The sequence below is a fragment of the Sapajus apella genome, unplaced genomic scaffold (assembly GCF_009761245.1).
Source record: "Sapajus apella isolate SASKATOON/1434 unplaced genomic scaffold, GSC_monkey_1.0 scaffold71, whole genome shotgun sequence".
Taxonomy (NCBI): Eukaryota; Metazoa; Chordata; class Mammalia; order Primates; family Cebidae; genus Sapajus; species Sapajus apella.
In genome coordinates this window covers 872,984-945,072 of record NW_022437011.1, presented here as the reverse complement: position 1 = coordinate 945,072, position 72,089 = coordinate 872,984, and the positions used below count along the sequence as shown (strand labels likewise).

The window sequence follows — 72,089 nt, the reverse complement described above, 5'->3', positions numbered from 1 at the left end:
GCAACCTCCACCTCCCGGGTTCAAGCGATTCTTCTGCCTCAGCCTCCCAAGTGGCTGGGACTACAGGTGTGCGCCACCACGCCCTGCTAATTTTTTGTATTTTTAGTAGAGATGGGGTTTCACCATATTGGCCAGGGTGGCCTCGAACTACTGACCTCATGATCCACCTGCCTCAGCCTCCCAAAGTGCTGGGATTACAGGTGTGAGCCACCGTGCCCAGTCTTTCATTTATACTTTTAACTACTCCTCATTCCTGATTATTTTGCAACAAACATCATGTCATTTCCTTCATAAATATTTCTTTGTGTATATCCAAAAGATAAACACATTAAAATAAAAAAACCAAAACCCAGTACTATCATATTCCTAAAAAACGGAAAAATACATCTTTTTTTTTTTTTTCCCCCCCCACGAGACAGGGTTTTACTACGTTGCCTAGACTAAAGTACAGTGGCTATACACAGGCACGATCATCAAACACTACAGTCTCAAACTCCTCTGGCTCAAGGATTCTCCTGCCTCAGCCTCCAGGGTAGCTGAGACTACAAGTGCATATCACTGTGCCCTGCTGCATAGTTCTTTAATAGCATCAAAAATCCTACCAGTGTTCAAATTTTCCCAAAGATTTCACAAATTTTTCTTTCCTTCTTTCCTCTTTCCCTTCTTCCCTCCTCCCCTGGGCCCTTTCTTTCTGTTTTGTTTGAACTCAGAATCTACACAATATCTATACATTGTGTTTGGTTGGTAAACTTTTAAGTATCTCCTAATCTAGAGAATGATTAAGTAACCTTAGCCACTAGCAACATGTGGTTATTTAAATGAAATTAAAGATAGACTCGCTACCTCAGCTGCACCATCACATGTCATGTGCTCAATGGCCACTACATGTGCCTAGTGGCTAACATACAGAACTGTACAGACACAGAACACTTCGATCACCATAGAAAGTTCCGTTGGATAGTACTGATCTAAAAGCTTTTTTTTCCATTTTGTTTATACAATTTATTTACTGAAGAAACACTGTCACGTGTTCTGTACATTACCAGAATCTGGATTTTACTGATTTTTCTTTTTTCTTGCTTTCTTTTAAATTGATTATTTTTTATTGGTCCTCCATGAGCCTGAACACTAGCCTAAAAGTTATACACTCTTTCAGTATTCTTTTTTTTTTTAATTTTATTCTTAACAATTTTATAATTTTACATCTTAACAAAAACATATGACATGTTATATCAGATTTTTAGAATGTGTAAATTTATATGCATTGATAATACAATTGAAAACATAATTAAAATTAAATTATTGGAAGTCAATTTAGAATTCATTTGGTTTTGTTTTCAATTTTCTTTTTTTTTTTTTTTTTTTGCATTTTATTGCATTTTAGGTCTTTCAGTATTCTTTTAGGGATTAACCCTATGTACTTAACCTTCAGATACTTCATTTTCTACATCTGTAAAACAGGTTTCACAGAAGTACCTACCTCACAGAGTTGTAAGAGTTGTTTATATTGAAGGTATTTAAAATAGTGCCTGGCAACTGGTATGCTCTCTACGAGTATTTTCTGTAGTTACTACATTCCAAAGGTTTTGCCATGGTCAGACACCAGCCACATTAATTCTGCTTTCTTCTTATACAAATGGCAGTTCTACAGAATGGAATACTTACACGGCAGCGCAGGGACCGTTTGATCAGAAGATGTTTGTGGCGAGGATACAGCTGTGAAGCACAGACTGGCTGGAAGTCAGGCTGTAACAGACGCTGCTGAAGGGTGGTTACTAGAAAGAAAGGCAGAAACTAGGTGTAGTTTACAGTGACTTTAATATTGGACTTTTATGTAGCAGTAATTACATGAAGCAATACTGCCTTTATGAAGAGCGTTGTTCATAAAAATGAAAAGAAATCTGACATTTTAGATTTCAAACAATTACATCTATTATAGCTGTTTGATTTTCTACATAGCATTTTATTACTAACAACTATTCCATTAAAAATCTCAAATCACAAGGTATATAAATAACAGAAAAAGAATTAGCCACAGACTAGAAACAAAGTAGAATAATGTAGAAAATTACCCTCTGTTAAATTTACTGGTCTTGTATAATAGTCTTCAGGTAGAGGTTCCACTTCATCTACAGCCTGAGCTGGCTCAATCTTTATCTCTTTCTGATCCTCTCCTTCTTTAAGGCTAAAATATTTAAAAAAAAAAAAAAAAAAAAAAAAAGCAGTCATTTCTCAAGGATCCATCTGATTATCCTCAGTTATGATATCAATAATTGAAGTATTCCTCTGTCATAAACTATCTGTTCAGTGTAGGTCTTTTCTAAGTATAAGAATCTTCTTTTCCATTGCCAACTGTGTGTGTGTGTGTGTGTGTGTGTGTGTGTGTGTGTGTTTTAATCTCATTCCTTTGACATTCATTTTGATACCTGCTGTTCTCCTCAAAGTTATTTAATGTCTAAACTTACGAAAGTCCTGCAAGGGTACTGATGGATGCACCAGCTCGTGGTCGCTGAAGCCTGGTTCCAAGACCATATTTGTCCTAAACAAAGTTCAGAAATTCCTATTAGAAAGTCCATATTTACATATTCTATTTATCAAAAGAAAAAATTTTGGGTAGGACAGCATGAGAAGCTCAGGGAAATAAGCAAAAAAAAAAAAAAAGTTAATTTAAAGGCTTCTTTTAAAGAAAGCAATTTGTAGCCCCACATCATTATTCTATTATTAATAATAACAGCACTAAACAGAGAGATTAAAACTACATTAATACAGTAAAAATGAACCAAATGTGAACTTCTGGTATTAATCTAAAAATATCTAAGCTATGGCTCAGGCAAGAACTATGTGGAGTGTCTAAGATACACAATGGATGTCTTCCTGGAACACCGGCGGTCACCTGCTAACTTCTTCAGGGTCGGCAAGAATCATAAAGGAGAACTTACCACTACATGAATAGTATGTTGCTGTAGAGCCCCAAAATAGCAGCAGGTTGCAACAGAGACAAAAAATGCAGCATAAGATAGAAGCAAATGCATATAGCAGGCAGGTTATATGGGAAAATTGGAAGAATAATGCATTTAATTCAAATTCCACACCTAAATATAACATATATTATTGCATATGCTGACTGTACCACTGGACTATTCGATGCTTTGCAAAGGTTAACGTTTTTAAATTCTAATCTAGTTTTTTTTTTTTTTTTTTAAGACAGAGTCTTGCTCTATCACCCAGGCTCGAGTGCAGTGGTGTGATCTCAGCTCACTGCAGCCTCCACCTCCTGAGCATAGTGATTCTCATGCCTCAGCCTCTCAAGTAACTGGGATTACAGGCATGTGCCACCATGCCCAGCAAATTTTTTTTTGTATTTTTAGTAGAGACAGGGTTTCACCACATTGGCCAGATTGGTCTTGAACTGCTGACCTCAAGTGATCCTTCTGCTTCAGCCTCCCAGAGTGCTGGGATTACAGGTGTGAGCCACCATGCCCAGCTTAATCTAGATATTTTTATATAGACTTTACCAACCCTTAGGGTTTCAACGACTTAACTAATTTTCATGTGACTGTAGTATGACAACTTGCTTAACTAAGTCTCATTTCCTCTAGTGTAAAATGGGGATATGATACCTCACAAGATTTTGTGAGGAATAAATAAAGTAATAAGTGTAAAGTGTTTAGCACAGAGCTTGACACATCATTGTCATTCAATAAAAGTTATTTATTGAATGTCAATCTGCTGGGCCCCAAGCAAGCACACAGAAAACAAACGGTACTATGAGAGCAAATAAAACTTGGGGGGAAATAACAAAAATTCCAAATCCTAATTTCTTGTTTCTTACTAGCAGTACATAAACTGGTAGAGAACGACTCTCATAAATAATTCTTATCACAAATTCTACTTGCATATATTACTATTTAACCACACAAATGCACTATGTAAAAAGTCAGTGTTTTTCATCTTGGAGAAACAGTGAAGGATGTTAAAAAAAAAATTATAACTACAGCTGAGAAACCACTACTGCCAGGATGTCAAAGGTGGGTTACATGGGTAACATGACTAAAATCTACCATTTGCTCACATCCCTCCTCAGACTTTCTATAATATACAAAAGCTGTACGTAGAGTTCTGGAGTGCCTACGAAATTGACAGCTTTTCTGGGGAAATGATCAGAAGATAAAAGGGAGTGATGGAGACAGAAACACAAATGTCCTTAAAACACAAAGAACTCAAATGAACCAATGATAAGGCAAAAGCATAACTATTGGACTTAAATATCTGTAATTTGAAGAATCCCTCTCTCTGCTATCCACCATTCAGAAATCTAGGACAATGGCCACTTTCTAAAATGATCACTGTTCTTAGGCCCTACGGGTCTTGCAAATCCTTTTAGTGCCAAATTCTCACCGAAAAAGCCAGAGGCATATAGTTTCTACGCCGTGCCAGTTTCTTGCGATCTCGCTCAACCTTCTCTTTCTGAGCAAGCTGCTGGTAATATTCAATCAATTTGTTCATCTGTAAAAAAATCACAGACTCAGTACACAAAAACGCTAACAGAAAACATACCAAATTAATCACTACCCTGACTAGACACATAATGAACAGAGAAGACAAATGAAGATGGGCAAGTTTGCCCTTTTTCTTCAGAGAATTTTCTTTGCTATGTGATCTGTTTTCCAAACCAAAGTGGAAAACTGAAGCTTAAGGACAGGAAGAAATGGGCAATGAAAAGGCTTGGAAATGTCTTGCTCTCTTACTTCATTACTTATTTCCCTCACAACTGCTCTTATTTTTTTTTCTTCATGGCCACAGGACCATTTCTAAGAACATGACATTTTATACTGTATTTTATTCCCCAACTCCATCACACTTTTTAATTTTTAAAATACATGTCAATTATGAAAGCAATATATATTAATCATAAAAAGTTCAAACAAGGCTGGGCACGGTGGCTCATGCCTCTAATTCCAGCACTTTGGGAGGCCGAGGTGAGTGGACTGCTTGGGGCCTGGAGTTCAAAACCAGCCTGGGCAACAGAGTGAGCCCTTGTCTCTATAAAAAATGCAAAAGTTAGCTGGGCATGGTGGCGTACGCCTATAGTCCCAGCTACTCAAGAGGATGAGGTGGTGAAAAAAATGGCAGATAGGAAGTTGGACTAACTTACAGCTTTCCCTCAAACAGAACAACATGCAGAGACTCACACTATAAACTGTTACTACAAGAACTACTGCTGGAACATGCTAGGAAAACTGAAAAAGTTCACAGACCCTTTGAAAGAAGTGGCCTGCCACTGCAAAATCTGTGAGACTGTGGAAAAATGGTGAGTGCCCCAAGTGTGAGAGGGGGAAAGTCTAACTCTAACACACATCCTCATTGGAGAACCTAAAAATCCAGATCATGGGAGAAAAGTTTAACCTTATCTAGTGCTGAAACAAATTTACAGAGCCAAGTGAAACATAAATGTAGAAGAAACAACAGAGAGAAGAGCCCTGCAGGCACTCCTGGTTCCCAGGGAAGCCATTTCTGACTTTAACCTTACAGGGGTCCTTGGGGAGTGCTGCCAGTAGAATTGAGGAAGGACCACAGGGAGACGGAACTTCCAGGTGAATTTTGTAATAATTTTGAACCGAGAGCAAATTTTCCCAGGCAGAATTGAGATGGGGACAGTGTGAAGGGGAAGTACAGATATGAGCATATAAGCAGTAGGGAAGGGGTGGAGCCCAAAAGGCTGGCTTGCTTTCTCAGCAGGTAGACTTATAGCCTGAGGCAAGATGGGGCACGGTGGGAGTGAGACTGGCCTTGCTGGCTGCATGAGAGCTGGGTGAGGCCTGTCACTGCTGGATTTCCCCTACTTCCTGGCCACCTGTATGACACAGCAGAGGCAGCCATAATCCCCCTAAGAACATAAATCCATTGGCCTGAGAATCATACAACCGCCACAGTTGGTGGCCACAGCAAGCCCTGCCCAAGGAGAGTCTGAGCTTAGACACGCCCCCACCTTTCACTTCCTGCCCTAGTAGCCCAAGACAAAAGACTAAACTCTTGGGGTGTCTATGGCCCCACTGATCACCTCAGAAACTCAAATATTTATCCAGGCAATTTTAGGGCAAGCTTGTGTCCCCACCACACTGCTGCAGCTGCTGCTTTCTTGAAAGCACCACGTCCTGGCTGGAGGCCAACGAACTCAAGCCATTACAGCAACTCATAAAAGAACCCTGCCCCCCAAAAGGAGAAAACAACAGCTAATTCCACCACCCTGTAACATCCTGGCGAACCAGAGGTCCTGAGTCTGTCCACGTGAAAAGTCACTGCTAGCACAACCAGCATTCAAGAAAACTAGCACACTAAACTACAACCAAGGACCCTCACAGAGTCCACCTCACTCCCCTGCTGCCTCCACCAAGGCAGGTGCTGGTATCCACAACTGAGAGACCGGAAGACAGATTGCATCACAGGACTCTTTGCAGACACTCCCCAGTACCAGCTCAGAGACCGGTAGCTGTGCTGGGTAGCTAGACCCAGAGCAGCAATAACAATAACTGCAGCCCAGCTCTCAGGAAGCTGCATCCCTAGGGGAAGGGAAAGAGCACCTTCGAGGAACCATGCCGTGGGACAAGAGAATCTGAACAGTAGCCCTCAAGTCCCAGATCTTTCCTGACATAGTCTACCCAAATGAGAAGGAACCAGAAAAAGCAATTCTGGTAATATGACAAAACAGCGTTCTTAAAAGATCACGCTAGCTCACCAGCAATGGATCCAAACCAAGAAGAAATCTCTTATTTATTTATTTATTTTTTAAAGACGGGGTTTCACTATGTTGGTCAGGCTGGTCTTGAACTCCCAACCTAAGGTGGTCCGCCCGCCTTGGCCTCCAAAGTGCTTGGATTACAGGTGTGAGCCACCACGCCCGGCCTGAAGAAATCTCTGAATTGTTTAGAAGGAAAAATATTTAGAAGAAAAAGAATTCAGAAGGTCAATTATTAAGCTACTCAAAAGGGCATCAGAGAAAGGTGAAAACCAACTTAAGGAAATTAAAAAAAAATACAGGTTATGGACAAAAAAAAATCTCCAGAGAAACAGAAGCATAAATAATAATCACAATTTTGAAATGAAAGACATATTTAAACAAGGCTTTTGAATTAACCCAATCTGACAAACGCAAAGAAAAAAGAACAATATAAAAAATAAAGCCTCCAAGAAGTCTGCGATTATATTAAGTGACCAAAACTAAGAATAATTGGTGTTCCTGAGGAAGAAGAGAAATCTAAAGGTTTGGAAAGCTTACTTGAGGAAAGGATCAGAGAAAACTCCCCTGGCCTGGCTAGAGATCTAGACATCCAAATACAAGCAGCTCAAAGAAGACCTGGGAAATTCATTGTAAAAAGATCATCACCTAGGTGTACAGTCATCAGGTTATCTAAAGTCAAGACAAAGGAAAGCCTCCCAAACTACTGGGACTACAGGCATGAGCCGCCACACTTGGCCGTTTATGACATTTCTAAGAGTATCTGAGAACAAATGGAACCTTAACTTACTGGTGGGTGTGTGAAGAAAAAACAAAAACTTGGTTCCTTTTCCTGAGGTACAAATCAAATACAGAACTAAAGCTACACCTAGGATTCTCCATTATCTTAAGTCACCCGGAAAAAAGTGACATAGTATTTCTATGTCTTACAATTAGGAGCACTTTCTATGTGCAACACATGCAAAAATACATATCATGGACTTCTAAACACAGGTCATACCCACTGATAAAATGTAACATCTTATGTCTTTTACTCAATTTTTTCTGATTTTATCCTCTCTCTGATGACCCTTTACTTACCCGTTGGGTGTGAGGATTTTCAGGTTCCTGCCAACCGCCACTAGCTACAAAATAAAAGGATATTAAATAAGACTTTCACAATTTGAAAATTTTATTTTTATAAAACAAGTCTTCTATAGGCCATAAAATGAAACTTAAAACATAAGTTATACAGACCAGAATGGTCAGAACAAAATTTCAAAAAAACATAGAATAATGGTGGTAATGATCACCACCACCGGCACCACTAATGCACAGCCTCTGTGCCAGGCACTTGAAATGTATTACATTTTCTTTTTCTAATAACAACTCACTGAGATAAGGACTCCTATTAGTCTCATTTCATATATGAGGAAACTGAGGCTCAGACATGTTAAATAACTTGCTCAAAGTCACATGGACAGTAAGTGGTAAAGCCAGGATTCAAACTCAGTCTGACTCCAGAGACTTTGCTCTTATCTGCAATACTGTGCATTTTCTATGTTCTATGACCTTGGCTTAGAGAAGAATTTCTTATGTAAGAAACACACAGCATAAATCACAAAGGAAAAGTTTATTAAAGAAAATTGAAAGTACTGAGAGTAAAACTATAATGAATACTTTTAACAAATGGTGCTGCAACAATGAAATATCCACATACCCGCCTCCAAAAAAAAAACCCCACAGAAGACAAAAAACGAAAGGATCCTTACTTCACAACATTTATAAAATTTATCTTGAAATGAGCAAGACTTAAATGTAAGTGCTAAAACTACGGCGTTTCTAAAAGAAAACATGGGTGTATCTTAGTTACACTGGGTTAGGCTAAAGTTTCTTTAATAGGACACAAAAAGCACAAACTATAAATTTTTTTTTTTTTTTTTTTTTTTGAGACAGAGTTTCGCTCTTGTTACCCAGGCTGGAGTGCAATGGCGCGATCTCGGCTCACCGCAACCTCCGCCTCCTGGGTTCAGGCAATTCTCCTGCCTCAGCCTCCTGAGTAGCTGGGATTACAGGCACGTGCCACCATGCCCAGCTAATTTTTTGCAGTTTTAGTAGAGACGGGGTTTCACCATGTTGACCAGGATGGTCTCGATCTCTTGACCTCGTGATCCACCCGCCTTGGCCTCCCAAAGTGCTGGGATTACAGGCGTGAGCCACCGCGCCCGGCCTAAAATTTTTAAAAATGTTAAATTAGACTTCATTGAAATTATAAACTTGAATTCTTCAATAGACACTGCTAAGAAAAGGAAAAGGCAAGCCACAGACCGGGAGTAAATATTTGCAAAACATATATTCAACAAAGGACTTCTACACAGAATACAGAACTCTTACAACTAAGTTTAAAAAAGCAAATTAAAACAAACCAACAACAACAACAAAAACTCAGTTAAAAAGTAGGGAAAAGATTTGTACAGACATTTCACCAAAGATATATGGATGGTAAATAAACATACTGAGAAAATGCAAATTAAAACTGCACTGCTGTACGTGTGTTAGAATGGCTAAAATGAGGAAGATTGACAATATCAAGGGTTGTCAAGGGATTAGAACTCTCCTAATTTGCTGGTGAGGATCCAAAATTGTTCTGTCACTTTGGAAAACAGTTTGGCACTGGCCGGGTGCAGTGGCTCATGCCTTTAATCCCAGCGCTTTGGGAGGTTGAGGCAGAATTACTAGAGTTCAGGAGTTGAAGACCAGCCTCGGTAATGTGAAGAAACCCCATCTCTACTTTAAAAACAAATACATTAAAAAAAAAAAAAAGTTTGGCAGCTTCTAGCCAAATTAAACATACACTTATCCTATGACCTAATAATTTCACTCCTTGGTACTTACTCAAGAAAAACGAAAACATATATTCAAAGACTTATAGGCAAATGTTCACAGCACCTTTATTCATATAAGCCAAAGCCCGGAAACAATCCAAATGTCTATCAAGTGGAGAATGAATAAATAAAATGAAGTATGTCCACACAACAGAATACTACTCAACAATAAGGAGAGTATAAAGAAGAAACACGGGTGAACCTCAACAGCATTATGTTAAATAAAAGAAGACAGACACAAAAGACTATGTAATATAAGACTCCAATTACATATACTTCTAGAAAAGGCAAAATTCTAGTGATAGAAAGCCTATCAGTCTAGTCAGGGGCCAGGGGGCGGGGAGAAGAAACTGACTGCAAAGGGGCATGACGAAACTCTAGGGAGATAGAAATGCTGTATATCATGATTATGGTGGTGGCTATGTGATTATACATTTACCAAACATCACAGAATCCTACATTAAAATTAGTGAACTTTATTATATATAAATTATATCTTGATAAAGCTGACCAAATAAAGGGAAAAAATAAAGTATAATGAGACACCATTTCACAACCATCGTCTGGAAAAACTTTAGAGTCCCAGAAGAGTAAGAGCTGACAAGGAACTGGAGCAACAGGTAGTTTATGCATATGTTACTACTGGAAGCAAAGACTGCCAAACCATTTTGGAGCGCTAAGGATGTACACAACTTATGACTGGCAATTTTACTTTTAGTTATACAGAAAGTCCTTAACCTTGTGCTTTGGGAAACACATACAAGATTGACTCCAGCAGCTCTGTTTTTTCAAAAGCAAAGAAAATGAAAACAACATAAATGTTCATTAAGAGAAGGTGGAATACGTAAGCTGTGGTGAGTCATACAGGAATCAACTGTGTATCAGAAACATAATGCTGACAGAGTAAAGTTGTAGCAGGAACATACAGCATGTTTCCATTTGTTTAACAGTGAAAAATATTATTTGAAGCTACATACATATGTGAAGAAATATAAAGACATGCACAGATGCTAATGAACACTGAATTCAGGATTGTGATTATTATCTCTAGTGGGCAGACAGGAAGACAGATACAGTAGGGGAAAGGGCTTAAACTGTTGTGGCTATGTGTCATTTCTTAAATTGGGTGATAAGTACATGAATATACATATTTCATATAAAATCACTTTTCTCAAAACAAAAAGGACTCAATTACCTTGCTGAAGGTGACATTGCATCCTCTTGCAAGAAACGGCAGAAATAACATTTTAGTATAATATTAATATTTTAGAAGTTGCCTCAAGGCAATCATGAAAAATAATTATGTGAAAGAAATGTTTCAGTTGTGATATTTTTAAACATCTGAATATTTTATTTTAATTGCTTCTTTAGAACTGCTAATTTATTCTAAATAGCAATTTGGGATACAAAATGATGTCATTGTGAGTTTTTCTCTCTACATTATAGACAAGGACTTATAAATAAACAAACGGTTCTAACTTAAGTGGCTTTGGGGCTTCTGAGATGCCAATGACACCATGGAGGAAATGAAATTATGCGTACTCTTTAAGAGCTCCTGGTATTCAATTATCACTGTCAAGATACCCTAGAGGAGATAGAGTTCTAGAAGCCAGCACAAGTTTATAGTAACGAAATATAAATTCTCCAGTCTTCATGACTCATAATCCAAAAAGCATAAACATTCACAGAGTAACAAGCTGAGAAATCTACTTGGATTTCTGGGCTGTTTCTTTTACTTGATAAAAAGACACAAAATACAAACATGAAAAAACAGTACTTTAATTCACTGAGGCCTACATTATGCCACTCTGAGGTTGCTTTTAACATTTAACTTACTTTCTTTGATAAACTAACTTATCTCCTATACTGACACTAAAACATACACGCAAATATTTACTGGCAATTTAAAAAGATGTTATAGAATTTTTCTATTTTCAGTCACACTTTCGGTAAATAGTTATTCACCAATGAGCATTTTTAAGGAACGAAGATATACTTATTTAACTTCCCGTTTTTGAAAAGAGTATGAGCTGAGCGTGGTGGCTCATGCCTATAATCCAAGCACTTTGGAGGCCAAGGCGGGCGGATCACCTGAGGTTGGGAGTTCAAGACCAGCCTGACCAACATGGTGAAACCCCGTCTTTATTTAAAAAAAAAAAAAAAAGAAATGAGTATATTGTAGAACTTCTAATTTTTCAAAAAAAAAAACAAAGAGTATGTATTTTATCAACTCAATGTACAAAGTAAGAAAAACCATCAACAGCTCAAAGCATTCTAAACCAAAGAGCAAACTCAATAGCATCGAGGATTAATTTTTAAGAACATAGTTGAATCTAAAAAAACTTCATTCATTTTACTTTCAAATTGTGTAAATCTATAGAAAGGTTTTAGCCAGTCTGTCTTCGTTTTAGTTATGTCAAATGTTGGTTATGAGCTTCCCCATTTATTAGTCAATAATCTGTACTTTTTATGAAAATCCCGAAATGAGAATTTTTACAAGTTTAAAATATTTTTAGGAAATTAAAACAATGAAACTTTAGAATGAAAAAAATAGGGAGCTAGTGATGCTGCTACTTATATAAAGCATTAATAGCAACTCAAGATTTTATTAATTTTTTTTAACTTTGGATCACTTAAAAGCAACTCAAGATTTTGAACTGACTATACAGAAAATATTTCCACTTTCTGATGTTAACCATGAAATATAGAATTTGTAAAAAGAAAGTTTCCTGATAAAGTTAAATGCAATCTCTATTCTAAAACACTCAAACACTCAAATGATGTAGGTATATAATGCCTTAGGTGGTCCTTAAATCCAACCATGCACAATTTTTCTCTTTCATTGATAAACATTTTATATATATATGTCAAAGTTTTTGAGCACATGTTTGAATGCTCCAGGACAGACACTTGGACCTGAAATTACAGTGTAGAAAAATATAAGCAATTTAAAATTTTGATAAATGTTTTAAAATTAGTGTCCAGGATGGTAGCATGTGAGAAAACTATTCTCCCATGTTCCAGCTTAACACAACCAGATTAAAAATGTTCTGCCAAATAAATGGAACTTTTAATATGCATTTACATGATTACTAGGGAAGCTGAATATATCTTTTTGCATATTTATTGACCATTTTTATTTCTACTATGAGAACTGCTGTTTATATCCGTTGCCTGTTTTACTACTAAGTCTTTTTCTTATTGACTTATAAGGGTTCCTCATTTTTGAGTATTCATCTTTAGCCTGTTATATACCTATTTTTCTTAGTCTATCATTTATATCTTTTAATTTTATCTGTGTGTTTTAACATGAACGCTTTTCATGAAGAGCATTAATATTCTGATCACAAGAAAGTACCAGATTTATAAAAGCTATTTTATCAATTCTAAGAAAACTAAATCTTACCCAATCTCAGATAAAACCCTAAGGTCAGCAGGGTGTGGTGGCTCACGTCTGTAATCCTAGCACTTTATTTATTTATCCACCGCTGAGGCGGGTGGATCACGAGGTCAGGATTTTGAGATCAGCCTAATCAACACAGTGAAACCCTGTCTTTACTAAAAATACAAAAATTAGCCGGGCATGGTGTCACATGCCTATAATCCCAGCTACTCAAGAGGCTAAGGCAGGAGAATCGCCTGAACCTGGGAGGTAGAGGTTGCAGTGAGCCAAGATCACGCCACTGTATTCTGGCCTGGGTGACAGGGCAAGACTCTGTCTCAAAAAAAAAAAAACAAAAACAAAACCAAGAAAACACTAATGTTTATAAATGTGAAAATATGGGAACACAGAAGAGTCAATGACAAAATATTCTGAATTTAGCTCTTATTGCCCCATCAGGTTACAGAAATAATTACCTATGAGCAATTACAACACTGTCATTTGCACAAAATTTCATGTTTACGTCCACCTCACTCACCTACAGATTTGTCTGCCATGCCCACATCTCTAGACGTCCAGCGACAAAATCCACATGCCAGGTAATAGGCTTTTTTCATGGTGGTCTTGGCTGGGTCATCTGGAAGCTGTGTGGAGATGCTTGTGGCCCGGGTAGAGAGGGTGTGCATGCAGCCAGGACAGTCAAAGCAATTGGCACATCTGTGACATGACAAACACAACCATTCATTCATTTAACAAACATTTATCAAGCATTTACTATGTGCCAGACATCGTTCCAGGTGTTAGGAATTCAAGAGAGAACAAATATAAAAACAAGTGTCTCTTAAGAAAAAAAAAACATTCTTACCAACTTTGTTTTAACAGTTCAAAAGTACTACATGTTCATTATGTTTATAATGAGCATTATAAATGAGCTTTATATAAGCATTATTTTTAGAAAATATGCAAAAAAATTAATAAAATCTTGAGTTGCTATTAATGCTTTATATAAGCATTATTTTTTAAAAATATGCAATTATTGCCTAAGTAAGAATTTGAGCCCAACCCAGTCCTACTCCACAGACAGAACCATTGTTAACAGATGGAGTTTACTATTCCAGACTCTTTTTATGTCTGTATTGATCATAAAGATTTCTGAGGAAAAGAGAAATAATTCTTCACAATAATTCTGAAGTCACAGTTTATGCCTTTAGAAAGGACAGACCAATTGTGCTATAGAAAACTCAGAATCAACAACACAAGAAGCTGTGAAGCTGGATTTGGAAAATAACTGACTGCTGTGCCAGAGAGCTGAAACACATACCAAACAATGCTATCGAACTGGAATGGTTGAGAAGCAGTACTTTTCCAGGGCTTTCTGTTCTCTCCTTAAATGCTACTCTTCCTAGTGCTCAGCCAACTTCTTCTTTAAGAGGTCCCTATGTCTTGTTGCTTTTAACTCTCTCACCACCACAGATTATCAAGATTTCTCCTGTGGTCCTGTACTTGCCTTGAAGTTCCGTTCTCTTTTTTTTTTTTTTTTTTTTTGAGACAGAGTCTCACTCTGTCACCCAGGCGGGAGTGCAGTGGCATGATCTCGGCTCACTGCAACCTCCGCCTCCTGGGTTCAGGCAATTCTCCTCCCTCAGCCTACTGAGTAGCTGGGATTACAGGCACGCGCCACCGTGCCCAGCTAATTTTTTTGTATTTTTAGTAGACGGGGTTTCACCATGTTGACCAGAATGGTCTTGATCTCTTGACTTCGTGACCCACCTGCCTCGGCCTCCCAAAGTGCTGGGATTACCGGTGTGAGCCACCGCGCCCGGCAATTAGTTTTTTTTGTATTTTTAGTAGAGATGGGGTTTCACCATGTTGACCAGGAAAGTCTCGATCTCTTGACCTCGTGATCCACCCGCCTTGGCCTCCCAAAGTGCTGGGATTCCAGGCATGAGGCACCGCGCCCGGCCCTCGAGTTTTTTTTGTTTTTGTTTTTGTTTTTTTTTAAGATGAGGTTTCACCATCTTGGCCAGGCTGGTCTTGAACTCCTAACCTCAGGTGATCCGCCCACCTTGGCCTCCCAAAGTGCTGGGATTACAGGCATGAGCCACCACACCCGGCCTGAAGTTCTGTTCTATAACATAACTTGCATTATCTGTTATAGTCTGCCTGTGGATACTATCAAAAGAAGTTAATAATAGTACTCACCTTATAAGGAAGCTTTGAGGATTAAATGATAAAAATTAATTTGTAGAAAGCATACAAAACAGTATCCAGTTATCAGGGGTTACTTCTCAGGGCAGGAAAGACAAATAATAGTGGTTCACATCCATCAGGGTATAGGGGGTATGACTAATAGTAAAAGGACTCTCACTTCAAGCTAAAAACTAAACACCATGCAGGAGAAATGAGCATGCCTAGCAGCCACACGTTGGTTTCTAAGACTATTCTCCAATAAAGTGAACCAAGGCTCCTTAGAGAAACAACTGTAAGGCTGAGACAAAGAATATAACAAGATGAGGCCAGGTACAGCGGCTCACGCTTGTAATCCCAGCACTTTGGGAAGCCAAGATGGGTGAACTGCTTGAGCCCAGGAGTTTGAGACCAGCGTGGGCAACATGGCAAAACCCTGTCTCTGCAAAAAGTACAAAAATTAGACAGGTGTGGTAGCATGTGCCTGTAGTCTCAGCTACTCAGGAGGCTGAGGTAAAAGGACTGCTTGAGCCTGGGAGGCTGAGGCTGCAGTGAGCCGAGACTGCACCACTGCACTTCAGCCTAGGCACCAAAGTCAGACCCTATCTCAAACACACACCACCCCCCAGCCACACACAATAGACACACAAGATGAGTCTGGAGTATCTTGCAGTACTGGCAAGAAAATGATCAAGTAAAAATGAACAGAACTCTCCCCTGCCCATAATGATGGGGGTATGCCAAAGGGATTTAGGAGTCAACTGAAAGAGCTCCCAATAGCCAAAGCTGAAATAATTTGAGCAAAATAAATAAATAAATAAATAAAGTAGTATTGGATTATAATCCAAAGTGTAAAATAAATATTCATGATCCCACTGTCCTATAAGTAAGTGATTTAAAAAATAAATAAATGGGGGAGAAGACACAGATCTTCCATGCAAAAGAATTCCAAATACAAATAATTTATGCAGATAGTCCTCAAGGACATGGGAACAAAATTCTGTAGTCTTTTAAGTATGGTCTGTGACAGTGATTTTCCTTCCAAAGAGTAAAGCACAAAAAAGAAGGAAAAGCAGTAACTTCACCGTGGAGAAACCTGACAAACACTAGCTCACGCCAGATAATCAAGGTTAACACCAACAGTGGTAAGTCACATTCGTGGTATTTACCCTTGACATGACATAATGAAAGATGGCACTTTATCTCTGTGGTTCTCCTCCCTAAAATACATTCCCCTGGTCTGATGAGAAAAAAACATGATGCAAATCCTAATGGAATGACGTTCTATAAAATACCTCTCCAGTACACAATACTTTTGAGGTCATCAAAACCAAGGGAATTTTAAGAAACTGTCACACTCAAGAGGAGCCTAGGGAGACATGACTACTAAATATAATGTGATATCCTGAAAAGAATCCTGGAAAACAAGGAGACTAGGGAAAAACTAAGGAAATCTGAATAAAATGTAATTTATTTAATAATAATATATCAATATTGGATCATTAATTGTAACAAATATACCACACTAATGTAAAATGTTAACAACAGGGTAGACTGGATGTGAGGTAGACGGGAACTTTCCCTACTATCTTCACAATAATTCTAAAGGATAAAACTGTTCTAAAGTAGAAAATGTATTTCAAAAATCAAAGGGCATTTCATCTTTGGCAATAGTGAAGCTTAAAAATGAAAAACAGCTGGTTAGAAAAGGTAATTCCCTGTGTCTTTTTAGCCAGATATTTTAGAAAACAGTCGAGGAAAACAGGAAAAAAAAAAAAAAATCAATCCAGGTCTTACCTATTCTTTTTTAGTTTGGCTTCAGCCGATGGCATATTTTCTAAGCAACTGGGACAATAATGGGAATCCACCTAGGAAAAAACAAGGAAAAAAAAAAAAGAGGAGAAACTCAGCTTAACTTGTGTATGTGTCTTGTCAAACAGTGAATTTTAAAATAGGTTATACTGTAGCAGAAGGCAGACTGTTTTCAGCTTAGGGTTTATTCTTTAGGCACCTGTTTTTGTTTTTTTGCCTTCTGGATTTAAAAAACCTTTTATTTTTCTGATCTTTCCTATTCCCTCTCATCAGGATTTTATGTGTTAAAAGATGTTTATTTAATAATCTACAGTTTCCAACTGAACTCCATAGAATTCTACGATAATCTAATGAAGAGATTAATAATCTAATTTATAAAGTTGCGATCAAATATCCTCCTATCTCGGCTAGCTTTATATGACTATAAAAACTTGACTATAATTGTTAAAGAAAATTTTTAAAAAGATTTCTCACTATTGAAGTAATACAAGTTCACTGAAGAAAAGCATAAATTAATATTTACATAGTCAGCTATAGCCAACCAATGAGTTTTTTTTCTTTTTTTTGAAACGGGAATATCTCATTCTGTCGCCAGGCTGGAGTGCAGTGGCCTGATGTTGGCTCACCGCAACTTCCGAGTCCCGAATTCAAACAATTCTCCTGCATCAGCCTCCTGAGTAGTTGGAACTACAGGTGCACACCACCATGGCCAGCTAATTTTTTGTATTTTTAGTAGAGACAGGATAATAAAAGGACAAGCCAAATTTGGAAAAGGGGCAAAAAGGAATGACTTGTATTTTGCCTTTTTTGATGAGTCAGTGCAGATATTAGTTAGCAATACTGTATTTTATGTTCCTGGAGATTATTTGAGCAACAACTTTATTAATCTTTTCAAATTGGCCTGTTTATAGCAGATGATGAAAAAAGCCAGTTTCTATCACAGTATTTATGTTCCAGTGATTGTCTTTTCATTTATAGGTGACTAGAGTTCTATAACTTACTTCAATAATGAGAAATCTTTAAAACATTCCCTTTAACAATTAAAGTATGGTCACGTTTCTACAGTCATATAAAGGTAGGCTAGATAGAAGGATATTTGATCACAACTTTACAAATTGGATTATTTTATTAATCTCCTCATTATATTATAATAGAATTCTATGGAGTTCACCATGTTGGCCAGGATGGTCTCATCTCTTGACCTCATGATCCACCAGCCTCGACCTCTCAAAGTGCTGGGATTACAGGCGTTAAGCCACGACATCTGGCCCAATCAGAGATTTTTAAACAAATTAACGGGACAGTCTTACTGTATTTAATTCAAAAACTAGAGTCTAAAAATTAAAGTCATTTTATTTTTTAAAAGTCAGAATAATTATTTTCTTTAATGTAGGTCTTATTTGACAATTATAGAACTCTAGTCAACTGCAAATGAAAAGACAATCACTGGAACATAAATACTATGATAGAAACTGGCTTTTTTCATCATCTGCTATAAACAGGCCAATTTGAAAAGATTAATAAAGTTCTTGGTCAAATAATCTCCAGGAACATAAAATACAGTATTGCTAACTAATATCTGCACTGATTCATCAAACAAGGCAAAATACAAGTCATTCTTTTTTGCCCCCTTTCTAAATTGTGTTTGTCTGTTCATGTGCAGCTCCAGACCCAGGTTCTTCGTTAGAACTTCATGGCCTGCCTGAGCCCTCAGAACCTCATCTTTCCCTAAACTCTAATGGCCTCCACATCACAGGTACACATCAGGCTGTAAAAGATGCTATCACAGACTGGATGTCCTAATTGAAGAGAGCCTTAGAAACAGATCATGGGGACTGAGCACTCTATTCACCATAGAATAATATGATCCAATAAATTCTGGAGGTGGAGCTGGAATAGGGAATCATCAAGGAAATACACATAAGTGCTAATGGAGATGAGAAGAAAAATGAATGTCATATTTTTAATATATATGATTTTTCTTGTATTATTTGCTTTTCTTGACTATTCCTATTACGAAAAGTATCTTCAATAAAATAATTAATAATACATAAAATGGCTTATAGTATGTGATTTTCATATGCAATTTAACAGTCCTGGGATCCTGAGTAAAAAAAAAAACTCTGAGTCAGGCTGTTTAGATTCAAATCCAAGTACTCCCTCCCACCCCCAAATTACTGGCAGCGTGATTTACTGCAAACACTTTGTATGTTTCTTTACCTGTAAAAAAATTTTTTTTAAAAAGGTATCCACTTTATTGGTTTGGAGAGAAGATTACATCAAGCACATGGTATATAGCAAGTATTGAATAAGCAGCAACTATTATTACCACTAGCTTTTTCTTTACTAGATTACGGCTTATTAAACAGTACATTTTATGTCTTACTAGCCTTTTAATCCTTAAAGCTTACTGAATAAACAAGATGTGCCAAGCACTGCATTAGTTTTGGGTTTTTGTTATTTGGTGACTTTTTAACTGGCCGGGGTCTTCTTTTTGAGCAATCCAACTTCGAACGCCCACTTGTGCTAGTGAAGAACAGCACCATTCTCCAGATCCATGAACTACACTTTCAGCTTCTTACATGACATGCTGTATTCTGAGCGCTTTTCACATAACTCACTCCGCCCCAGCCACTTCCCGGCTGCAGGCCTTGGCCTGAGTCAGGTACAGGACAAGGCAGTCCGATGACGGCCCAGTTTCTGGACAAAAGAGGAGCAGAACTTCCAGGATGGGAGGGCCATGAATGAGAATGCCTGCGCCCTCCTCCATCCTCGAAATCAATCGTGGAAAGGAGCTTTTTTGCCCCTCAAGTGGCCTGAACTTAAGCACTCCCAGACCTTTCTCCGTAGTCCACCCAATTAATAAGCCCCATCGGAGACAGGCACGGTCCCTAAATCAAGTTTGTCCAATCAGAGGCCGCTCTAGAACCAGAAGATCCGCTCAGCCCCACCCGAAGCTGCTCCTCCTTTCCAAGTGACAAATTACAAGCAAATTAAACCTCAGGCAAAGCCGAGTGACGGAAGACATAGCCAATCAGTGAGGAAGGAAAATAGCTCCAGCCCGCCGGTGGCAGTGACTAGGATGAACGCCGCGCCCCCCACCCCCACTCTCTATGGGACGACTCCGTTACCTCGTGAGACACACATTCCAGCGACCGCAGCTCGCTACAATAGCGGCAGAAGTAGAGCTGCGAGAGCGGGGCCCGAACCTTCTTTTCTCCCTGGACTAGATAGAGAACCCGATCCGACTGCAGCAAGGACGCCATCTTGGGGAGGGAGGAGCCGACGACCCACCCGCCGCATCACGTGACCCGAAGCCCAGCGTCTTCCTTGTCGCCTTCCCTACGTCTTCCTACGTAAACTTTGACGTTAGGCTTCCCACATCGTCGGGCTCGAGCCTGTCTAAAATCAGAGCGCGCGTGCGCAGCTGGGATCCCAGTTTTCTCCCCAACCCTGGGCCCGCCCCCCAGCGCTTCCTTGAGCGTCCACTGCCCTTTCTGTCATTTGGTCTGGACTCGGCAGATTAAATGCATACAGGTTCAGTGAGCTCCTTTTGTTCTTTTTTCCCAGAATGAAAAGCTGCTCTTTTGTGTTATTTACGACGGCCTCCCCTGCCGCACTTTCTAGGCGAGCATCCAGGAGACAAATGAAGTTCTCAAAGGGACAGGGCTCCGTGGGGACTGAAAGACAAGAGTCACACCAGCAACTGTCTTCTGAGTCTTCCCAATGGCCTTTATGGAACTTTCACGTACATTATCTCATTTGAAACTTTAGGCTGTGAGTTCCTCTACGCAGGTTTTGAGTACATCGTTAACATTAGGTCTAAGCCTATATTGTGGACCTCCAATAAGTATGAGAGGAGGGAATGACATCAATGAACAATGTTGGTAGGCGTCTACATTTTTCTAATGTGTAAACTAAGGCTTAGGTCTGTGTCTTGGGTGAGCAGCTGCTATGTGAGACTGGTATTACGTGGGTGATAAAAGAATTTATTAATAGTTTTAGGTAAAGAAATGCAGATTTATTTGAGAAGGAATGAAATTACGTTGAAAGGTTGCAATGGGCAGACCACCCAGAGAGGAGCTGATTTCAAGGAAACAAAGGCTTGGTGGAGATTTTATAGGACTGTTCTTGGGCTGCAGGGTGCTGTGCAGTACTGATAACTCCAAGGTTGCAGGGAGCTAACTTGCAGGTGTCTCGTGATAGCTGGGTGCAGGAAGATTGTGAATTATTTGCACAGGAGGGCTATGTGTCCTGCACCATGAAGAAAGGCAGACTTATAGTGCATCTGCTCTTTTTGCTTTCCCTTGGTCCCACTAGCCTGACTCCCTTCTAATTAGGACTCTGCAGTATGTAAAAAGACCGTCTAGAACTGCCTAGCAGAAACTGGAGCTCCTGTTGCCTGCCACCTGGTCTATGTTTTTATAATTGTAGTAGTGTTGTATTATTACCTGTCTGACGTTAGAATTGGTGACTGAGAAGATAAGGAACTGAATACTATTAACAAACATTTATTGAGCACTTAAGTGCAGCACACTGTGTCAAAACTTTACATACATTGTCTAATTTAATTCTTACAACTCCAAAAGGCATGTGGCAATATTATTTCTATTTTACAGAGCAGGAAACTTAGGCTCAGGGAAGTGCGGTGACTCCTCTATCAGGCTTCATAGATAAAGGTAGAATGTTGTTCTGTCTGACTCCAGTGCTTGCAGGCATAACCCCTATGTATACTGCCTCCAGCATATTTTCTAATATGATGACGTTAATAATAATGTTACATTTATATAGACCTGTTCAACTTATACAGTGCTAATCTCACAATTTATGTCATGCTTTACCAATGGCGCCTAAAACTCTTTTCTTGTTCATCAAGCAATAGTCTGGCACTAACTGAAATTCATAGGTGGCTTCTGCTCCTAGGAGAAAATATATTACTAGCCAACTGATTTGCAGTTATTTCTTTATGTTAATGAATTCATTGGCTTTCTAGTTTATAAACTAGTCTCCGTGGAGTTTAAATTCCCTTTTCTGGGCTATGCTGTTAAAATGAAGTCCCAGAGCCTGCAGGTACAGAAAGGCTGCAGACTTGCGCTGACTCCACATAAAACAGACACTTTTTAGAGCACTGATTTTGAATAATTCAGTGACCAATTATCTTGTCCCTGCTACATGTCAGGTACTGGGCAGGGAACTAGCAATAAATGAGATACTTTCTGTCCTCAAAGGCTCAGAATCTGGGCCCCAAGGCAGTGTTTCTCAAGTGTGGTCCTGGGTCACCTCCACAAGAATTACTTAAGGGATTTATAAATGTAGATTCAAGGCTCTGCCCAAGACCCAAATTGGAAAGTCTGGGTTGGGGTCCAAGAATCTAAACTTCTAACAAGCTCCCAGGTGAATCTCATGCATACTAAATTAGAAAAGCACTGCTGGCTGGGTGCGGTGGCTCAAGCCTGTAATCCCAGCACTTTGGAAGGCCGAGGCGGGTGGATCACGAGGTCAAGAGATCGAGACCATCCTGGTCAACATGGTGAAACCCCGTCTCTACTAAAAATACAAAACATTAGCTGGGCATGGTGGCGCGTGCCTGTAATCCCAGCTACTCAGGAGGTTGAGGCAGGAGAATTGCCTGAACCCAGGAGACGGAGGTTGCGGTGAGCCGAGATCACGCCATTGCACTCCAGCCTGGGTAACAAGAGTGAAACTCCGTCTCAAAAAAAAAAAAAAAAAGAAAAGCACTGCTTTTTGATAATCACTTGTTTACTTTTCTGTCTTTGACCTTGGAACTGGGCATGGTAGGCCTTATCTCTGATCCCTTTTGACCACTGATAACGCTGCCTGGCAGGATATCAGATATTTTGTGCCCAGAGTGCCTAGAATATGGAGTCCCTTGTGGCAGAAAACGGAAACATTCTCTTGCCATGTCTCTCTCTCTACGTCCAAGGGAACTGGATTCTATTCTTTATAACTCCAGTTCCACAGAACCCTATCTGCCAGACTCTGAAAATTAGACTTGACTTTGGAGATCTGTGTTCCAGTGCCAACTCCAGTTCCCAGGCCCAGGTTCTCCCCTAATCTTTTTATTAATAACTATATAATTAATACATGAATACATTATTTGTATTCCTCTCACAAACATGGTAGTGTGGAAGAGTTAACAGTCTATGGAGTAACTTTTTACCAGTCTAGAGTGTGAGCCTGTAAATAAATGTTCCCCTCTTCCTTCTCTCAGGCCCATTCCCCGTGGTTCCTTAAAGGGTTCTGGCAGGATTGAGTCCTAGTTACGCACAATGGTGATCAGCTTGATAATGCAGCCTTGTGTTGCTTTTCGCTCTTCCTAGCCCTGGACTCACTCTCATCCACTTCTCAATGCTGGCTTGCTGCCTACAAGCTCTCATTTTGAGCTCTGCTTTCTAGGGGGAGCTCACGCTCATACAGAGACCCTAAAGTTAAACTGGCAAATCAAAGGGTAACCATATTTAATAAACACTGGCAATGAGCCCTTGTGAAATGCCAGACCAATTTACACTCTCACCATAAGTGTATGAGATATCCATTTCCCACTGTATTGCCTACCTGGAATATTATCAAATTTGAGTGGATAGTTTTGGCACTTTCTAGCTATGTGATCTTGAAAAAGCCACTTACACCTCTGAGTCTTGTTTCAAGACACATAGAATGAGAAGAATAATCCCTGGCTTGGTGAAAATAAAAAATCATCCAGGCTGTGAAAGCACTTTGTGAGCTTAGAAGTACTAAGCACATGGAAGAAATGGTTCCTAAATATCCCAAGTATGAAAAACCAAAACTGGTTTTCATTTTTATAAAGAGCCCTTCAGAGTAAATCCATAATAATAATGGAAAAACCTGGGAGTTAGTCAGACTTTGGTCAAATGAGGTCTTGTGAAGGGAACTGAATCTGGGCTCTGACCTCAAAGACTCACGGTTTTCTACAGCTTAGGAATCCTGGAGAACTGCTCTCACCAATGCTGGCCACCTGCCATAGCTACCTTCCTCACTTGTGGTTTGCTACTTGAAAACTATATTAATGACAGGTTTTCCTGTGTTGAATCTATCTGCAGGCCAATCTAAAAGTCATAGTAAGTGAACAGAGGGGGAAGAAAAAGGAAGCCCTTGTTGCATCAACATCCATGCTAGTCCCTGCGGGGGCTCTGCCCAGGGAATGTGGTGGTGGCAGGGCTAAAGCTTATTTCCCAAGTGTAAACATGGCAAAAAGCTGCTGGCCTGTTTTCATGCTGGGAAATATTTTGAATCATTTTTGTTTTTGAATGGAACTGAACTTTGAACTTTTTTTTCTCTTTTTAGAGACAGGGTCTTGCTCTGTTGCCCAGGCTGGAGTGCAGTGGCTATTAGAGTTTACTGCAACCTGAGGCTCAAATGATCTTCCACCTCAGCCTCCTAAGTAGCTAGGACTACAGGCACATGCCACCGTGCTTAGCTTATTTTTAATTTTTTTGTAGAGATAGGGGTCTTGCTATGTTGCCCAGGCTGGTCTTTAACTCCTGGGCTCCAGCAATTCTCTGCAAATTTGGCATCCCAAAGTGTTGGGATTATAGCTGTGAGCCATTGTGCCTGACCATGTTCGATCTATGATTTTTTTTTTTTTTAACAGAGATCATTTTTTCCCATATACCTGGCTCCTACAGTAGCTATACCCTTACCCACACCTAACTGCTCCAGCCAAACACCTGGGAGCTTCCTTGGTGGCTTCTTCCTTTGAATAGCTCTAACACATGCCTCTCTATTCTACTCATCTCTTTTTCTTCTGCATGTTTGTCCTCACTCACCTCTGGGCACGCACATTGAACAAGGGGCTATAGCTCTCAGTGAAATGAGGGTGAAATCGTGAAACAGTAAAGCCAGAAGTGACCTTAGAGATTAACTAATCCACTCCGTTTATTTTAAGACAGAAGGAGATGAAGCTAGGGTTTGAACTCAGGGCTTGGTTCCAAGTTTCCTGCTTTCACATTTGGCTGGCAAAGAAAAAAAATTATTCAAAGATACTTGTTAAAGCACAGGAAGGAAGACTTTAATCCGGACCATTGTGATAAGCATAGGGACCACTACAGTGGGTCTTGCAGTAGAGGAGAGAGATTGGGCTCGACTCCCAATACAGCATGGGCCAGTTGGAATGTATAGCCAAGGAGCACCTTGGGGTCACTGGAAGGAAAATTGCTAAGAGCAACCATCAGGAGTTAGGGGGATTCTGGCTAAACTCGTCTTAACGGGATTCTTGCTGAGGACAGGCCAGGGTAATCAGGCAGCACCTGGGGGATGGTAGAGGTTGAGGAACCCAGTCATGGAGAGTTCTCAGTAAACTGACTTAGAGTTCTTTGCCAAAACCACTTTGTTACGAGGAAGTGCACAGATGGGGCTACAGAAGATTCAGAAGCCTGACTAAAATTTGGCCAAGCAAAGAATGTTCTCACCTTCCCTCTTGCACAATTCACCACCCAACCCCAAGTCTTGCTTCTAGGAGAACACCAGTGTATTGCTCACTGAATTGAGCAGAATAGAATTGAAGACTGACTTCCTGCCTAACTCAGTGCCCGGCACAGAGCAAGCCCTCGATAAGTGTTTGTCGAGTGGATGAATGCTATTTTAAACTGTCTGGAACTTGCTGCCATATGGAAGCTGGCAACTAAAACAATTTTTTTTCTTTTTCACCTTTAAGCAATTCCTTCTTTTAGAAAGCAGAACGGGAAATGGGGGTAGAAAAGAAGGTTGCAATTTTAAATTGTATGGTCAGGGTAACCCTCTTGAAAAGGTAAGCTTTGAGCAAAGATTTGAAGGAGGTTGAGCGAGAGCCCAGTGGCTATCTGGGGAAGGAGCCTTTCAGAAGGAGCTAAACAAGGTCCCTAAGGCGTAAGTGAGGAGCAGCAAGGAGACCTGTATCACTGTTAGGGAGTGAGCAGAGGGGAGAGGTTTAGGGGTTGAGGTCCCAGAGGTAATGGGAGCTGGGGGTGCACTCATGTAGGATCTCAAAGGGCATTTAAAGGATGTTGAGTTTTTCTTTGAAGGGAATGTGGAACCATTGCAGGATTTCAAGCAGAGCAGTGATGTGATCTAACGTACATTTTACAAGGGTCACTCCTGACATCATTTTGGAAATGGACCGTAGAGAGACAAGGATAGAATCAGGGCACAGTTAGCAAATTGCAGTAGTGATCCAAGCAAAAGAAGATAGTACCATGGACCAGGGATTCTGGCTGTATTTTGAAGATAGAGCCTATGGGATTTCCTGATGCCCGTAGACTGCCATATGGGAGGGGACAGCTTGAAGTTAGGCAATAGGGAGGCCCTGGTTGGGCCAGTGGACAGTTCCTTTCTCAGTTTGACCAAATTCGGCCACTGAGGGTTTATTTCCTCAGAAATTACCAAGACTGTTTCTTCTCTCTGAGGTCAAAATAAAGACATCCAGGAAAGGACTAGACACTTTTATATTTAAGAGAAGGAAATGAAGCGAACTTGTTCAGTCTCTTGTTTATTTTGTTCCAACTCACAAAGCATGGTCATGACCACAGAGGAAGACATATTTCACAAGAGGCCAGAGAAAGAGCCAGTCAGTCAGCTGCTAAACACATTAATCAGATCTTCAGTGGTCCAGCTCAGGCTGAGGCGATGCGGATGTGGGAGAGCCCAGCCTGTTTAGAATGGGGCCAAGGGCTCTCCACAGGAGCTTCTCCCTGTGCTATGAAGGTCAAATGCGTTAATACAAGTAAAGTGGATAGAGGGCAGCACACTGTCAGTGCTATCAGTGCTATGGAAATATTGGTTATTAGGCCATGGAGCATAGTCCAATCCCTTCATTAACAGGTGAGAAAACAGGTTCAGAGAGAGGAATTCATTTGTCTAAAGTTACACTGGCTCTCCGGCTTTACTTATGAGCAGCACTAAGTTGGCTTCTTAAAAAAATTGTTGAACAGCCTGGCCAACATGGTGAAACCTGTCTCTGCTAAAAATACAATAATTAGCCAGGTGTGATGGCGGGCGCCTGTAATCCCACCTGCTCGGGAGGCTGAGACAGGAGAATTGCTGGAATCCAGGAGGCGGAGGTTGCAGTGAGCTGTCTGAGATTGTGCCACTGCACTCCAGCCTGGACAACAAAGAGCGAAACTCCATCTCAAAAAAAAATTGTTTGGACAATTGAGATTTCCTTTATGCCCCTCTTACCATTTATTCCTGGGAAGTTCTTTTAGACTTTCAGCTGTCATCTGAGAGTTTAATGGGATGTTTTATTACTCTTGAGCGCTGGTAGAAGTGAGCCTCTAAGCTAGCCATCAGTGGCCACTGCCTTCTGGTGTTCCTACCCTGGTGTACCAGGGTTGATCTGTGTGACCAACAGCATATGACAGAAGTGATGTGATGACACTTCTGAGACTAGATTATAAAAGACTGTGGCTTCTGTGTTGGGCCCTCTCTTGTTAGAGCTCTCTCCCTCCCCTCTCTCTCTGTCACAACATGCCCTTTATGTTTGAAGCAAGCTGCCATTTTGTGAGCAATCCCATAGCAAGTCCCGTGTGGCAGGAAACTGAAGCCTCTGGCCCACAGCTGGTGAGGACGAAGGCCTGCCAGTAACCAGCAAGTGAGCTCAGAGGTGGATTCTCCAGTTCCACTTGAGTATGGAGATGGTCACAGACCCAGATGACAGCCTGACTGTAAACTTGTGAGAGACCCTGAGCTAGAACCACCCAGGTAAGCAACTCCTGGACTCCGACCCTCAGAAACAGTGAGATAATAAAAGTTTAGGCTCCTAAGTTTGGGGATACTTTGTTCTTTCCTTACCACCACTGTAACAGTGAACCTCTGCCTCACTGTATACTTCTCTTTCCATCTCTGCCAGGTCCGCTATCCTATTCACGGCTTCCTGTGCTCCCTGCATGTTCCCATAATGAACTGTCTTCTCTGAGGTCAAACCCAAAGTCATCAAACCAGCTGAATCAGTCACAGTACCAACAGGAAACAGATGGTGGGCTGAAATAGATACTTTGAAGAAAGTTTAATACAGGAACTATTTGCGGAATTGTGGGTGGTGGGGAGAGCAATGAAAAGGAATACTGAAGTCCTTGGGGATAGTAAAGGTGGGTGCTATTTATGGCCTAAGACCTGAAGAGGCAAGGGTGGGAGCAGCTACTGGACTCTGGAGACAAATAGAGCTGTATGAAGAGGGTCCCCTGACAGGAATTGGGCCACAGAGCCAGCCTTGCAGCCCCTGGGGTAGGGGTTGGGGGGGCAGAATGCAAAACACCTCAGCTCCTGCAGATGCTTCCCTCTTTGATGAGCTCACCAGAAAGTTAGACATCAAGAAAATCTATCTTAGTTTCCTTCAGAAAAAGACTGTGGGATAATGGTTTAAATGCAAGTCATTTATTTGAGAGGTTTAGAGGTTCAGGGTACACCAGTAGGGAACTGAGGAAGTGATATAAAGAAGTGAAGGCAGCTGTTATGATTGTGTTATTAAGCCAGCTGTCATGAGTGACTGGAGCCTAGTCGCACAGAGAAACTCTGGAAACGATGTAAACACACCTCTCAGAATTATTCCACTGAAGGGTAAGGGAGTTGGGGTATTTATACCCCTAATGTCTTTGGCTGAGGGCTGCTCCTGGAGAAAAGGGTTAATTCTTGGATACTTTTGGACTGACAGACCAACCTTCTGTGGTTCTGGGAAAAGCTCTCAGACACAAAGATACAGATACTGGCAATTGGAAGTCTGTGAAACACTGAAGCGGAGAAGGCCCAAGAGATTTTTGCAGGGATTGGCAGTGTTTGCTACCAGGCCCTCTGATAGGGTACATTCAGATGAACTTCCTATTCACAAGGCTGGATGGAGAAGTGTGCAGAGGGTGAATCTGAAAGCAGAAATAAAACGAATGCATGCTTAAAGTTAATAAGTAAAATTTACTAATACTCTCTTAAATATAGATGCACTGTATAGGTTTCAAAACGATAATTTTTCCCTTTTATTCTCACAATTACTGTCCCTATCCTCTCTCGTAACCATGTAGCTAATTGTCTGATTCTGGTTGTGCACTGTGCAGTGTGCATTGCAGTTCTCATTGTGCCTGTGCATCTCACTGTGCCTTAGCTAGGTCAGGAATTACTCCATTTCAGTGAGGAGAAAAAGAGTCACAGAGAGGCCCTAACTCAGTAAGAGTCATTCAGATGCAAGACATTTAGAATCAGTTCTTTTACTTCCTGGTTGGGTAACCTTAGACAAGTTAACAATCCTCTTTGGGCCTCTGTTTTCTGATGTGTAAAATAGGGGTTAATAACATTTTCACCCTAGAATAGTAGTATAACGCTTATAAAATCCTTGCTATGCAATATGTTCCCAATAAATGTTTTGTTCAAGTAAATGATCTTTTTTGAAAAATATAATATAGGCAAATGCATATATATATTTGAGACCAAAGTTTGCTTCAAAAATTAGGCTGACTGAACAGAGATATCTGCTGGTAATAGACATTCTATTATCTCTAGCTACATGACTCTGTAATAATTGAACACTTTGGAATTAAGCCATGAGAATTGATTCAAATAATTATAACCACACTAATGAGACCATATGGCTATCAGACCACTTCAAAGCTATAAAATGGAATCCTTCCATTTCCTCTTCTTCCTCCCTGTCTGCTTAGCACCTTGTTCTATCTCAGATTCCATGTTTGAGAAATGTCATCATTTACCGTCCTTCCTAATCATTAATTCAATGAAGTATTTCAGCCATAATACAAAAGTTATAATTAAAATAAAAATTCCTGCATCTTATTTTCAGTCTAGAAGTTTATTTCCTTTTTTTTTTTTTTTTTTTTTGAGACAGAGTCTTGCTCTGTCACCCAGACTAGAGTGCAGCAGCACAATCTTGGCTCACTACAGCCTCCGCCTCGCAGGTTCAAGCAATTCTCTGCCTCAGTCTCCCAAGTAGCTGGGATTACAGGCACCCACCACCACGCCCGGCTAATTTCTGTATTTTTAGTAGAGACAGAGTTTCACCATCTTGGCCAGGCTGAGTCTTGAACTCCTGACCTCGTGATCCACCCGCCTCTACCTCCCGAAGTGCTGGGATTACAGGCGTGAGCTACCGCGCCAGGCTGGTTATTTCTTTTGAGTTAGCAAGTGAGTGGAGCTTCCCCCAAACAGTAAGAAGGCATTTTGGCCAAGGATTTATAGAACAAAAAGAACCTTAGGAATTTTTTTCAGGAAGAAAGGGAAGGGAGGGAGACTAGTAATTTCAGGAGCCCTGGTGCTTATTGCCTGACTTTTGGGAAGAACTGAGCTGTTTAGGGGCCTGTAAGCAGGGAACTAATGTCTGAGTCAGGACAGATTCATCAGTGAGACAAAACAGGTCGCCCACACACAGGTATTGCTTTTAATTCAAAACTGTAGTAATCTTAAGATCCTTGAGCCTTAGCTTTAAAAAATTTTTGGAGGTACAAGTGACTCCAGAGAACATTTAACTCAACTCTCTTCTTTTCACTTCTGGAGGCTGAAGATTTAGAAAGGGGAAGGAACTTCCTCAAGATCACATGGTAAACTAGTGACAGAGCCAGGACTAGGAGCCATGGTTTAATTCTGTGCAGAACCTTTACCTTGTGCCAGTGACACACTCCCTGCCCCTTCTCCCAGTCTTCCACTGTCTCAATGAGCCCCTTCTGTGACATCTCTCTGCTTCCATACCTCCAGTGTTAGGGAGCCCATGACATCCCAAGAAAGCCTGTTCTGTCCATTTTCAGATAGCTCTTTCAAAACATTCTTTCTCTGGATGAACTGAGATCTGCTTCTCAGCTGACACTTTCCGACTCTACGTCAGCTTCCTCTGCCCCAGGCATATTTCAGAGGTTTGCTCAGATTCTCCATTGTCTGCATGAGTCCTCCCATCTCTAGACTAAACATCCTATTTTCTTACAATTCTATCTTTTTTTGGCTGCAGTGATCTATGATTGTGCCACTGCACACCAGCGTGGGTGACAGAGCAAGACCTTGCCTCTTAAGGCTGGGTGCGGTGGCTCATGGTTATAATCCTGTCACTTTGGGAGGCCGAGGCGGGTGGATCACCTGAGGTCAGGAGTTCGAGACCATTCTGGCCAACATGATGAAACCCTGTTTCTACTAAAAATAAAAAAATTAGGCAGGCATGGTGGCTAACACCTGTAATCCCAGCTACCCGGGAGGCTGAGGCAAAAGAATTGCTTGAACACGGGTGGCAGAGGTTGCAGTGAGGCGTGACAGTGCCATTGCACTCCAGCCTGAGTGACAGAGCAAGACTCTGTCCTCACTGCCCCCCTCTGCCCCCCAAAAAACTGAACTTTGAGCAAAGAAGATTATCCTCCATAATGTGGGTGGACCTCATCCAATCAACTGAAGGTCTTAAGAAAAAGATAGACCTTCCCTGGGAAGAGGGAATTCTGCCAGCAAACTGCTTTCAGACTCAAGATGCAACATCAAGTCTTCCCTGGGTTTCTAGCCTGCTGGGCTACCCTGCAGATTTTGGACTTGCTAGCCTTCACAATCATGCAAGCCACTTCCTTAAGAATCAGTTTCGGCCGGGCGCGGTGCCTCACGCCTGTAATCCCAGCACTTTGGGAGGCCGAGGCGGGTGGATCACGAGGTCAAGAGATCGAGACCATCCTGGTCAACATAGTGAAACCCCGTCTCTACTAAAGATAACAAAAAATTAGCTGGGCATGGTGGCGCATGCCTGTAATCCCAGCTACTCAGGAGGCTGAGGCAGGAGAATTGCCTGAACCCAGGAGGCGGAGGTTGCGGTGAGCCGAGATCGCGCCATTGCACTCCAGCCTGGGCAACAGGAGCGAAACTCCGTTTCAAAAAAAAAAAAAAAAAGAATCAGTTTCTCTTTCTCTCTCTCCACACACACACACACACACACACACACACACACACACACACACACACACACACACACACACACACAGTTCTGTTTCTCTGAAGAACTCTGTGAGTTAATACAATAGTTTTTCAAGCTTACAGCTTTGCCTTCGGCACAACTTCAGAACTGGAAAGAGGAGTCTTACTTGACCTCTCATCATTATTCATTTATTCATTCATTCAACTTTTTCTGTACCTAGGTGCTGGTGATAGAAAGAGAAATACTGTAACCAGAAATTTGAACTTAGGGAGGACTGTGATAAAACCAGGCCCCACTCAAAATTGTTAGTGCAGAGTGGCAAAGAGTTTAGGCTCAGTAGTCAGGCTGTCCTGGCTTCATACTTTGGCTCTGACAATTGTCAGTTCATGGCCTTGGCAAGTCACTCAACCTCCCTGAGCCTCAGTTTCCTCATCTGTAAAAGGGAGAATTTGGATTAGATTGTTTTTAATTTTTCCCTTTAATTTTGGACATGCAGTGTTTCAATTTAGTGAAAATTCAGGAAGGAAAGAAATGTACATAGTATGAAGGCTCTACTGTAGGGCCTAGGGAAAAAATCCTATATATGAGCATGTCATTCATATATACTGTCTTTTCAAATAAGTAATATTTACCAAGCATATGCTCTTTCACATTCATGATTTCACTTCATTCTATTTCATCCTCATTAAAGCCCCTTAAGGTAGGCATTAGCATTCACATTTTGTAGAAGGGAAAACAGAGTCTCATAGACATTAAATACTGCATCAAGGTCACAGTAAGTGCCAGAACCAGGATTCAAACTCAGTTTTCAAAAATTCTGAACTACGTGATCTTGCATTACCTCCTTTTTCTTGCGAATTCTTGGCAGTTCGGAAGAGTGGTATGAGTTTAAGAACTCTGAAATGTGTTTCAGCATCGTGTTATCTTCAAATAGTTTGTCAAAGTATAGTCTTTAAGCTGGGAGTGGTGGCTCACGCCTGTATTCCCAGCACTTTGGGAGGCCAGAGCAGGTGGTTCGCTTGAGCCCAGGAGTTCGAGACCAGCCTGGGCAACATGACAAAACCCCATCACTACAAAAAAAAAAGTATAGTCTTCAAAATGTTAAAAATATAATATCACACACACACACACACACACACACACACACACAGAAAGCATGAATCAAAGTTTTATATAGATGTTTAATGAAGGAACCAGTAGGATGACAAGGAATGCTAAAATAAAATTAATAGGTTAGATGCAAAATTGGTTAATGACCTATAGGACAATAAAATCATAACCTTTGAGGTTATCTTTTCTATGAGACAGAAATCAATTGTATTTCTGCTGGATGGTACAAGCCAAAACAACAAAAAGCCCATTTGTACCATATCAAATGTTCTAAAGTTAACATCTAACTTTACGGAATTGTAAAATGTCTAAATCCCAATTAATGGTAAATAGTCAATCAAACAAAGGTCCGTATCCTTTGGGAGTCTGATAGTTCTTTAGAGCACACAGGTCATGCTCTAGTGTGATGTTGGTAGGACATGTAGTCATCCTTTTGGTGATATTTCCAAATTTCTGGATGATTTTTCTTATCAGTCTGTCTCAAAAATTATGATCAGAAAGATGAATGATTTCATTAGAGGATATTTGGCTTGATTCGTTTGCACAGAAGCCTTGTTGTATGGCCAGTAAATCTAGAGCTATATGTTTCTGAGCAACTATTGCAGCCAGACAATTAGCTTCCTTCTGGAGATATCACAAGGAACTAGGGTTAAATTTTCCATACCCAGCATCATTTCAAAGATATTCTCAACTAGATTGAGAAATAGTTCACATATTATACAATTAATTCATTTAGAGTGTACAATTCAATGGCTTTTAGCATTTACAAGTTTACACAACCGTGACTACAATCAATTTTATAAGATTTTTATTACCCTAGAAAGAAATACAATAGTCTTTAGACATCACCCCACATTCCCTTTACCACTCTTACTGGTAGGAAAGCACTAATCTATCTCTGTTGATTTGCCTGTTTTGGTTTGGATATTCCATATAGATTGAGTAATTGAATATGCAGTACTTTGTGACTGGCTTCTTTCTCTTTAGCATACTATTTTTCGGGTCCATCTATCTTGAAGCCTACATCAATACTTTTTTTATTGCTAAGCAATATTTCATTGTATGGTTATGCAGACTTACTCCAAGAGTCCAACTTTATTCTTTTGATTTTTTCCCCTTTATTCTATTGATGTGATATATCGATTTTTGGATGTTATACCAACCTTGCATTCCTGGGATAAGTCCTACTTGGTCATGTTTTATAATCCTTATATAATTCCGGGTTCAATTTGTTAGTATTTTGTTGAAGATTTTTGTGACTATATTCATAAGACATATTGGTCTGTAGTTTTCTTTTCTTGTGATATCTTTGTCTTATTTTGGTATCAGCATAATACTGTGAAAGAAAAATATCTTGGACCCCCAAAATCACTAAGGAAAAAAGCTGGAAACTGCTTAATGCAAACCTGCCTTCCATTCTATTCAAAGCTATCCCTCACTAGGTCTGGTGGCTCACGCCTGTAATCCCAGCACTTTGGGAGGTCAAGGCGAGTGGATCACCTGAAGTCAGCCTGGCCAAATAGTGAAACCCTGCCTCTACTAAAAATCCAAAAAATTAGCTGAGCATGGTGGCATGCATCTGTAGTCCTAGCTACTCAGGAGGCTGAGACAGAAGAATACTTGAATCCAGGACGTGGGGGCTGCAGTGAGCCAAGATCGTGCCACTGCACTCCAGCCTGGGTGACAGAGTGAGACTCTGTCTTAAAACAAGAACAAAAACAATGACAAAAACCCCCACAAAGGTATCCCTCTTCTCATTGACATAGATGCATATCTGATCGCCTACCTTGTGAAGGCTAAAAATAAATGCAAAAAATGAAAACATTTGTGTCTCGCCTGTGACCCGGAAGCTCCATCCTGCTTTGAGTTTTCCTGCCTTTGCTTCAAGTTGTCCTGCCTTTCCAGACTGAATGTACTTCTTACCTGTATTGATGCGTGTCTCATGTCTCCCTAAAATGTATAAAACCAAGCCATGCCTGACCACCTTGGGTGCATATCATCAGGACTTCCTGAGGCTGTCATGGGCGCCTCCTCAATTTTGGCAAAATAAGCTTTCTAAATTAACTGAGACCTGTCTCCGATTTTCTGGGTTCCCAAATGCATTGGGAAGTGTTTGTGAAGAATTGGTATGAATTCTTCTTTAAATGTTTAGTAAACTCACTGGTGAAGCCATCTGGTCTTGGACTTTTAAAAACAATTACCAGTTTAATCTTTTCATTTGTTGTGAGTCTATTCAGGTTTTCTATTTCTTCTTGAGTGAGGTTTGGTAGTTCATGTCTTTTCTAGGAATTTGTCCCTTTCCTCTAAGTTAGTTAACTGGTTGTCAAAGAGTTATTAATAGTATTTCCTTGTAATTCACTTTATTTCTGAAAGGTCAGTGGTAATAGCTCCAATTCCATTTCTGACTTTGATTTCATAAATTACTTTTAGTAATTTGGATGTCAGTCTTTCTTGTTAGTTCTGGTTAAAAGTTGGTCAATTTTGTTGATCTTTTAGAAAAAAATCAACTTTTGGTTTTCTTGGTTTTCCTTTTCTCTATTTTGTGGACATGCATTCTAATCCTTATTATTTTCTTCTTTATAATTGCTTTTGATTTAGTTTTCTCTTATTTTTCCAGTATCTTAGTTGGTAGGTTAGGTTGTTGATGTGAGATCTGTCTTCCTTTTTAATGCAGGCATTTATAGTTGTAAATTTTCCTCTACATACTGTTTCAACTACATCCCATAGCTGTGTCTTCATTTTCATTCATCTTAAAGTACTTTATATTTTTTATGATTACTTCTTTGATACACTGATAGCATGTTGTTTTATTTTCCTATATCTGTTAATACTCCAAATTTCTTTCTGTTCTTGATTTCCAATTTCACTTTATCATGATTGGAGAATATACTTTGCAAGAGTTCAGTCTATTTAAATTTATTGCAGTTTGTTTTGTGGCCTTGCATATGTCCAATTCTCGATAGTGTTCTATGTACATGTGAGAGGAGCATGTAGTATGTATTACTCTGTTGTTTGGTAGAGTGCTCTATAGATGTGTTTTAGGTCTAGAGTGTATATGGTATTGTTCAGTTCTTCTACTTTCTTGTTGATCCTCTGCCTGTTTGTTCTATACAATATTGATAGTTAGGTATTGGGATCTTTGACAACCGTTAAATTGTCTACTTCTTCCCTAAATTCTGTCAATCTTCGTGTTATTTTTTTCTTTTGTTAGTGCATATATTTATAATTGTTATAATTTCGTGATGGATTAACTCTTTAACACAAAATGTGCCTCTTTATCTCTAGTAATGTTTGTTTTTGTTGTTTTTGAGACAGAGTCTCATTCTGTCACCCAGGCTAGAGTGCAATGGCGCAATCTTGGCTTGCTGCAACCTTCACCTCCCGGGTTCAAGCAATTCTTGTATCTTAGTCACTTGAGTAACTGGGATTACAGGTGAGCACCACCATGGCTAGTCAATTTTTGTATTTTTAGCAGAGATGGGCTTTTGCCATATTGGCCAGGCTAGTCTCGAACTCCTGACCTCAAGTGATCCACCTGCCTTGGCCTCCTAAAATGCTGGGATTACAGGCGTGAACCACTGTGCCAGTCCTTTTTTGTTTTAAAAAGCTATGTTTTCTATTACTGATATAGCCACTTTGGTTTTTTTTTTTTAAACCAGCAACATAGTCATTTATTATTATTATTATTGTTATTATTATTTGAGATGGAGTCTCGCTGTGTCCCCCAGGCTGGAGTGCAATGGTGTGATCTTGGCTCACTGCAACCTCTGCCTCCTGGGTTCAAGCAATTCTCCTGCCTCAGCCTTCTGAGTAGCTGGGATTACAGGAGTCTGCCACCATGCCTGGCCAATTTTTTGTATTTTCAGTAGAGACTGGGTTTCATTATGTTGGCCATGCTGGTCTTGAACTCTTGATCTTATGATCCACCTGCCTTGGCCTTCCAAAGTGCTGGGATTATCAAGTATTATGTACTATACATTATTGTATTTGCCGTTCTTTTATATGTCTGGCAATATAGTAGGTTTGTTTAAACCAGCATCACTGCAAACACATAAGTAATGTGTTGTGCTATCATGTTACAATGGCTACGATGTCACTAAGTGAAAGAAATTTTTCAGCTCCATTATAATCTTTTTTATTTTTACTTCAGCTTTCCCATGGTTGCTGTTTGCCTTATATATATGTTTATATACATGTATTTCGTTTCTTTTGCTTTCAATCTATGTATAGTTTTGAATCTAAAGTGTGCCTCCTGAAGACAGAATGTAGGTTAGATCCTGAAGACAGAATATCGGTTAGATCTTTGCATTTTTAAAATCCAGTCTGGCAATCGCTGCCTTTTGATTGGACTATTTAATCCATTTGCATTTAATGTTATTATTGATAAAGTTGGATTTACATTTGCTACTTCACTTTTTGTTTTTATATCTTTCAAGTATGTTCATTCTTATTCTTCCTTGACTGCTTTCTTTTGCATCGAATGAATATTTTTCTAAAGTAATAATTTATATTTTAAAATTTATTTTCTTTGCTTGTTTATTCCAATATCAGAAAACCAAGCCAAGACATTAATTTCCATCTGACTTTATATACAGTCTTTAGAAGTGAGTGACTTTCTCTTTTCTCAGGGTCCTTAGTGTTTGCTAAATTTGCTGGCATGATGGTAAGTAAGGATTATGATATAGTTTGGATATTGTCCCTGCCCAAATTTCATGCTGAAATGTAATTCCACTGTTGGAGATGGGACCTAGTAGGAGGTAGCTGGATCATAGTGGCAGATTTCTCATGAATGGTTTAGTACTATCCCCTTGGTACTGTGCTCATGATAGTGAGTTCTCTTGAGATCTGGTCATTTAAAAGTGCGTGACACCTCCCCACTCTCTTTCTTGCTCTTGGTTTCGCCATGTGATGTGCCTGCTTCTGCTTCACTTCTGCCATGATTGTAGGTGATGCTTCCTGAACAGCCTACAGAACCATGAGCCAGTTAAGTCTCTTTTATAAATTACCCAGTCTCAGATATTTCTTTAAAACAATGCAAGAGAAGCTTAATACACATTACTAGCCCAATGCTGAAACCCTGTAAGCCAAATAATAGGTATCAGACCAGTTTCCTGGGAAGGCTTTGTAGCCTCACTTCCACACAGGAAATACAGCACTTCTTCTTTAATGGTTATATGATTATAGCTGATTAAATGAATTTATTCTCAAATATAACTCTTTGGATGGCTTTGATCATATGATTGATTTTTTCAATACAGTCTGGTAAAAAGGATGGCAGATTCATTGAATCTGTTCAAATAATTACATAGCCAAAGATTCACTAAAAATATTTACTCTTGAATTCTGACAGGCCAGTGAAAACAAGGTATCATTAAAAATATTTTATTTCAGTTTGCAATAAGCATTGTTTGCTAAATTGAGGGTTAGCAGTAGATCAAGAAGAAAGGACTTTCTTTTGTACTCATCAGAAAATGGGACATTAAAAACAATCTAACCATATTCCAAAGCAAATAATCATGATTACATTTCCCTTGTTGGCTTATTAGGCTCATGTGATTCATTCTTGACTCACAAGTCTTGGATCAGCAGTATACTTCCATGGCTTTTTGCTTCAGGACTAAAGAGTCCTAGCAATCCTGATTGATTCAATGTTGTGGTTCAGTCTATAGATGTCTACTTGTGGTCAGAAGTCAGTGAATACTGAGAAGGCTGCCCTTATAAGTCTATTTCAGCTAAGAGCATCTGGTACAATCTTCTTTACCAAGGCTCTGGGGTTGTCCTGTGTTGATGACTCTTTAGCTTATAGACTCTTTAGGCAAGCATGGAAGAAAAATAAAAACCATCTTTTGTTGATTAAACTGAAGGCTCTATTAATTTATTACAGTAAACAACAAGTTGTTTACTGTAATAAATTAATTGAGCCTTCAGTTTAATCAAAATAGGGAAAAATAAAATCTTCTATTGTGTTGTGGATTTTGTCAGTGTTTCCTCAGGGTAAGAATATACTATGGACATGGGGACAAGGACAAAACTACTTTAAAAAGTAACATAAAGAAGATACGCCTTAAGTTTTTTTATTAGACATCTTGTGGGCTTAATATATGATGAAATTCTGACAACATTATTGAGCCAATTAGGAAATATGGAGCAGGCCAGGCACAGTGGCACACACCTGCAATCCCAGTATTTTGGGAGGCTGAGGCAGCCAGTCACCTGAGGTCAGGAGTTTGAGACCAGTCTGGCCAACATGGTGAAACCCTGTCTCTACTACAAATATAAAAATTAACTAGGTGTGATGGTGCCATTGTAATCCCAGCTACTTGGGAGACTGAAGCAGGAGAATCATTTGAACCTGAGAGGCAGAGGTTGCAGTGAGCCAAGATTGCACCACTGCACTCCAGCCTGGGCAACAGAGTAAGACTGTCTCAAAAAAAAAAAAAAAAGAAAGAAAGAAAAAAAGAAAGAAAGAAATATGGAGCATATAAATACCTAATTAATTCTTGCATCCTTCTTATGAACAACACATCATGTGTTATAATATGAGAGATTAAAATGCTAAATCCTTAGTATTTTAGCCATCTAAGAAGCACCAGCTATGGTTTGACATGTAAAATCACATGTAAAAATTACATTTTTTCTAAATTCTGGAACTGATCATGGGAATGCAGCATTAAAAAGAGTTTTCAAAGAAGAATTATCGCTAGCATAAGACAGAAGCATAGATGCCTAGGAACAACGAAAGATTGTAGTTTGGCTCTCTATTAACCAAAGTGACAATACACTCAGTAAACACAACTAAAGGTATAATTATAAGGAACTTCAGCTATTTCAGAAATGATGAACTGTTGTTGTTTTGTTTATTTTTGAGTTGTCAAGGGCATGACAAAGTCAACATAAAGTGGAGAAATTTATTCTGATTAGATATACGTCTCCTATTCGGGCAGATAACATAGAAATTAGAAATAACTGTTACTATCCCTTGTTAAGAACAAAGTGAATATTCTAAAACTAGTTTGTCATTTTAACATAAAGAAAAAGAAAACTAAATTCTGCTATTGCATTAATATAACAATTGCCAGTAAAGGATTCACAATCCTTTTTAAAAGTTTTATGGGTAAGCCCATTAAAGCAGAGCTAGTTTAGTCACAACTTTAACATATTTCATTGTCTCTTTCCACACTCATTATTTGCAGGTACTATAAGTCAAGGTAAACAAAGTGTTATTTTCCTCAAACTTCAATTTGCCCATTCAAATATATGTCTATATTGAGGGGGTGGGCATGGTGGCTCATGCCTGGGATCCTAGCACTTTGGGAGGCCGACGTGGGCAGATCACCTGATGTCAGGACCAGCCTCACCAACATAGTGGAAACCCTGTCTCTATTAAAAAATACAAAAAATTAGCCGGGCATGGTGGTGCACACCTGTAATCCCAACTACTCGGGAGGCTGAGGCAGGATAATTGCTTGAACCTGAGAGGCAGAGGCTGCAGTGGGCACTCCAGCCTGGGCGACACAGCAAGACTCTGTCTCGAAAAACAAAACAAAACCAACCAAACAAACAAACATATATATTCACTAATCTTTCACAGTCTGGTACATTCATTTTGCTTCCAGACAAAATTTACTCACTTTTCCCTTAATAAGCCAAGCTGCACTCATAATTGTATATGCACCTTCCTATTTCTTTGCTATTTCAATTCTTAGTATAGTCTCAATAACCCATATAAATTACAACTTTTAACCAATTTCTGTTTCCTCTTTTATTTCTCACAGAGATAATGGCAGGCAAGTAACTGAGTATGACTTGAAATATACAAACATTTAGCAGGCCAGTATAGGTCAAAAGCAATCATTATAATGTCTCCTGTGGTCACACATCCCTTTTGCATTTCTTTCTTTTTTTTTTTTCTTGATACAGAGTCTTGTTCTCTCACCCAGGCTGAAGTGGAGTGGTGCAATCTCAGCTCACTGCAACCTCCACCTCCCAGGTTCAAGCGATTCTTGTGCCTCGGCCTCCTGAGTAGCTAGGATTACAGGCATACACCACCATCCCCGACTAATTTTTGTATGTTTAGTACAGACAGGCTTTTGCCATGTTGGTGAGGCTGGTCTCAAACTCCTGGCCTCAAGTGATCCACCCACCTCAGCCTCCCAAAGTGCTGGGATTACAGGTGTGAGCCACTGTGCCAGCCCTTTTTACATTTCTTTAAGTGGTAAAATAAAGCATATACATCAATATAATCCAAAGGTGTATCAACTCTCAAACATATAAAAATAAGAGGCAAAGGTATGCAAATGGTGTATAATACCATGCTTGGTGACCAATGTTTTTGCATTCTATCTTTCTTAGAAATTATCTGAGCAGCTAAGATTATTCATCAGTTTCCTTGATCTAGTATCAATCTAAATTCTCAGTTAATTAGAGACCTTGGAAATTATGTTTAAGCTGATATATTACAGAGTAACATAATCACTGATGACTGATGACATGAACTATTTAGGAAATTCAGATTAACTACAATCTCCACGATAAAACACTCTTCATCACTCTCACATCATCTTGCTTTATGTTCTTCATGGTTTCACAAACTCATATCATTTTGCTTATTTATTTGCTTACTTATTTTTTGTGAATATTTTCCCACTAGATGTAAGCACAATAAATAAAGATAATTTGTCTTCCTTAGTGCCTAGAATGTGTAGGAGATATTGAATAAATAGCTTCAAATAAAGGAATACAGTAATTCCTCACTCAGCCTCCTCGGTAGGTTCTTGGAAACTTTGATTTTAAGTGAAGCTATATATGAGGAAACCAATTTTACCATAGACAAATGGACATAAAGAAGAGTTAAGTTCCTACAGCATATTTCTACTAACAAAAACCACCAAACTTCTAAATAAAGACTAAAACACTTCTACTATTGAACATTGAAATAATTGTGAGCCATACATACATTTAAGAAAGATTAGTAAAAATAAGGAAGAAAATTATTTATCTGCTTATTTTAGTTTAGAGTTCGGGTGGCCAGAGCCTGTCCTGGCAGCTCAGGGCTCAAGGCAGTAACCAGCCCTGGACAGAACGCCATCCCATTACAGAGCACACTCACACACACCCACAGTCATTCACACTGGGACTACATAGACACGCCAGTCTGCCTAACATGCACATCTTTGGGACGTGGGAGGAAACTGACCCGGGTACCTGAAGAAAACTCACGAAGACATGGGGAGAATATATAAACTCCACACAGACAGTGGTCCCAGCAGGGAACCAATTGTTTTTCCTCATCAACGTTATAACAGAAGGATATGATTCAGGGATCTGCTGTACATGAATAAAATCTTTACTCATCATAATTGTACCAGATGTGAGGAATAGGTCCCATTTTACTGTTTTTAAAAGTAAGGAAACTGAGACGTTAATCAGCCTTTAGCTACTGGATGACAGACTCAAAATTCTGGTTTTCTGGTGTCTAATACAATATATTATTCCCCACAACTAAATAAATATATTTGTACAAGTAAAAAATGAAAATAACAAGTCTTGTGTAGATATGATTCCTAGAGAGGGTATTTGCTATGCATTGCATCCTAATGGCTGCCCCTTTAGGCAGTGACTTGTTTGTTTGTTTTTTGGATACGGAGTCTCTCTTACCTAGGCTGGAGTGCTGTGGGGCAATTTGGCTCACTGCAGCCTCTGCCTCCAGGGTTCAAGCGATTCTCCTGCCTCAGCCTCTCCAGTAGCTGGGATTACAGGTGCCTGCCACCATGCCTGGCTAGTTTTTGTATTTTTAGTAGATATGGGGTTTTACCATGTTGGCCAGCATGGTCTGGAACTCCTGACCTCAGGTTATCCGCCTGCTTCGGCCTCCCAAAATGCTGGGATTATAGGCATGAGCCACCGCGCCCGGTCAAGGCCGTGTTTTGATGGAAGCCAATGTCATTAGACTACAACTTCTTCTGTACGAGTTTCCCCCACTCTCAGGGGCTCTCTGAGAGAGTATTATTTCTTTGAGATCCTGATGGTTTTCTCTTTGGAATAGTTGTCATAGAGGACCAAGGAAGTTGTGAGTCTTCCCTGGCTTTTGCTGTAACAAAAGCTTGATTGCCGAAATTGGCTATTTTCCCTTCTCCTGCATCCCAACACAGCATCTGTTATTCTTCCCTTCAGTGCTCTCTTAGCAAAATCAGTCCAGCCAAGGCAGCTGACTTAACATGGTCTGATCCCATGGGGATTCAAACTTTATTTCTGGATTCTTTTAGGGTCCCAGGGCAAGTCAATGTTAAAGAGATACTAATAAACTGCTAAATGGAAAGGGAGACTAGGCCTTGGCTGGCTCCAGTCCTAAGCTTCCCCTCGTCTCAGAGGGAAATCAATGTTCACGGCAGGGCACATGGAGTTACGAGTTGTCCACCCAAAGGAACTTTTCTAACCAGGGAAAACGTTGTACTAAGATTGTCCTCCTGTTGTAGTAAGCCAAGATCACACCACTGCATTGTAGCCTCATGACACAGTGAGACTCCATCTCAAAAATAAAAAATTAAAAAAAGACTGTCCTCCTTCAACTCTTTTTTTTTTTTTTGCTATTAAATAAGAGTTTTGTATTAAACTGTTCAGAATTGGGTTGTCCTTGTTTTTAGGATCCCACATTATCTCTTTTGAATAAAACATGTTGTTGGGTGACAGCCCTTAGGGTTTTTGTCAAATCATTTCCCGTGTGAATCCCCTTTATCCTCATTGTCCTTGGCTTAAGAAGATGGTATCTGATAATGATGATTTAGAGGTAATTTCTGCTGACCTCATCCCTGAATCAGAGGAAACAGCAGGGAGTAAGTTCTAAGTTCAGGGCCCACACCGTATCAAGTTTAGGCCTGGGGAAGACAGTATGACTCTTTCCAAACTCTCCAAAACACAACTGGGCTCCAAGACTGCCCAGGGTCTCACTGATAGTCAAGGCTTGGGCTCCTTTATTCAGAAGAGTAAGATTAAAGAAAACTTCTGTAAATTAAAAAGTGTTGGTGCCGAGATGGCGCTCCATGGATCACATGGAGGGGACAGAAGATTGCAGAATTGGCAATGTCCTGCGTGGAAGCTGGGCCACCCAGAGTGGCCTGGGAAGCCTCTCAGATGCTGGATTCTACTGGGCTGTTGATCACCTTGGGTTGGGCTATTTCATTGTTATCACAAAATAAATAGGATGCTCAAAGTCATGTTCTGGCAGAGAATCAAGCAACTTCACACTGGTCCTCTAAACCAATCCTCATAGCAGGGCTGGGAGACAGGTGTTACCTTTCCCACCTTACAGAGAATGAAACAGAGAGGCAAAGCCTCCGAAGGACACCACACTTCCGACATTGCAAAGCAGGATCTGAGTCCGGGCTCCTCCGTCCAAATCCACTTGCTAGACTTTCTTTCCCACGTGTAGACTACAGCTGGAAGGGTCTTGGAGGACACATTTTAGGCCAACCCTCTCGGTTTACAATCCAGAGAGCGGAGACCCCCGAGAAGCCGAGTGACTTGTCCAAGGCCACGCAGCGAGTGTGTGCAAGGTGGGAGGGGAGCCCGAGACGCCCTGTGTCTCCTGTCCTCGCAGGTTCCTTCCTCCCCGCAGCCCGCAGGGGACGCTGGAGGAGGAGCTGAGCCGGGTGTGCCGGGGCCCCGGGCCGGGGCGTTCCGGGGGCGGTCCCCAGCGGCCGCGCATTCCAGAGCCAGCCGCGCGTCTTGGGGCTCGGAGGAGCCGGGGCAAGTTCCGGGCGCTGCCTGGAGCCGAGGTTCCAGGCCTGGGGGTCGCTTCCAGCCTCCAGATCCCGTGCGGTTCTGGGGACCCTCAGAAGCACCGAGCCATCCCTACCCTGGGAACTTTCCGCAGACTCGCCGGGATCTGGGGTGAGTGGGGCCACTGGCGGGTTGTTTGTGGGACTCTGGCAGAGCCGAACCTTTCGGACTCGCGACCTCGCTCTCGTGCGGCCCCTTCCCCAGGGCTCCCAGCTCTCTTCTTTATGTCCTCTCTCTCCTCTCCCATGTCTCCCTCTTCATCACTTTTGCATTTCTTCCCCTCACCCCCTCCTCCCTTTTCTCCCGCTGTCAACCCTTAAGTTCGAGCCACCTCGTGCACAGAATTTTGGGCCTGGGGGAGGCAGAGCTTGGGTGGGCGAGCCCCAGCCCCACTCGGAGACAGGCTTCTCTCCGGGTCCCCTGCCTTTGCCTTCTCAGGAAGCCTCCTCCGGCGCACTGCCACCTCCTGGCCCAGCGTCGGGGTTCAGCGCCCGGGCCTGAGCACCTGCTTGGGCGCTGCGCTGGATTTGGGTCTTTGCACGACTCAAGACAGCTGCTTCTCTGTCCCGCGTAGAAGGCGCCAGGAGTTTGGAGTCCGTAGTGGCGGGTTCCAGCCTTGGTTGTCACTAGCTGCTTTACCATCCTTGTTTTTCCATCAGTGAAATGGGGAAAACATTTTTGTTTTTGTGTTTGTTTTGTGTGCAGAAAGCAAATGAGAAAGAAAGTGAGAAAAGTATCTTGGAGAGAAGCCTTTCTTCACTTTCCCTCCTGCTGGTTATCTGCCCCTTTCCTGAGGAGGTAGTTGTTCCAGTTGCCGGTTCTTTTGCTCCCTGCGCTCCCCTATGCCAGTTTCTTGAGGGTAGGGACTGCCTGTGTATCCTCATCTCTGAGGCATCCTCAGCTCTTGGCACAGGGCCTGGCTAACAGTAGGTGCTTCATACATACCTACTGAGTGAAAGGATGAAAGGTGTAAACCCCCCAAATCCATTCAAATCTCAGGGACTGTTATTTTGATTGAGCGCCAGGCTGCGCTCTTACTCATGCAGCTGCACTTGTTTCTTCTGGACCAGCTGGAATCCTGCTGCCCCTGAGGGCTGAGTCGTCTCCCGTGTGTCTGTAGTGAATACTAAGGTCCTGAAAGCTCCAGGGTGTGGTGGTGAAGGCTGCGCAGTCGTACAAGTATCAGAGATTCCTTGAACATCTGCCGTGATGCCTGGTGCCACTGCAGTGGGCACCTGGTTTGGAAGGATTGGGGATGCCTGAATGGGGTGGAGGTGGGAGGGGGAGGAACTGTTCTCTGGGGGTCAGGAAACCCTCTGAGTTACCTTGATGGAGGCATTTCCCCTCTCTGGACCATGCCCTCACACATCTGTAAAATGAAGATGCGGGTGTGGAACAGATGTTTGTTTGTCTATGGTTAAGCATGGCATGCTCTTTGGTTATGTGGGCGGCACATCAGTCCTTTAGACACACGCAAGACAGCACAGCCCTCTAGACACACGCAAGGCAGGACATCATGTGCTTCTGCAGTAACAACTGAAAAAACCAAAAAGTGTTTTCCTGCCCCAACTGGGACCTCCTGTTCCCAGCTGTCCTGGGTTTGTGAATCATGCTGTGGGGGTTACAAGTCGTGCTTCATGAAGTCTTCCACACATTGACCTCTCCCGACCTCAGAACTGATGCTCCCTGCCTCAAAAGGTCTGGGGAATCCCAGAGAACAGCCAGAAAACCACTGAGCTGTGGTGGGGTGTTAGAGACACAAAACAAATGAGAGACTCTGGGGGCCTGCGGTTGGGTCAGATCCTGGGCCCTTGGGGGTGACAGACCAAGGGGATAAGGGCCAGTCACAGCCTCAGATGTTTTCCCAGCCATATTCCAATCTTTCTTTAAACACTGCCTCTGCTTCTCCTCTATGGATTGAAACATGCAAACAGAGGAAATACTTCCAAGGAAAGAGGATATCTTGGTTGGGCTTACACTACCACACATGTCATCTGATAGGGCATAAAAAATAGGCATGTGTACTCACAAACACAGTTTATTGGAGTATAGGAGTAAATGTTAGCATTGCCACACCCTATATTGTCCTCCCAAACTCTGACTGGCCCAGTAAGCTGAATGATGTTATAATGATCATACTTGTCATTTACTGAGTGCTTACTATAAGTTAGGCGTAACTCTAAGTATTTTACTTGTATTAATTCATTTAGGCTTTACTACAATCCTGTTAGGGAGGGACTGTCATCACCTCCATTTTACAGATGAGCAAACAGGTCCAAAGAGAGTAACTCGCCCGTGATCACACAGAAAGTAAGTGGCAGAGCTGTAATTTGAACGAAGGCAGCCTGGCTCCAGGGCCTGTCCTCTGAACTTCATTGGAATTGTGGGTATCAGGTTCAGATCTTGCCTCTGTCACTTACTTTCAGGGTGACCTGGGGGAAGTTAAATGAGAATTTGGGAGACACTGTTCTAGTGGAACTCTAGAGACCTAGTACCCTTCCAACTCACTAGAGAAACAGAAGGTGAACCTCAAGAGAGAATGGAGACATCTAGCAGTAAAGGCTAAGATGTAGGTAGTTAGGAAGGGGAGTTGGTCAGAAGTACAATTGCCTGGCCCATGAAACAACAGCAAGCCAGATTCAACGTCTAAACCGTATACTTTAAATTGCTTAGTTGTATAGAGCTAAAGCTTCCTTATTTTATTGATTTGCACTCTGATTGGCTGATTGGATATGTTTCTTGCTATATTCATTCCGGAAAAATGAAACAGAGGCGGGAGAAGAAGAGACAGAGAAAATGAAATGGATTCCTCAAATTAGTTTCAATTAATGATGACGCAAACCTGGCATAAAAGTCTCTACTGCTAATCCCCTGCCCCAGGCAGACATTCGTAATTAGTACCTTGCTCCTTACCCACCACCAGGCCCTGGACTCCTTCTTAACTCAGTGCTCTGGACACCCCTACCAGGTGATGCTGGAGCTTTCGTTTGGTTCTCCCAGACTTCCCACTTCGTTCTTCTGGGTATGATCAAGGAATTAGCAAGCGGCAAAACAGGAAATCTTTCTGTTTGTTTCCTAAGGTAGTAGATGCCTTAGGAAATACCTTTGGGCTTTTTAAAGATGAGTTTTCTCTTCCTTTTACTCTTTTCTGTTTTTTCTCTAACAACTTTCAACCCAAGACCATCCTGGAACTGAGGACATGGCTGTGGGGGAGGTTGGATGTCAGGAGGGCAGTCAGTCTTCTAGAGCTGGCCAGACCTTTCGAGATCACCTTGTCCATCCGTTCCAACTGATGGACAGTAAAATCCAGGTCCAGCTGGGAAGAGTGACTTACTCAGGATCATACCGTATGTATTTGTTTTCTAGTGCTGCTATAACAAGTCACCACAAATTTAGGGGCTTAAAAAGATGCCTGCAAATTTATTATAGTTCTGCACATCAGAGATTCCATATGGGTCTGTGAAAATAAAATCAAGGTGTCATCGGGCTGTATTTCTTTCTGGAGGCTCTAGGGGAGAATCAGTTTCCTGCTTATTTGAGTTGTTGGCAGAATTCAGTTCCTGTGGTTATAGGGCCAAGGTCACTGTTTTGTTGCTGGCTGTGAGCTGAGGGCCATTCCCTGCTTCTAGAGGCCACTGCCTTCCTTGGCTCATAGCTCCTTTCCTCCATCTTCAAAGCTAGTGACAGTAAATCAAGTCCTTCTCATGTCACATCTCTCTGACCCACTCTCTTACCTTCTTCACTTTTTTTTTTTTTTTAAACCCGGGGCCTCGAGCAGCCTTCTTCACTTTTAAGGGCCACATGATCAGGTTACAGCCATGTGATTAGGTTACACCCACCTGCCTATCGAGATAATCTCATCTCAAAGTCCTTGACTTTAGTCACATCTGCAAAGTTCCTTTTCCTTCTCTTCTTTTGGCTGTGCCCTCTGAGTCATGCTTCCTTTTTCATATTCAAGATTCTGGAGACCAGGACATAGATGTCTTTGGTGGTGGCGGTGGGCATTATTCTGCCTTTCACACACACGAGGCCCACTTTGGGAGAGCCACCTGTTCAGGCTCACACATTGAGGCAACGCATTACCTCCGACCAGTGCTCCCGCAGCTCTGTCACGGAGCCTCCTGCCAGCCCCTCTCATGGACAGTCTCCTTTGTCAGCCCGCCACACAGCAGACACTTAATCACTGGCAAATGGCAATGATGGATGGTAGTGGCTTAAACAGGATGCCAGGGATTTGGCCTGGGCTTTCTCCTCTGCTAGCTCTCTGTTGGTTTTTAAGACTCTGATTGGTTGGTTCAGATGGTACGTGCTGCCTTACACAGCTCTGGCTGTGTTCTGATCTCTTTGAAATATCCTGGTGTTTTTCCATTTTTCCAGCCACAGAGAAGCAGATGGAAACTCAGGCAGGGAACAACTCTGTAGCTTGTTAGGAAGTTTGGAGAGACAGGGGCCAGTTGGGGTGAAATGAGACCAGAGTACTCCTTAGGGACCTTGGGTCATTGGAGAAAAGCCTGTGATTTGATTCATTTCACATTTTTGGTAGTTGTATGTCCTGTCCATTCCTTCCTCTGGCGCCTTTATTTGGACCAAAGGTCCCTGATGAAATGACTGTGCTGGGTTGGTAAATGTTTGAGGCTAACCATTACACAATGGGAGGAGAAATACTTCCAAGAGTGAATGTGAAGCTGGTTTGTCCTTCTCATATTGTACTTGGCATGGAAAACCTGCTCCCCCTTTCATCAGCCTCCCTGTCCTCTTCTGAGAACAGAAAGATTCACATCTTGGGCAACAATTCTGCTCCCCAACCCTTGCTCCTCCCTCCCCACCTCAGTGCCCAGCTCCTGAGCACATGGAGTCAGAACTCAAATTTGAGCTTACCAGCCCAAGCAAATCAACAAGTGGGAATCCTGGAGGACTTCATTCTGAAAGGCCAGTTCCCCTCTGCCTGGCATGTACAGGGTGGGCTTGGGAAGAAAGAAGTCCCCATAATCCTTTCTGAATGTACAAAGAGCCTAGAAAATGATAAAATCAGAGGATGCCATGTTATTTTGGAGACAAGGTTCTGACGTTTAGGATCATTGGAACTTTTGCAGGGATGAGGATTCTTTCTGGACCTCTTCAGTCAATTAGGCTCCATGAGTAAGCTCACATCTGAAGTAGTCTTCCTGTATTCATTTCTTCATTGATTTTATATTTGTTGGCACTTATAATTGACAAGCCCTGTGATAGGTGCTGAGGACACAGCAATACACGAGAGATGAGGCTTCTGCTCTCCTTGTGCTTGCATTTGAGGCAGCAAAGGAACAAGTCTTTAGCCTGGTAGGAAAAAAGCCAATAAAAACAAACAAGCAACAAACAAGCTAATTTTAGATTGTGAAAAGTGTATGCAGAAAATAAAACAAGATAAGAGTGGTAGTTTAACAGAGTGGGTCCAGAGAAACTTTACTAAAACATAACATTTAGGCTGAGGTCATGGACATTGAGACAAAGGACGGGGAGGGAAAGAGCATTCTGAGAAGGAGCAGTAAGCGCAAAGTTCTTCAAGTGGGATCAGCTCCTGGGACACAGATGTGAGGTGCCCCAGGCTACAAAGCGGCCAGTGCAGGCCCCCATCCAGGAGCTTGAATTGCCCTCTTTGTCTGGCTTACATGTTCCATTCTTGCCTGGCAACCTGAGCAGCATCTTTGGAAGGTGGAGCCTTTGGAAGCGGTCCAATAAGGTAGACAACGCTGGTAAACCCTCTAGTCCTGTGCCTTGGGAACCATCAGCCTTGCTCACATTCTGCAAAATACTTGAAGAGTCATGCATCTTTGGACACCCCAGCATCAGTGACTCGGAGCTAGTTCTAGCTGTCTCCTCTCTGGCCACCGTGGCTGGTGGAAACAAAACAGCCGGAGCACGGTCTGCCCAGAGCTCTGGGAGTGCTAGGCTAAGGCCATACCCATAAGAAGCCACCTGCCTTTATCTGCCTCTTCTCCCACTTTGGGATAATTAAGCTTGCCTGCCAGCAGGAAGTCACTTCTTTTATTGCCTTCTTCCTCAGTGAACTCTCTGGCAGTAAAACCACTTGGATAACCATTGGCAAGCTGTCAAAAGCCGACTGTTAGCTGCAGCTCAGATGTGGAGGCTGTAGGTTTCCGGTGGGAGGTTCAAACTGGGGACAGCTTAAAAGTTTTTTACTTAAAAAAATTTTTCACTGTGGTTTTCTACATTGGGCCCAGATCAGTCACGAAGCAGTCACGGCACCCTAACTAATGGCAGGGCCTCTGAACTCCTTTTTAATTCAGGAATGATGCTGAGTTCACCAGCTCAGTTTAACTTTGGGAAGCCCTCACTGTGTCCGAGGCGTTGTCCTAAGTGCTTTATGTGCATTAGCTCATTTAACCTCCAGCACATCCCAATTAAGTGGTTGCAATTATTCGTTATTATTTCCATTTCACAAATGAGGAAACTAAAGCTCAAAGAGGTTAAGCCTCTTGCCAAAGCCACCAGGACTACGTGCGGCTCCAACACATCATGTATCTCATCCTCTCTGGGCTTTGTTGATAGCAGCTGTTCTATTCCTCCTGCCTTTCCCCACAAGCTTTTTGTCTTATCAGTATCTGAGAGGGATGTCTTGAAATCTCTGACTATAATTGTGGATTTGTCTATTTCTCCTTATAATTCTGAGATTAGGTACATAAAAATAGAAACTCACTTTACCTTTCTGGTGTCTCTAGCAATACTTTTTGCTGAAAAGTCTACTTGGCCTTATGCTAGGATGGTGCTACCAGCCTAGGTGAGTCATGGTTACACAGTGTTTTACTTGTATCCTTTGACTTTTAACCTTTCTAATCCCCAGGTGTCTCTTATAAAAAATATATATGTATGTGTCTGTTTCATGTTTATTTGTATATACCCTAACAGTCCTTGTTAGTTTAGATCTACCGTCTTTCTCTGTGCTTGCTATTTGTCCCCTCTATTCTAAGTCTTTGTTGTTGTTTTTCTCCTCTCCTGTTTTCCCCTGGAAATTGTGCACTCTTATAATTTTAGTGGCTACCATAGAGATTATTATACGCATCCTGGATTTAACAAAGTCTAATGTGGTTTGATTCTTCTGCCCTTTCTTAGGCAATACAAGAAAATCAAAACACCTTAATTCTATTTCTTCCGCTATTTGTTGGTTATTGCTCTTGAACACTGTTATTCTGTATTTTTTTTTTTCTGGAAATCTCTTTTTTTTTTTTTTTGACACAGAGTCTCACTCTGTCACCCAGGCTGGAGTGCCGTGTGTATTCTTGGTTCACTGCAACCACCACCTCCTGGGTTCAAGTGATTCTCCTGCCTCAGTCTCCCAAGTAGCTGGGATTACAAGTGTGTGCCACCACATCTGGCTAATTTTTGTATTTTTAGTAGAGACACGGTTTCATCACGTTGGCCAGATGTTCTTGAACTCCTGACCTCAAATGATCCACCCACCTTTGCCTCCCAAAGTGCTGGAATTACAGGTATGAGCCACTGTGCCCAGTCTGAAAATGTCTTATTGCACCATTATCCTTAGCAGCTGTTTCTTTTCACCTCTTTGAGGAGATCATTCTGCTGTTTTTTAATTCCATTGTTTCTGTTGCGAAGTTAGTTGTCAATCTAATTGTTTCTCATTTGAAGATATTCTGTCTTATTTCTCTTTATCTTTGGGTCTCAGCATATTTACTGTATTTCTTTTTTCAAATGGAGTCTCACCCTGTTGCCCAGGCTGGAGTACAGTGGTGCAGTCTTGGCACACTGCAATCCTGCCTCCTGGGTCCAAATGATTCTCCTGCCTCAGCCTTCTGAGTAGCTGGGACTACAGGCATGTGCCACCATGCCTGGCTAATTTTTGAATTTTTAGTAGAGACAGCGTTTCATCATATTGGCCAGACTGGTCTCAAACTCCTGACCTACCCACCTTGGCCTCCCAAAGTGCTGGGATTAACAAGCGTGAGCCACTGCACCCAGCTAGATTTACTATATTTCTAATTATGGATTTCAGTTTATATATTCTGCTAGGAGTTCATGGGACTTTAGTATGCAAATTGATGTCTTTCATCAGTTTTGGAAAATTGTTATTATTTATTTCAATATTGTTTCTGCCTCATTCTCTCTTTTTTCCTTCTGTTACTCCAATATATTTATGTTGTACCTTGTCACTATATCCTCTATCTCTCTTATCTGTTTTTTTTTCCTGTATTTTCCATCCTTTTATTTCTCCCTACTTCATGCTAAATACTTTCCCCTGGCCTTTCTTCCAGTTTACTAATTCTCTCTTTAACTATGGTTAACCTACTGAATTTTTAAGCCCGTCTACTGAATTTTAAATTTCTATTATATTTTTCTGTTCTAGAATTTCTGTTTGGTTCTCTTTGTTGCTGTTGTTTTTTGAGACAGGGTCTCACTCTGTTGCCCAGACTGGAGTGCAGTGGCCCAATCATGGCTCTCTGCAGCCTTAGCCTCCTGGGCTCAGGTGATCCTCCCACCTCAGCCTCCTGAGCAGCTGAGACTACAGGTGCACACCATGCCTGGCTAATTTTTAAATTTTTTGTATGTGGAGATGGGATTTTGCCATGTTGCTTAGGCTGATCTTGAATTCCTGAGCTCAAGTGATCCACCTGCCTTTCCCTCCCAAAGTGCTGGGATCACAGGTGTGAGCCACCACTTGTAACCTCTCTTTGGTTCTTTAAAAATATCTGTGTGTTCTTTCTTATAATTTCCAATTCTCTGTCAACATTCTCACACTTGCAGTTTTTTCCTGTTTGAACATAGTAAGCAAGGTTATTAAAACTGTGTCTGTCTGATGACTCCAATATATGTAGCCCCTGTAGACTTTTTTCCTATTGTCTGTTGTTTCTGATTATTTTGTTTTTATCATCCTTTTTGCATTCTTGATTAATTTTGGTTATGTATTGGACATTATATTTGTAAAAAAAATCATAATTTGAGGCCTATTGTGATGTTATTACCTCCAGAGAGGATGTATATTTGCTTCTGCCAAGCACCTGGAGATTCCTTAATTTAATTTCAGGAGCTATGATAATACAAAGCTGAGTTGTAGTCTCTGGGAAGACTGGTATACTTCCAGTCCATCCTTAGCACTAAGGGTGCTTTTCTAAGGTCCAAGCTCAAAGTGCAGTTTTACTCCCTATCTTGACAGCTCCAGCTTTTGTCCCCTTAGCCCCCTGAGCCTGTCACAACTGCTTAGTCTCCATTCTCCATGAAGGGAAAAGCTACCCCAAATGGCAGGCTCCCCTCCCTGGATTTTGGCCTCCTCCCAAATCTTAGACTGGTGATTCTTCATTATTTTGTTAGCTCTTAGCGCCTTCAAGCAGGTGTTTTGGTCCCACTTTTCTAGCTGTCTTCAGTAGAAGGCCTGGTCCAAATTGTCGAGTCCCCCATTACAAGAATTGGAAGTACTGATCTTCATTAATTCCCTAAGTATGGAATGGCTTTCAGCTAAAAACAGTGTTTGACCTGGACTTAGAATCAAGCTGTGGATCTGTTATACTCCATGCTTACACACTGGGTCTGTGTGTCCTCTTTGGAGGTAGCTGTAGTGTAGCAGTAAGTTCAGGATCAAGATTCCTGAGTTTGAATCCTGTTCACTTAGCTTTATGATCAATAGCTGGCTAACCTCTCTTAGCTTTAGGTTTTTTTTTGTTTTGTTTTTTTGTTTTGAGACAGAGTCTTGCTCTGTCCCCCAGGCTGGAGTGCAGTGGCGCCATCTCGGCTCTCTACAACCTCCACCTCCCAGGTTCAAGCAATTCTCCTGCCTCAACCTCCCGGGCAGCTGAGACTACAGGCACCTGCCACCACACTCAGCCAATTTTTTGTATTTTTAGAAGAGATGGGGTTTTACCATATTGGCCAGGCTGATCTCAAACTCCTGACCTCGTGATCCACCCTCCCTGGCCTCCCAGAGTGCTGGGATTACAGGTGTGAGCCACTGCGCCCGGCCAGCTTTAGTTTTCATAGCTGTAAAATCCCCACATAGGAATTTTGTGAAGTTTTAATAAGTTAATGAATGGGATTTGTTAAGCAGATACAAATAATACAAATTTGTGAAATGAAACAAATTTCTGTTTTTACAAATTCAAACAAATACAATTTGTTAAGCAAATGCTGGCTCGTATGACCCTGTGTTTGAGGAAATAAGAGGAGTGGTACTTCAGTTTTCTGTGCTTCTTGAAGCATAGAGTAATAAGGAGTAAGTAATAGTAACTCCTGAGAGAGTATCTTGCAAATACCAAGTATTTGATATATGAATAAATGAATGAATATCCTGGACAGAGTTACTGTCATAATAGTACTCAACCAAAAAGAGAAACAATATTGTCTTGTCAGAGAGGAAAAAGCTGCTTTCTAGTGGGTCTGGTGAGTAGATAACACAGGCTTGTTGCCTTGAATCCAATTACGCTAAAACTATCAACTTGTGGGAAATTTGAATTTCTGAAGTTTATATAATTTTTCATATAACTAGAAAACTTGCCAAGTGGTGGGATTGGCTGTAACAATGATTCTTTCTTTTACAAAAGTACTTTTAGTTGCTTAAGAAAAATGGTCCTAGAAGTAAAACTTGGTGTTTCCTAATCAGGCAGTAGGGCTTCCCCTTTCCTGGATTGGATCAAGTGGAATACTTGATAGAGACAATGAATTTTCTACCTTTGGAAAAAATAAAATTTGGCGAGGTGTGGTGGCTCATGCCTGCAATCCCAGCACTTTGGGAGACTGAGGTGGGAGGATCACTTGAGGCTGGGAGTTCAATACCAGCCTGGCCGACATGGTAAAACCCTGTCTCTACAAAAAATACAAAAATTAGCCAGGTGTGGTGGTGCACGCCTGTAATCCCAGCTACTCAAGAGGCTGAGGCACCGGTTTGCTTGAACCTGGGAGGTGAAGGTTGCAGTGAGCTGAGATCACACTACTTTACTGCAGCCTAGGCAACTGAGCGAGACTCCATCTCTAAATAAATAAATAAACTTTTTTTCCTCTTTTGTAGAAACTACATTGTTTTTTCTCCTCCTTACATTTGGTCTTGTTAGTAGATACAAAATAGTCATTTTGGGATTATTGACTTCTCCGTTAAATTGGCTAAGTAATTTAAATTACTTATGTAATTTAAATTACTTACGTAAATTACTTATTTAATTATATATTAAAAATTATATAATTTTATTAAATTATATAATTTTATATATTATTAAAAATATATAATTTTAATTATATATTAAAAATAAATATTACTTAATTAATTACTTATGTAAATTAATTAATTTAAATTAATTAATTTAAATTACTTATGTAATTTAAATTACTTACTAATGTAAATTACTCCTCCTCCGTTAAATTACTGAGGAGGAGTAATTCACATCCAGTTCACAGGGCTGGTGGCATAGGACCTGTCATCTGGTGGGATGGCATGTTTGGTACTAGTGGCTTTTCTGCTGGTGAGCTCAGGTGGTTTTAGCGCAATTTCTTAGACAAACTTATATTGAACATATGTCAAAGCTTATTATTTGCTAAGGAGGCAAATAGATAAAGTATGCTAGTTCAAAATGATGAGAGTAGGCCTGACTGATGTTTTACTTCCTACAGTCATAAAAACATCATATTCTTATCAGTGATAGTCATAAATTTGTGACATAAATGGTTTGGGCCATATCCAACATGAACCATTAATTAGAAATAACCAGCAATAGATCTGTGAGGCAAATGATAAATTAATGTATGACTATTAGTTAATGTACCAAGAAACAAGGTTTTACGCACTCATGCCAGAGAGGTCAAATAGAAGGCAGATAGGAGAAGCTTCGAGTCCTGCTTTTTCTCAAGCAAATATTTCTAGTGTGCAATTAAAGATGCTGAGCGTATGGTTTGCTTACCTCTTATTTGGGAGACAAAATTTTTCTTTCATAGTAGGGAGAGGCGGAAGTGATTGGAAGCCGTGTTACATGGGGAAGAACAGCCCAGCGAAGGACACGTTTGAGTATTGAGAAGTGTAAAACAGGGAGAAAGAGCTCCCTGTGTCCTATGACACCCGACTCCATCTATGGCCAGCCTTAGAAACCTGGAACAGTAGCTCTAGAAGGGCTTTTGGAGAACACTGCAACTTGTGACTTGCAAACTGTATTTTGAGGAGCCTGGGGAGTCGAGGGGAATCTGAACAGCGGAGCTGCACTGCCAAGTAAGCCCACTGCACTGAGCAGGGATGCCAAAAGACAGCTGGGTAAAATGTTTTTTTCCGATTTGTTTCAATTAAGAAAAAAATGGGCTGGGCACCGTGGCTCACGCCTGCAATCCCAGCACTTTTGGGAGACTGAGGCAGGCGAATTACCTGAGATTGGGAGCTCGAGACACAGCCTAACCAACATGGAGAAACCCCGTCTCTACTAAAAATACAAAATTAGCCGGGTGTGGTGGTGCATGCCTGTAATCCCAGCTACTCGGGAGGCTGAGGCAGGAGAATCGCTTGAACCTGGGAGTCGGAGGTTGCAATGAGCAGAGATCATGCGGTGGAACTCCAGCCTGGGCAACAAGAGCAAAACTCCATTTCGAAAGCAAAAAAAAGAAAAAAAACAATTTTGATTTCATAGCATGTAAATTTTGTGTGTTACGATTTAGTATTGTTTTTAGTTTGAATTACATATGTGAAGGAGGTGGGCACCCTAATCTCTAGTGCTTAGGGTGTCTGAGGTATGTATTCAGCCCTGCTGGGTAGGCAGCACTGCAAGCTTCTCCTGCCAGACCCCCACTTTACAGGCTCTACTAGAGCAGCTTTACTTTTTTTTTTTTTTTTTTTTGAGACGGAGTTTCGCTCTTGTTACCCAGGCTGGAGTGCAATGGCACAACCTCCGCCTCCTGGGTTCAGGCAATTCTCCTGCCTCAGCCTCCTGAGTAGCTGGGATTACAGGCACGCACCACCATGCCCAGCTAATTTTTTGTATTTTTAGTAGAGACGGGGTTCCACCATGTTGACCAGGATGGTCTCGATCTCTTGACCTCGTGATCCACCCGCCTCGGCCTCCCAAAGTGCTGGGATTACAGGCGTGAGCCACCGCGCCCGGCCTAGAGCACCTTTACTTTAACTGTTTGTGTATTGGGGTTAGAAGTACAATTTCATTTGCAAAAGAATTACATTGGTACAGTTTAGGATACAGTTTACAGAAGAATTTCATTTATTCATCTACTTGCTCTGGTTTTTTTTTGTTGTTGTTGTTCTGTTTTGTTTTAGTTAGAGGCAGTGAGATAATCAGATTTATGTATTTTAATGATTATTCCATTAAGAAGTAAGAATACAGGAGGGAGAAGACCCCTGGACTTCAGTTTCCCCATCTGTGAAATGGGACTGGTTCTAGCTTTAATGTTCTAGGATTCTTGATTGTGGATGAGCCCTGAAGCCTGAGTTCCTGTATATGACAGGTTTTACTCGTGAAAATCAGCCAGGCATTTGTATTCCTGGCATTTGAAGTCATGAAGACTGTTTCATGTGAATGGGTTTACAGGAAAGGGCTCTCATGGGGTTCCTTTAGTCTAAGGCAGCTAGCTGATGATGTAGTTAGGAGACCACAAAGAATGATTTATCCCGCCCCCGGTCAGCTTACCGTTTCAGGCTCCTGTGACTCATGCTTCTGTGTCTTAGACCTTGGAGAAAGTTACTCCATTTCCTAGGCTGAGACAGGGCCAGCCTGTGCTTCTGTCTCCTCGGCAAGCCTCAGCAGATCATCCTACGGCCCTGGAGAACTTTGTCAGAGGCTTCTCCTTCATCTGGGAACTTGCCCAGATCTGCCCAGCCTGGCTACAGAGCACCTGGGAATCAATTTCCAAATCTTAATGCCAGAGAGGGTCCTAGAGGTCTTAAAGGTGTTGAGTCCAGAGGTTTGCAAATCTGACTGCACGCTGCAATCACCTGGCAGTGGGAAAAAGGCTCTTCCTCATCCGCTTTTGAGCCTAATTCAATATGCATAGAATGAGACCCAGAAATCAGTGTTTTTTTTTTTTTTTTGAGATGGAGTCTCACTTTGTTACCCAGGCTGGAGTACAGTGGTGCCATCTCAGCTCACTGCAACCTCCACCTCCCGAGTTCAAGAGATTCTCCTGCCTCAGCCTCCCGAGTAGTTAGGATTACAGGTGCCTGCCACCACCAATACACCATTTTGTATTTTTAGTAGAGATGGTCTCGAACTCCTGACCTCAGGTGATCCACCCATCTCGGCCTCCCAAAGTGCTGGGATTACAGGCGTGAGCCACCATGCCCGGTCAGTGAAGTCAGTGTTCCTTTATACTGCCTTGAGGTCACTTACTAGGGCATATGGCATTTGGTGACTACTGCTCTAGTCTCATCTCTTAATTTTATTTGATTTTAAAATTGTATATGTATATTTTTACTCTTTAAGACAAAGAATTATGAAGATAAAACCTCAAAAAAGCCTCTGTTTCCTTAACCCAGTTGGCATAAAAAAATCAGAAGTAATAAATGCTCATGTTGCGAAAATTCAAATGTCATAAAATCATGTTTTATGAACGAAGAATGAAAAGCAAAACCTCTCATTCCTAGTCCAGCTCTTGAAAAGGTAACCACTGTTAACATTTTCCTGAGAGTACACTCAGAAAGTAATTTTCCTGTATATATCCTCACCCATTTACCTACTTAATTCTATAAAATATGAACCAAAGGAATCATCCTACACACACTGTTGCACTTTATTTTTATTTTTTCCACTTGAAATCCACTTCATTTTTATTTTTTCCACATCTTTTGGCACTCATTACAGATTAGATTCCTCTTAAATGACTAATAAATAAATTAAATTTTTAAATCTCAAATATTTTTCATTTATTCCTCCTGCCTAACGGAAATGTAATAGCCTTTGACCAACATCTCCCCACCCCCCCCCCACCCTCCACCCTCCCATTACCACCCTTTTGCTTTCTGTTTCTATGTGTCTGATAGTTTTAGCTTCCATAAATAAATGAGAACTTGAGGTATTTGTCTTTCTGTCCCTGGTTCATATCCTTTAGCATAATGTCTTCATGTTCATCTATGTTGTCGCAAATGGCACTCATTTTCTTCTTTTCCAAGGCTGAATAGTATTCCATTGAGTATATGCCACATTATCTCTATCCATTCATGGTTGATAGACACTTAGGTTCATTCCATAACTTGGCTATTGTGAATAATGCCGAAATAAATATGGGAGTGCAGAAATCTCTTTGACATCCTGATTTCAAATCCTTTGGTTATATGCCTAGAAATGAGATTACTGAGATCATACAGTAACTCTATTTTCAGTTATTTGAGGAACCTCCATTGTGTTTTCCAGAGCAGCTGTATTAGTTAGGTAAATTAATATTTGTAGTGCACTTGGAACAATGATTGATGTGGAATAAGCACTACATGGTTGTTAAATGAATGAATGAATGGGTGAGTGAATGGATACACAAAAATTGCTGCATGGCATTCCATCATATAGATATACCCTTCTTTATTTTACTATTAGTGGACACTTGCTGTGTGTGTTACCTGAACAAATGACGCAGAAAGTAACATCTTTGTACGTATTTCTTGGGTACTCTCCTTTGGGTATTCAATTTGGTTGATCAGTATCTTACTTAGGGTGGCAACAGCAGACATGGAGCCACACATGAATCACAGAAATATCAATCTTACTTTTGAAAGAAACTGCAGGAGATTGTTCTAGCCTTGCACCCTCTGGGCAGGGCATGTATTACATCAATGATTCCCAAGCTGTGCACTGAAGTGTCCTGGGAGCCCCAGTGAACTCACTGGAAGGAGGGGAGTGCTGCAGGAGTTTTAAGATTTTTGACAGAAATAGTGGTATGTGACATCTCTCAGACACTTTACAAATGACTAGCTTAAGATAGTTCACAGTTTAATCTTACTACATTCCTTTTGTTAATGTTATAATTTATGAAGTTGATGAAAATAAATTTTTTTTGAGATAGGGTCTTGCTTGGTCACCCAGGCTGGAGTGCAGTGGTGTGATCATGGCTCACTGTAGCCTGGAGCTATTGGGCTGAAGCAATCCTTCCACCTCAGCCTCCCAAGTAGCTGGGACTACAGGTGCAAGCCACCATGCCAAGCTAATTAAAAAAAAAATGTTGTAGAGACGACATCTCACTATGTTGCTCAGGCTGGTCTTGAACTTCTAGGCTCAAGCAATTCTCCCACCTCGGATTCCCAAAGTGTTGGGGTTATAGGCGTGATCCACTGCACCTAACCCGAAGTTGATTTTTTGGTGGTTGTGTGGTATAGCAAGTACTGGGCAAAAATTAATGTGAAATAATAAGTGAGGATGGCATTGTCCAATATTATTCCAAAGTTTCAAAAGTTACACAGTGATCAGCAGGTTCATATATTCCATTAGTAACTAGTTATGAATGAAAATAAAACCTTTTTTGTGTGTATTTTTTTTTTTTTTTGCAAACAGCTCCTAAGTTGTTAGGCCATAAATATGTATTAAATTGGTTGATTTTGTCATCTATGATTTCTTTCAACAGTGTAGAGATTTTTTAAAGAACTAAAAGTAAGACTACCATTTGACCTAGCAATCCTACTACTGGGTATCTACCCAGAAGAAAAGAAGTCATTATTTGAAAAATATACTTGCACATGCATGATGACAGCAGCACAATTCACAATTGCAAAATCATGGAATCAACCCAAATGCCCATCAATCAACGAGCGGATAAAGAAACTGTGTTATATATATATGATGGAATACTATGCAGCCATAAAAAGGAATGAATTAAATGCCTTTGCAGTGATCTGGATGAGATTGGAGACTATTCTAAGTGATGTAACTGAGGAGTGGAAAATCAAACGTCGTATGTTCTCACTGATATGTGTGAGCTAAGCTAGGAGGATGCAAAGGCGTAAGAATGAAACAATGGACTCTGGTGACTTGGAAGAGTAGGAGGGTGGTGAGGGATAAAAGACTATGAATATGGTGCAGTGTATACATGGGTGATGGGTGCATCAACAGCTCACGAATCACCACTAAAGAACTTACTCATATAACCAAATACCACCTGTACCCCAATAGCTTATGGAAAAATAAAACTACTTAACACTACTACTAACTACTTAATAAATGGAACTTCTTGGTATTTATTTTGACCTGGGGTGCTGTTAAAAAATGACTAAGACACTAAAGATACTGTGAATTGAAAACGATTGGGAACAGCTGGTTTATATCCTTATCCATCCGAACTCTTTTAACTGCAAGTGAAAGACACGAAATAGACACTGCTTAAGCAAAAACAGGGAATTATTGGCTCATATATCTGGCATGTCTAGAGTTGCAGATGGCATCAATCTTGGCTGGATTCAGGTGCTCACATGAGGCCACTTGAGGCTCCATCTATCTTTCCAGCTCTAGGAGGGGCTCGCCGCTTATGGGAGAGATAGCTTCAGGCCAATTCTCTCCAGACTCACATCCTTTCAGTTTAGCAATCCAAGGAGAAAGGATCGTCTTTCCTAAGAGCTTGTGCACAAAAGCTCTGGGGGGAAGACTTTGGTTGACCTAGCCTGAGTCACTTTCCTAACTCTGAACTGTGGTTATGGAGATTTATAATGGTCAACTCTGGGTCACATATCCATCTCTGTGTTCAGGTCAGTGTCCCAACTAAACCATACAGAATAGGTAGGTTCTCCCCAGAAAGGGGAGAATGGGTTAAGGGGTATAGGACCAAAAACAATGCATTTCTCATTTTATAGATGAGAGAACAGACTGGTAGTGTGGTAGCTTAATAGTTAAGCAGGAAGGCTCTGGCGTCCCACCCATCTGGGTTCACTTTCTTGGTCAAATTAATGACCTCTTGTCTTTTAAGGCTTTAGAGTCCTCATCTGTAAAGTGGGTATAACTGAAGGTAAAAGCCAAGAAATAGAAAACAGTAATTATGGTCCCTACCTCAAAGGGTTAATGGTTCAAGTAATGACTGAATGAGTTAATAAACATCAAGTGTCCAGCATAGGTCTGGCAATAGGAAGCCCTCAGTAAACGAAGCCATTATAATTACTAATCAGGGAACCTTAAAGTTTGCATATCCGGTAAGCGACCCAGGCTTCTGACTCCTGAGGGTTTCCTTCTAACCAGGGAGGCAGGGAGCGTACACAACAGTGATCTTCCTTTCTTGTCTGTTGCAGAGTGAAGCAACATGGACGCAGTCAGCCAAGTCCCCATGGAAGTCGTGCTTCCCAAGCACATCCTGGATATCTGGGTTATTGTCCTCATCATCCTAGCCACCATTGTCATCATGACCTCCTTGTTGCTGTGCCCAGCCACTGCAGTCATCATCTATCGCATGCGGACTCATCCTATTCTCAGTGGGGCTGTTTGAGAGCCTCCCAAGAGGGCCAGGTGATGGATGAGGACAGGCATCCTGTCCCCAGCCTCTTCCTGTCTTCAGAAAAGCAGCAGGAGGGACTTTGGGGCATGGACCTGAGTTCTGGTTTTGATTTCTGCCATGAGCCAGCTGTGTGAATTTGGTCAAGGGACCTAACTCTCTGAGTTCCAGGTTCCTTATCTTTCAAATGGGGATGGTGATCCCTGCCCTTCCTACCTCACAGGGGTGTGGGAACCACCTGACTTAGTGGAAGTGAAAGCTATGTGAGCAGTAAAACTACCACAGATATAAAGGTGTTATGCTGAATGCTGAGAAGCTTTGAAGAACCAGAGAAACTGATTCTTTATGATGGCCTTAAAGGTGGTGAGGGAGATATTGGGGGCAGCGCAGACTTTGCCAGTGCCCCTCAGGTCAAACCAAACCAAGCAAGCACCCCGTCCCCATCCCAAGGGGCCAGCAGGACTTTGCCTCAAAGTTATTTTCTTTAAGGTGCCATTCCTTCATGTTTTCTCAGTTTGGAGGGAGATGGGTAGAGCTTTCCAGAACCTTCTCTATGCCAGAATCTCTGCCCTTGTGTAATCTGAAGGATGACTGTGCCATCTTTGGGCACTGCCAAGGGAGTTGGGGTGATGGGCTTCTTTCTGCTCTGGAGTCTCACGTCTGTTAGCTTTGACACTCAAACCATGTTGGCATATGCAGGGTGGTGGAGTTCCCTGCCCAGCTTTTGGGGTCTCTGGCCCCCAACTCCTTGTGTGTGTCCCTCTGTCTAGCTAATGCTGTAATTAGCTCCATGTGTACCCCCTTCACTCCCTCCCACCAGCACTGCAGCCAGCCTAAGGCAATTGTATTTTAAGAGATGTTCCCGGGACTTTTGGGACCTACCAAAACAATGATGGCTATTTTAGATGTGATAATTTATATTTATGTAGAGATATTTCTGGACCATTCAAACTCTTCAATACCAATATTAGGAGCATCTTGCAATTTAGTAAATTATGTAAGAAGATAGCACAGATATCAGGATATTACTGTGTGAAAATGATGCTTTTACTTCGATGGGATCTCATTGATGTACACAATCAATTTCCAATAAAGTGCTAGAATGTGCATGTCTGAGGTCTTTCTTTAAAGAGCAACTGTTAAACTCAGAACTCAGGTAAAAGTCTTACATTGAATTTATCGTCCTTCGAGACAGTTTGCATTTAGTAACAGGAGAAGAATCAAATTTACTTCCAGGGCTCTAGCTTCAGCGTGTGGGTCAAGTTGTGCAGGTTACACACAGATAGTACAGAGGGGAAGAACAGATTTTGAATATCAGATTCAAATAATGACAAGACAATGAATTTAGTATTGGACATGTTGCATTTGAGGCGCTTGTGATATTGAGGTGGACACACTCAGGATGCCGTTGGAGATCTGAGTTTTTTCTTGGAAAAGATGTGATGTTTGGCCTTAGGGTATGGGGGATTAACCCCTATGGTAGATAAGGCCGTACAGGTAGATAGGATCAGAATACAGCCAGTGCTCAACTTACGACCACGATTGGTTCCGACAGACCGGTCACAACACGATTTGGTCGTAAGTTGCGTAGGCTATATGCACTCGGAGATGGTAGTGCTGCCAGAAGCTGGTCTGCACTGTCGTACGCCCAGCTGGGCAACGTTTGCGCTGCCAGACACGGAGCAGTCGTGGCTAGCAATTGTGGTCGTAAAGTCGAATGGTCGTACGTTACATAGGTCGTAAGTCGATCAATACCTGTATACAGACTTAGAAGAGTGAGGTGCTAAATGCGGAACTTTGAAGACATTAAATAGGAGTGGAGGGGTGATAGAAGGGGAAAAAAGCAGAGAGATTGGATGGGTCCTGTGATATGAGGTGTTTCAACAGAGGTGCAATAATATTTTGTGTGTGTATGTGTATATATATATATATAATTTTTTTAGCAGAGATGGGGTTTCACCATATTGGCCAGGCTGGTCTCGAACTCCTGACCTCAAGTGATCCACCTACCTCCACCTCCCAAAGTGCTGCGATTACAAATGTGAGCCACCGTGCCTGGCCCCAGTAATATTTTGTAGGTTAAGAAAGGAGTGGAAGGTTAGGAAGTTGAGGCAGTGAGAACGGAAACCTTTCCAGGAAAAGCACTGTAATACAGAGGTAAGAGTTAGAGGAGAGCATCAGGGGAAAATGGTGACAGGGACTTCTGTCTTAGTACATTCTGGTGGCTCTAACAAAATGCCTGAGACTGGTAACTCAGAAACCACAGAAATATACTGCTCAGAGTTCTGGAGGCAGGGAGGTTCAAGGCACATGCAGATTTTGCGTCTGGTGGGAGTCTGTCCCTCATACATGGTGCTTTCTATGTGTCCTCATGGCGGAAGAGGCAAAGAAGATCCCTCAGGCCTCTTTTATGCAGAAACTAATCCCATTCATGAGAGCAAAGTCCTCATGACCTTATAGCCTCCCAAAGGCTTCGCCTCTTAGTGCTAACACCATGAGGGTTGGGTTCCAACATATGAATTTTGCGGGGGACACAAACATTCAGACCATAGCAACCTTGCAGGTCATAAGATTCTGATTGGTATGCTCAGCATCTCTTCCAGCTGTTTCTGGTGAGCCTTCCTGGATGGCAGAGGCTGGAAAGTAAAACAAACAAACAAAAAATAAACGAAAACCACAGAGAAAGTAAAAACCTGTATGTCTGTGACTACACTTGATAGGGATTCAAACGTGATTTAGGCTTTGCTGTTCAGATGCACGTATGCCAGGTTTTAGTTTGGAACCTAGCTGAGCTGGGAGAGATAGGACAGGGTGTAAGGCAATCACAACACTGGTGTGAATCCCAAAACTGCAGCACACTCTGGAGCCAAGCCCACAGCTTTCCGATCCCTGGATCTCAGTTGAGATGGGACAGTCCTGCAGCCCACAGCCAAGACTGTGGCTTTCTTGTTCCCTAGCTTCCCACTTGTTATAGAAGTGGTAGTAGCTCCCCAAGATGGTCAGTTTTGCACTGTCGATCTGGGAGGAATTCTAGTAACCCCTGCCTTCTGTGTGCCCCCAATCCTTTTAATGATTTTAAGCACATCATTCCCTATATTAAAGCATGTTTAGGCTGGGTGTGGTGGCTGACACCTATAATCCAAGCACTTCGGGAGGCCAAGAGGTCAGGAGTTTGAGACTAGCCTAGCCAACGTGACGAAACCACCTCTCTACTAAAAATACAAAAATTAGTCAGGCGTGGTGGTAGGCGCCTGTAATCCCAGCTACTCAGGAGGCTGAGGTGGAAGAATCACTTGAACTTGGGAGGTGGAGGTTCCAGTGAGTTGAGATCACACCACTGCACTCCAGCCTAGGGAACAGAGCAAGACTTTGTCTCAAAAATAAATAAGTAAGCATATTTAATTTGTATTTGCTAGAGTATACCTTAATCAGTCCAGATGGAAGAAAAATCTGTTAATTCCTACAAATTCTTATTTTAGCAATTCAACTTGTAAGTCCATCATATGATCCAGAATTATGGGGGAAGAAGTTTGTTAATGGGAGGCAGATGGTCTTCTAGAAATAGAGATAGCAAGGAACTGGTGGTTTCAAGGAGAGCTCAAAGAGGTCTGTTGCTGGTGACGGAATGAGAACTTTGCTTATAGTATTTCTGAAACAATATTATAATAGTGAGCATTCTGAGAGGGCAATATAGGCATATCACTTGAGGTCAGGAGTTCGAGATCAGCCTGGTCAACATGGTAAAACCCTCTACTGAAAAAAAAAAAAAAAGAGCAGCACTGTTTATAACAGCAAATACTTGGAACCAACCCAAATGCCCATCAAGCATAGGCTGGATAAAGAAAATGTGGCACATATACACCATGGAATACTACACAGCCATAAAAAAGGATGAGTTCATGTCCTTTGCAGGGATATGGATGAATCTGGAAACCATCATTCTCAGCAAGCTGACACAAGAACAGATGTTCTTGTGTCACATGTTCTCACTCATAAGTGGGTGTTGAACAATGAGAACACATGGACAAAGGGAGGGGAACATCACACACTGGGGTCTATTGGGGTTGGGGGGCTAGGGGAGGGATAGCAGGGGGTGGGGAGATAGGGGAGGGATAACATCAGGAAAAATAGCTAATGTATGTGACAGGGGAATGAAGGCAGCAAACCACCACGGCATGTGTATACCTCTGTAACTAACAAACCTGCAAGATCTGCACATGTACCCCAGAACTTAAAGTATAATAATTTTTTAAAAAGTGAAAAATAAAAGAAGAGTGAGATCTTTGGGTTAGAAAATGTATAGTGTTTTTTGAAAAGAGAATGAAAATACAAATTCCAAATCCAAACTTGTTGGCCTCTTTGAAAAATAAGGGGTCTGGTAATAACAGAGTTTAAAAATTGTATCTATTGAAATCAGTGCTTATATTATTTAGTTGTGTGAGATGATTTACATTTGAAAATGTAAAGAATATATATGTGCTTATAGGTAAGAACAATACACGAACATATTTTTCAATGCTCCCAATACATATTAGTTCATGTTTCCACATTTAACACTTACTGAAGGTAGCAGAAGTAACATTTTGCAAGAAAAGAATGTTTGGTAAATCAGAACACTATTTCTTGTAATAACCAAAGAGCATGAATAACGTTTCTGCCAAACTTCTCCCTCCCCAACTCCTACTCCAGAAATAACCAACTAGTTTGATAATTACTAGAAGAAAAAAAGTGAAACAATTATAATATTTATACAGACATAAAGGAATGGTCTGGTAATACGATACAAGCAATGAAATAAAACAGGATAACTGAGCACTGTCTATTATAATGGTAGTCAACAAAAAGCAAAATACAAAATTGCACCTTCTCAACAACACCTTCAGAGTTTTCATACAATGGGCTAAGGGTGATAATCTAGTTGAAAAATGCAACATGAACTACTATAGGTTTTTCATAGCCCTTTATGTAAGATGTAGAAAAGCTCCAGGCCCATTCAAAAGAATTTGAGGGTCCTGTGACCAGAGATAACATTTAGAATACATATGCATCTGCATCAAACACAGATGGGAAGGAGCATAGTGGAGATGATGAGACCTTTGTTGGGGCAGTGAGATGATGGTGATGATTTCTTTGCATTTGATTCTTTATTAGTTACTAGGTTGGTGCAAAGGTCATTGTGGATTTTGCCATTACTTTTAAAATGGTAAAAACCGTATTACTTTTGCACCAACCTGAAACAATGATCTATAACAAAGTCATGAATACATGTATTGTCAATTTGTCACTAATAAAATTATTTTTGTGGTATTTTGTTCTGTTTCTTGTAAAGGGGTAATTTTTGCTGTTATACTTCAAATGTAACTGGCTTCATCTGATTTCTTTTTTTCAATGAAACCTGTGTCTTTGGAAACCAACATTCTAACGGCATGCTTCTATACATATCTACTAGTCCAAGGGAATGCAGTTTGGGAGACAGTGAGTGTGTGTATGTGTGCACACTCCTGTGTGTATGTGTTGAAGAGTAACATGATCCACCTGACATGTGCATGCACCTGTTCATATTATGTAGCCATCCATTTCATAATAAATATGTTTGGAAATAAATTTGTAGTACTACCTCCCACACAGCAAATCTTATTTCCTTTTAGTTTCATTAATAGTATTTAGTATTAGCTGCCACTAATAAGGATTATTTTTAATTTGCAGATGGAAAGCTTCTTCCTTTCCATCACAAATCAAGTGTTTCTTCTCAAAGGTCATGGTTCTCTAACTTTAGGATGTACCAGAATCCCCTGAGAAGCTTTTTAAAATGCAAAATCCTGGTCCCTATCTGCAAAGATTCCATTTCAGTGGGTCTACAACCGCCAAGAATTCTGCATTTTTAAGGCAACTTCCTATCCTTTGAGAACCATTGCACTGAAATATTTGGGAAATTTGTTTCACTGTGATAGCTGTCTGAGGCTTAAACCTTCTTTTAACTTCTGGCCAAAGGAAAACTTGGAAAATTTTGTGATTGACCAAGCAATGCAAGCCCATGAGAAGCAGTAGACTGGGAACTGGAGGGTGTGAGACCTAGGCTCTACGTGGCCTAGACTCTTCGGAAACCTTCTGAGTCTTGATTCCTGGTGTGTGAAGTGTGTGGTGTATCCCAATTAAATGAGAAAATCACTCCGCATTTTTAGGGTGAGGAGTGTGAATAACTTTCAGGCAGCCCACCAGAGGGCGATACAACTTTTTTTCCAAATGGAGTTGTTAGCCCGCCGAAGTTCTGAGAGTTAATCTTATCACACTCCTAGCAGATCAAGATTTTATGTTCCCAGTTCTGGTTTCAGAGACTATACAAGTAACACAGGGGTCAACCAGTCAACCTCCCGTATAATGCAGGTTGCGAGTTGTTGCCTTTTCAGTGTTTCTCCTGTGTGGTCCTGGACGGCTTGTGTCAGATCCACACAGGAGCATTTGCTTACAAATGTAGCTTCCAGGGCCCTGCTTCAGAGTACTGACCGAGAATCTCTGGGAGTGGGTCTTCAGCATCTGCTTTGCAAAAACAATCCCTAAGTGTTCAACGAACAGGTTAAAGTCTGAAAGCCACGTGCCAGTGAAAAGGAGGTTCACTTCTTGCTGAAGCCACCCCTTACCAGCTCTATTGTTAGAATTTGTCCCTCAGTGAGAGTGGAATTAAGATTCAGGGATGCTAGCTCTGTCCTCTTGAGGCCACACTGAAGAGATCAACTTCCTTTTCCTTGGGAAATGTCAGAACATTTTGAAGGTAGCCGTCATGACTTACCTCACCCCGCCGTCATCTTCTCTGGGGGTGGGGAACAAGTCATACTGTACGTTACATGTTGTCTGTCATCCCCCTTCCCTTTCCAGGAAACACTATCACCAGAGACTAAGAGCAAGGACCTTCACTGTTTATTAGCTTTGTGATCGTGAGCAAAGAACAACCTCTTTGGCCTCAATTTCCTCATCTGTAAAATAGGGGTGAAATAATTATACCTACCTCAAAGGATTGTTATGAGTATTAAATGGGGTCCTGAATGCAAAGGGAAAAGGTAAAATACAGGGAATGCTCAATAAATGTGATCTATTATTAATAATGAGCCTCAGTTTCTATATCTGTGAAATGGTGATAACAAGTACTGGAGCGTGGGGAGGATTAAATGAGGTAATACAAGTAAGGTATTTGTTAATGTCTGACTTTGAAGAGGCTCTCAATAGTGGTAATTATAAGACGGCCAATAATGCAAGAATACCAAAGGTCTGTGCCCCTAATGATGTGAGATTTTAAAAATCACTAAAGTCATAAGATTAGCAATTTCCTTACTGTCAACCTGTAGGATCAGCCCTTGAACAAGTATACAACTTGTACCTCTTCCATATTAAGCTTCTCTTAGAAAATGTTTCATAACGAACCCACAATTACTTAATGAAACACAAAGTATTCCATTTTTAAGTTTTAATTCCTCACAGAAATTGCTTTTTAAACTTTTAAGGGTGCAAAGAAACATTAAACATCTTTCAGTAAGCTAAAACTTGAATTAGGCCCTTATAAAATTCTGGCTAGAGAAAGAGGATGCAACTGAGAGTGTGAAATGAAATGAGGATGATAATATTTCCTCTAAAATCTCTAAGGCCAAGTTGCATTCATGCAACTTTGAAATTGTTCAAATAACACAAAGTATTTAATTGAAGCGAATGAAAGGTTCTTCAATTCCCATAAAGATTTACATGGTAGGAAAAATGTTTCTGTTTTTGCAGGTCTATAACATTATTTTTAAAAATTACAAAAATTATTCTATCTACTTTTAAAGCTGGACAGCTATAGTTACACAGAAAATCATTTAACTTCAGAGTCAAGCAGATCAAATTCCTATCTAGCTCCACCAGAGTGTTCCCTTTCAGGCAATGATACTCTGAAACGTTGCTTTCTAGGGAATGTTTCAGAGTTTCATTGCCCTCCTTTGTAAAAGCGGGGGATCATATTTACTTCCACAGTGCCACTGAGGGGTTAAACAAGGTGCTGAATCTGGAACACTTACAGAGAGCCTGGCCTGTAATAAGTGCTCAGTGCTTAAATGTTACCAGAAAACAAAGGAAGATCATTAGCACTGCCTTAAAGAATTATACATGGGTGGGGCACATCGGCTTGATTGGTTTCACTATATTGGTTTCAACCAAACATCTTGGGGAAAAATTCGGCAGGCGATAAAAGGGAAGGGAGAGGGCAAAGAGGATTGAAGTTGGGGAGGGCAAGAGACAGTTATGACAGTCTGAGGAAAAATCAGGAAATAGCATAGAATTCTAATTCAAATAACTCAATTACCCTTGCATTTATATTTTTTCTTATTTTACTTCAGTGAGCTAGTCTTTCTTCTCAGATCGTGTCTTAGCATGTTAATGAAGAGAAAACAGATTATAGTATTACTGTACAATAGGAGTTTAGCAGTGACTGAAATTCAGTGTCAATGAAGACACGGGCCAATAAAGAGAAAAATCATAGATACCTCACTAAAATAGTTTTAGTAATTTTTCATTTCAACCACAATTTCCCAATAATGATATAATAAGTATATTCTCTATAAAATATTTATATATATTTCTTTTTATAGAGATGGGTTCTCACTATGATGACCAGGCTGGTCTTGAACTCTTGGTCTCAAGTAATCCTCCCATCCCCAAAGTGCTGAGATTACAGGTGTGAACTATCATGCCTGGCCTCCGAATTTTAAAACAGTTATGGGTGCCTTTAGAATTTCTGTGGTTGGAGCCCTTTATTCTTCTATTTACCTTCAATCAAGATTTTCACCTCAGAAAACATAATCACTTTTTGTTGTTGTCCGGAAAAATTCAATATGAATGCTGTTGTTTCATTCTACGTAACAATTGTTTGGGTCATGTATAATAAAGAATTGATACCTACTCTAAAAATGAAGATATTTTGTTCTAAGAATTGAG

The 72,089-nt window shown here is 41.0% G+C and overlaps 2 protein-coding genes across 6 annotated transcripts in view; one reads left to right on the top strand and one right to left on the bottom strand.

Annotated features, from left to right (window-relative positions):
* Window positions 1–20,358, bottom strand: part of DCTN4 (dynactin subunit 4) — a 43,259-nt gene extending 22,901 nt beyond the window's left edge. Inside the window, exons 1-9 of one of the 4 annotated variants that reach the window (XM_032250178.1) lie at window positions 20,113–20,358; window positions 16,967–17,037; window positions 13,521–13,699; window positions 7,817–7,860; window positions 4,399–4,506; window positions 2,940–2,960; window positions 2,466–2,539; window positions 2,073–2,185; window positions 1,666–1,775 (exon numbers count right to left, since the gene is read on the bottom strand). In XM_032250178.1, the coding sequence (XP_032106069.1) occupies window positions 1,666–1,775; window positions 2,073–2,185; window positions 2,466–2,539; window positions 2,940–2,960; window positions 4,399–4,506; window positions 7,817–7,860; window positions 13,521–13,699; window positions 16,967–17,037; window positions 20,113–20,247 (855 nt within the window). In that variant the 5' untranslated portion in view covers window positions 20,248–20,358. The remainder of the gene's footprint in view (window positions 1–1,665; window positions 1,776–2,072; window positions 2,186–2,465; window positions 2,540–2,939; window positions 2,961–4,398; window positions 4,507–7,816; window positions 7,861–13,520; window positions 13,700–16,966; window positions 17,038–20,112) is intronic. The other 3 variants (XM_032250179.1, XM_032250180.1, XM_032250181.1) reach the window with 3 other exon arrangements.
* A 4,277-nt stretch (window positions 20,359–24,635) lies between these two features.
* SMIM3 (small integral membrane protein 3) lies at window positions 24,636–64,240 on the top strand. 2 transcript variants are annotated; one of them, XM_032250183.1, is made up of 2 exons: window positions 24,636–25,572; window positions 62,932–64,240. In XM_032250183.1, the coding sequence occupies exon 2, from the start codon at window positions 62,943–62,945 to the stop codon at window positions 63,123–63,125; it is 183 nt and encodes a 60-aa protein (XP_032106074.1). In that variant the 5' UTR covers window positions 24,636–25,572; window positions 62,932–62,942; the 3' UTR covers window positions 63,126–64,240. The 2 variants fall into 2 exon arrangements, with proteins under 2 accessions (XP_032106074.1, XP_032106073.1); XM_032250182.1 differs by lacking the exon at window positions 24,636–25,572 and adding an exon at window positions 44,707–44,867.
* The last annotated feature ends 7,849 nt before the right edge of the window (window positions 64,241–72,089 follow it).

What these genes read in the sequence shown, in the direction of transcription:
- SMIM3 (XM_032250183.1), top strand. Translation starts at nt 62,943, where the DNA reads ATGGACGCAGTCAGCCAAGTCCCCATGGAAGTCGTGCTTCCCAAGCAC.